Raw genomic sequence first — 72,089 nt, forward strand, 5'->3', positions numbered from 1 at the left:
GTCACTGTAACAACAAAAAAAGCTCAACTTGTATAACCTTTTTCTTTTGCCCTATTTCCATAATTATGATAGCTGACAGTGTCATTTATTTGGCATTTTTCTGAAACTGGTGATTATTTTTGTTCTTGTACTTACTTTGTAAAGGTTACCGATAATTGAATTCCTTTGTGTATATGTTTTTTGATGATCTGAATGCTCTGTTTTGCACGTATCCATCTTTTGAGGTTGATTGTCATCTACTTTTATTCAGTCTTTTCTTTAACCATGATGTTCTTTCATCAAATAAGAGCACAATGTGATTAGAATAAATTTGGAAATATTAAATTCCATTTGACTAATGTACAGATGAGATAATCACTCCAAATTTAAAGGCATTGGCCCATATTTCCATTGAAAAACTAACAAAAACTGGGCAGCCCTGGTGGCACAGAAGTTTAGCGCCACCTGCAGCCCGGGGTGTGATCCTGGAGACCCAGGATCGGGTCCCATGTTGGGCTCCCTGCATGGAGCCTGCTTCTCCCTCTGCCTGTGTCTCTGCCTCTCTCTCTCTGTCTCTCTCATGAATGAATGAATGAATGAATAATAAATAAATAAATAAATAAATAAATAAATAAATAAATAAATAACAAAAATTAATGGGTACCTTTACTCATTTACTGAATAAACACTTATTGCCCATCTATTATATGACAGGCACTATGTTCATTCCTGAGACTATAAAAACAAAATAAGTGGTGTTTGTTAGGGGCTAGGGGATGGGAGAATGGAGGGTTAATGTTTAAGGGACACAGATTTTCAGCTGGGGAAGACAAAAAGTGTTGGAGATGGCTGGTGGTAATGACTGCACAACAATGTGAATGCACTTACCACATAAGTGGACACTTAAAAATGGTTAAAATGTTAAATTTGTTATATGTATTTCACAACAATAAAAAAATAAAACAAATTAGAAAAAGTCCTCAAGGAATTTACAACCTAGTAGAAGCAACTGAGACACAAAGTATTAATAATTACAATAAAGTGTGAAAAGCTCTATGATAAATGTATCCTTTGAATGCTAGGTGAACACATATAAGGAACACATGAACCAAGTGAGGGAGGGAGAGATGTAAGGAAGAGTGTTATTGCACAGCATCCACAAGAAGTGGAAATGAGCTTGGCAAACATGGAGTAGAAAAACTACACACAAAGCTTTTGCTGCTCAATCCTAATATACAAAAGAGAGTACCTGAGTCCATTTCTGCTATCGAAGCCTGGTTATGCCCAGTGCTCTTGCAGGGGCCCCTCCTGCATCTGAGAATATACTCTAACAGCTCTCCAGGTCTCCTCCTATGCCTTCAGCCTTGACTGCTTTACTAAATAATTCTAATTAAATATGGTCTAGTATCACTCATCTTTAAAATAGACACAGAGACACACACAAACGAATGTTCCCTGACTCCTGCATTCCTCTAGTAGCCCCCAATCTAGTTATACAAGAAAGTGTATCCAAGAGACATGTAGAGGTAGAAGGCAGAAGGCCCCACTTGAGATTCTAGCTGATTTATATTTTTCAACATAGTTTTCCAGAAGGTAAGGATGATATTTAGCGATTATTCAACTTCCCCACTGTCTAGTCATCATTACATTTCCACACCATTTTCAGGTTTCCAAAGATAAAGTAGGTTGAGTGGTAAATTATGAATTCCCAAAAGGAAGACAGAATTGAGGTTGTATGTAACAGGACAAAAGGCTCAAGAGTCAGACTGAAGAGGGGCTTCTGAAGGTAGCATGGTCACTACTGATTAGGTTTAGTCTTCACCCAGGCCCTGTTCTAAGGACTCATACCTGAATTACCAGTAAAAAGAACTACAGCAAAAGAGGGGAAAACCCAAACAAGCTATTTCACCACAACTCTGTCATGAAAGCATCACCCTCAATACTAGCCATTATCAGCCTAAGTGGAAAATCTGGCTGTCACCAACAGTAATAGAACTCTTGCCATCATAAGAGTTTCAGCAATGTTGGCTGCAGAAGCCCTTTCATGCCAAGGCTTCCCTGGACAAAGAAAGCACTGTGCAAACATCAGTGGCCTAAGCCAGACATTAGCAACCTCAGATATTAGCAACCACAGAGCATGTCTGCAGGCATTGGTGCCAAAACAGGAGGTACTGTGAGGCTCACAGGTACCCTGGCTCCTGTTCTGTATGCCAATCTCACAGGACATATCACCAACGGTGAGCCAATGGTGAAGGGGAGAAAAGTCCAATGTCATGGATCACCAAGTGCAGCATATATTGACCACTTTCTACAGATTATCAAACTCATTTGAAAGGAATTTTAGGGAAGTCAGTTCATCTACAACTCAGGTGGATATATGAAGCAAGAGCACTATTATTTTGTGATTAACCATATTACTCTATTTTTAACCCCTGACTAATATGGTTAACATTATAGGTTAAATCTATTTGAGAACACTTTACAACTGTCTCAAAGTTAAAAATAAATATAGCTTGCATAATTAATGGTTCAAGAAGAGGACAAAGAATATTTTACAAAATCACCTAAGTTTAAAGACTAATTATGGTTAAATATTAAAATTCCTTTAAGATATGACATATTCTTCATTAAGAATTAAATTTTTAAAGTCTGGTCTCCTTGTAGGATCAACCATTATTCATATTATTTTATTTCACTAAGGTTCACTAAGCCTCTAGGTATGTAACTATTTTTTATTCATGTCTAGGCTAGAATCAACTGCACACTTGTACTGCAATATGAAACTGCATGAAAAACCATCCATGCTTTTTTTATATCAATCACTTTATCTCATATAACATTCTTAATATCAGTGCCCTGAAGCATTTTAAATATTCATGTGGACATGTTAAGATGCCTTCAAGTTTTAAGATAAGTAGATTATCTATATAACCTAAAGGAATTATTCTAATTCTAAAAAAAAAAAAAGCCACACAAATCACTGAACAAATCATAAATCTTTCCTTCATAACATTTCCCAGATCTACAACACAGGAACACTTTTTACTCCTCTTATGAGAATAACCTAATAATAATATAACGTTCTGTGCTTATGTACTACTTTTCTAATAATTATCAGTTCATTCATCTTTTTGACAACCTTGAATAATAAACAGGGAAACATCATTTCTATTTCATATAGAGGAAACTGAGGCAAAGAAGCCAAAAGAAATTTGTCAAAGGTCAGAGTTTATCTACAACTAAATTAAATGAAAACAGAATTTTTTTAAAAAATGGGGCAACTTAATCAGTGTTCTTTCCAACTAAAAGTAGTCATGGGTTGTTTAACCACTGAAAATGGAAGGGACAAATAAGGTTTGTACAGTAGATAAAAACAGATTTGGATTGAGGCCCACAACCTGTCACAGGCTATGCTGCAGTAACAAAGAAATACTAAAATCTTAGTGGCTTAACACAACCAACCTTATTTTTCTCTTATTATCAGTGAAAGCTAGACTGTTCTCCTCAACAGCTCTCCTTCAAGTTGTGACTTAAGGATCTATGCTCCTGCCATTATGTACCTATACATCTAGAACACAAGGTCACCACAGAAGGGAAAAGGAAGCTGGGGGATAGGATCATGTAGGGTATTTTAAGTGCAAGTCCTGAAACCAGCTTAAATCAATTCTAACCATATCCTATTGTCCAGAAGTTAATCTCTATGCTCCCAACAGAAGACAAGAAAATATAGTACTGTGTGCCCGGAAGAGGAAAATGAAACAAAATTTGGTAAGAATCATAACACTGCCTCCATCATACGCTACTAGTATGTGAGCAAGAAGTTCATAAAATATGCTTTATAATGTGTTAGGTCAAGTTTCAGAAGAACCTGTGTCTGATCCCACTTGTGGTATAGTTCTTAATTTTATTTTAGCCAAATCTCTTAACTCACAGGACTGCAGTTTACTTGAATGCGAAACAAGAAATAGGTAAGATTTGATCACTATGGTATTGCATACAATAATAATAGCTATTTACCGAATGTTTGCCAGGTGCTTTGTGCTGTGCTACATTCTTTAAATCCTAATCTCATGACATCCTAAGCTTAACTTTTAAAATTCTGTAATGCTAAGGAGGAAAGGCAATTTAAAATCTTGACATCAAGATAAGAAGCTTTTGCACAGCAAAGGATACAGTCAACAAAACTAAAAGACAACCTACAGAATGGGAGAAGATATTTGCAAATGACCTATCAGATACAGGGCTAGTTTCCAAGATCTATAAAGAACTTATTAAACTCAACACCAAAGAAACAAACAATCCAATCATGAAATGGGCAAAAGACAAGAACAGAAATCTCACAGAGGAAGACATAGACATGACCAATATGCACATGAGAAAATGCTCTGCATCACTTGCCATCAGGGAAATACAAATCAAAACCACAATGAGATACCACCTCACACCAGTGAGAATGGGGAAAATTAACAAGGCAGGAAACCACAAATGTTGGAGAGGATGCGGAGAAAAGGGAACCCTCTTACACTGTTGGTGGGAATGTGAACTGGTACAGCCACTCTGGAAAACTGTGTGGAGGTTCCTTAAAGAGTTAAAAATAGACCTGCCCTACAACCCAGCAATTGCACTGCTGGGGATTTAGCCCAAAGATACAGATGCAATGAAACGCCAGGACACCTGCACCCCAATGTTTATAGCAGCAATGTCCACAATAGCCAAACTGTGAAAGGAGCCTCGGTGTCCATCGAAAGATGAATGGATAAAGAAGATGTGGTTTATGTATACAGTGGAATATTACTCAGCCATTAGAAATGACAAATACCCACCATTTGCTTTGACATGGATGGAACTGGAGGGTATTATGCTGAGTGAAATGAGTCAATCGGAGAAGGACAAACATTATATATTCTTATTCATTTGGGGAATATAAATAATAGTGAAAGGGAATAGAAGGGAAGGGAGAAGAAATGGGTAAGAAATATCAGAAAGGGAGACAGAACGTAAAGACTCCTAACTCTGGGAAATGAACTAGGGGTGTTGGAATGGGAGGAGGGCGGGGGGTGGGGGTGAATGGGTGACGGGCACTGAGGGGGCACTTGACAGGATGAGCACTGGGTGTTATTCTGTATGTTGGCAAATTGAACACCAATAAAAAATAAATTAATTATTAAAAAAATAAAATAAAATAAAATCATGATATCAGATTATAAGAAAGAGTAAAAGAAATCAATGTTGAACAGTGCTTACAAGTACAAGGAAACAGAGAATTAGCACAGGATATCAGGAATGTTAGATATCAGGAATGGTCTGGTTAAGAATGGGAAAGACACGGGATCCCTGGGTGGCGCAGCGGTTTGGCGCCTGCCTTTGGCCCAGGGCGCGATCCTGGAGACCCGGGATCGAATCCCATGTCAGGCTCCCGGTGCATGGAGCCTGCTTCTCCCTCTGCCTGTGTCTCTGCCTCTCTCTCTTTCTCTCTCTGTGACTATCATAAATAAATAAAAATTAAAAAAAAATTAAAAAAAAAAGAATGGGAAAGACTAGATCTCACTAGACAAAAAAGAAATGATAGTAAATTGATGAAAGCCCCTTGTTGAAAATCACCATTTTTCCCTCTTTATTTCTCTAAGTCCTGGCTTACTCTTCCTTCTCTTCACTGAAAAAAAAATTCTCTGTTGGGCATCTACAACATACAATCCTTACATATCATTTGATTAGAAACAAGAAAATTCAGGATGATTTTCAAGGTTCCTAATTTCTTTGACATATAAACTATATTCATAAGGGTTCTCCAGAGAAAGAGAACAGATAGGATATATATAGATATATACAAAAGAAAGTTCATTATATAGTAATCAAATTATGGAGACCAAGAAGTTACACAACCTACCATCTACAAGTCAGAGAACCAGGAAACTAGTGGTGTCATTCAGCTGAATTTGAAGACCTGAGAACCAGAGAAGCTGAGATTGTTAAGCTCCAATTCTAGTCCTAAAGTCTGAATCAATGGCACTGATGTCTATGGGTGGGAGAAGATGGATGTTCCACCTCAAGCAAATTTTTCCTTATTCTTCCTTTTTTTTTCCTTTTTCCCTATTAAGATCCTCAATGGATTAAATAATACCTACTTGCAACAGTACAGGCAATCTTCTTTACTTAGTCTACCAATCCAAATGCTAATCTCTTTCAAAAACATCCTGTTTTATCAGCTATCCTTTAGCCCAGTCAGGCTGACACATATAATTATCATTGCCTTTAGAAATTGACTTTGGGGACAATAACATCAGCTGTACAAAAAATGCCTTGCAATAGCTTTTACTGAGACTGTTGTAAAGTGAATAGAATTTGTTTCATGACTATTCATAAATCAAAAGCTTCTTGTATTAGAGAACTGCATTCTCAAGATCTCTGGCTATTCATCACTCACTGGTTTCAAACAATGCTATTAAGCTATACTACTCAAAACAGTACAGTACTGACACAAAAATAAACATGTAGATCAAAGGGACTGAATACAGAGTCCAGAAATAAACCCGTACCTACACGGTCAATTAATCTTTGACAAAGGAGGCAAGAATGTACAATGGGAAAAGGCAGTCTCTTTGACAAATGGTGCTAGGAAAACTGGACAGCTACATGCAAAAGAATGACACTGGACCACTTTCTTACACTATTTACAAAAATAAACTCAAAATGGTTTAAAATACTTGAATGAAAGACCTGAAAACAGAATGCCTAGAAGAAAACACAGACAGTAAGCTCTTTGACATAGGTCTTGACAGTAATTTTTTTTTGGATATGTCTCTTCAGACAAGGGCAACAAAAGCAGAAATTAAACAAATGGAACAATATCAAATTAAAAAGCTTTTACACAATGAAGGAAACTATCAACAAAATGAAAAGGCAACCTACTGAATGGGAGAAGATATTTGCAAATAATAAATCCAATAAGGATCTAATATCTAAAGAACTTATACAACTTAATATCAAGAAAACAACCCAATTAAAAATGAGCTCCAAAAAAATCCAAAAAAAATTTTTTCCAAGGAAGATATACAGATGGCCAATAGACATATGAAAAGATGCTCAATATCACTCATAATCAGGGAAATGAAAATCACATCTATGTAATACATCTATAAGAATGGGAGGCATCAAGAAGACAAGAAATAACAAGTGTTGGTGAGAATGTGAGGAAAAGGCAACACTCTTGCACTCTTAGTGAGAAGGTAAATTTGTGTTGCCACCATGGAAAATTGCATGGAGTTCCACAAAAAAATCAGAAACAGAACTCCCATACAATCCAGCAATTCCACTTCTGAGTAGCCATCCAAAGAAAACAAAGAAAAAAATACACAATTCAAAAATATATATGTACCACTTTGCTCACTGCAGCATTACTTACTATAGCAAAGGTATAGAAGAAACCTAAATATCCATCAATAGATGAATGGATAAAGGACATATGTGTGGGTTGGGTGTGTGTATGTATATATACACCCATACATACCATGAAACCATTACTCAGATCATTAAAAAGGAATGAAATCTTGTCATTTGAAACAACATGTATGGACCTAGACAGGTATTATTCTAAGTGAAATAAATCAGGATGATAAATATTGTATGATTTCATTTATATGTGGAATCTAAAAATACAAAATAAATGAAGAAACAAAACAGACTTCTAGAAACAAAGAATGAATTAGTGGCTGCCTGAGAGTAAGAGAGAAAGGGAACAAGTGAAATAGGTAAAAAAGATTAAGAAGTACAAACTTTCAGGCATAAAATAAGTCACAGAAATAAAATGTACAGTGTAAGCAATATAGTCAATAATATTGCAACAACTTTACATGTGCCATATGATAACTAGGCCTATCATAGTGATCATTTCCAAATATGTAAAAACATCAAATCACCGGGACGCCAGAGTGGCTCAGTGGTTGAGCGTCTGCCTTCAGCTCAGGGCACGATCCTGGAGTTCCAGGATCGAGTCCCACTTCGGGCTCCTTGTTTGGAGCCTGCTTCTCCTCCATCTGCCTATGTCTCTGCCTCTCTCTCTTGGTCTCTTATGAATAAATAAATAAAATATTTTTTAAAAAGAATCAAATCACCATCTTGTATGCCTGAAACCAATACAATAACTGTATGTCAATTTTAATTCAATTTTTAAAAAGAAAAAAAAACGGAAAACAACGAAAACAAACACAAAAACACTGCTATTTTTAGTTCTAAAAAACATTACTGGGAACATGGAAACAGAGTTGTCCATCAACCATCAGGCTATTCCCCAGTGTAAACTGGTATATAATTTTCTCTTAATGACTTTTTTCCTCAAAATGCTACAATGGAAGTAGATCCCTGTCAGATGAAGGCCACCTCAGAATGTCTAGCCTTGGAATCTACTATCTTATTAAGGAATGAAAAAATCAGTTTAAATATTTACATTTTTTTTTTCCTACTCAGATTTAACAAAGCAGAGAAGAAAGGTGATTTATTTCTGGAAGAAAAAATGTCCCTGGGCAGTCCGAGTGGCTCAGCGGTTTAGCGCCACCTTCGGCCCAGGGTGTGATCCTGGAGACCTGGGATGGAGTCCCACGTCAGGCTCCCTGCATGGATCCTGTTTCTCCCTCTGCCTGTGTCTCTGCCTCCCTCTCTATATATATCTCTTATGAATAAATAAATAAAACCCTTTAAAAAAAAAAGAAAAAATCCCAAAATGCTTTTAATGGACACCTTAAATAGGTCCCACTAATAATGTTTTAAGTTACTAATGAATTGAATTTATTCTTCATGCTAGTAGCCAAGCAATGATAAATAATTGCATTAAAGCCTTTCTCTGACCTCAAAAATCCAAGACTTCACTCAACTCAGAGACTGTTTGAAGTGTCAAAATGATCCCCATCACCTCTGATATAAAGCAGGTTTGATTCTGAGAAACTCCCAGGTTCTTAATTAACTGCAATCAAATCAGTCAAACCTTCATCAGCATTCAACTGCTATTATCTTCTAGCTAGAGATTATTTTATCTCTCCCAAAAAGAAACAAATACTATTTTGTTACACAGAAATACCTTTAATCTTGCCAAGTACCTGAAGAAAGATATTTCCTATTAAAACTCTTAACTGTATGTACTCAGAAGTTTTGCTTTCTTAAAGACAGTATAAAATGCAAAGACAATTCTGAATTTTTATACACTCTATGCACTGTAATTTTAAACTACACTATGAAACAATATTTCTAGATACATTGCATTAAAAACTCAATGCATTAATTAAAATGTTTCTAGGCCTTAAAAGTTTTAAACAATGATTTCCTGAATCATTTATAGTTTGAATGTATGTATATTAAAAATATACAGGCTATAAATGAATGATGTCTTACTTAAAGCATTTGTGTCAGTAAGGTACCTTACTCTAAACCAAATGGTTCAAAGTGGTTCTCACCTGATGGTTCTCAACCTGAACTTCAGAACACAGATGAACCTAGAGGGCACTATGCTATGTGAATTGAGCCAGACAGAACAAAGACATACTGCATGGTATCACACGTGCAATCTAAAAAATAAAAGTTGAACTCACAGAAACAGAGTAGAAGGATGGTAGTTGCCAGGGACTAGACGTTGGATGAAACCTCTGGTAAAATGACATAAACTGTCAGTCATAAGATGACTTCGTTCTTTTATTTTTTTTAATATTTTTTAGATGAGTTAGTTCCAAGGATCTAACACATATCATGGTGACATGTGTTGTAGAACTGGAATTTGCTAAGAGAGTTGGATTTCAAGTGTTCTCCCCACTTCAGAAAAAAAAATAACTACATGAGACAATGGATGTAGTAAGTAATGATGATTGGGTGAACCTTTTCATAATGTATACACATATCAAACCATCACATTGTGTACTATAAATACATTACAATTTTATTCACCAAATATACTTCAATAAAGATGGGGGAAAACTTTTTTTTTTTTAATTCAACAAGGAGACTTATAAACTCTGATGCTCAGACCAAATAAATCAGAACCTCTTTGGGTAGGACCAAGGAATCAGTATTTTTTCAGCCTCCCCCAGGAGAGTCTAATGTCCCTGTGAAGTTGAGAAATATGGCTGTAACAGATGAGCATATAAGGTTAGTAAGTTTGTTATTTAACAATATGAATTTTAGGGGAAAATAGGTATTTAATTCCTAAACATGCCATCATGAGCCTAATCTGTAGAGCAATTTCCCACCATTTACCATATCTCATCAATGAACTGCTTACAGAAAGCCTGTTTTCATTTCCTATTCCATTCTGAATGTGCTGAAAGCAATTCAGATTTTCTTTTACTACACAATACCATGTATTTAATTAGCATACAAAGCTAAAATCAGCAAAGATGTTAGCCTTTCTGACTAGTGTATTGAATCTTGGGATGCCAAGGGGGAAAGTTATCAGACTTCAGAATATCTTTTCCATTCCCTCTCCTCGTTTATTCCCCATGGAGCTCTGTGAGAGCCCTTACAATTTACTTTTGCACTAACGAGGGTAAAGTGCCTGAGCTGCACATTCCATCACACCCACTGCAAACTTAACAACAGGATTTACGATGTGTATGTGTGCCAGAATGTCTCTAATGCTCAGGCTCACTCATCCCAAGCCTTAAATTGGCTCTCTCGGTGCTATTTTAATCTGTACAGACCCAATCACACACAGCGTACAAATGGTTCAAAGAAATGCACATAATAAAGTGGCAGAGGATGCAGTTTCTGTCAAGAATACCATTGTTAACTATGACTGAAAAGACATGAATCCTGCTAAAGATATGAAACATTTTTATGCCTATTGAATTCTGGAGGGAAGAAATATCCAAAAGGTAAAATTTGAATCCCTCTGGGAGTTCCAGAGACCTTCTCAATAAAAAGACACCTACAAATAATGATATGCAGTAGTAAATCCATTTTACAGGTTAATAAGCAAAGGCTACAAGGGTTACAACAGGCCACATATAATGAGTTGAATCATCACTTAGATCTGTAGGGGTCCTTGACCAGTGGATTGAACATGTCCTTTTTGCTTTTCCTCATCTACTCCGATAAAGTCACTATCCTATGCCTAAAAACTGACAGTTTGATAAGCAAAAGAATATTGATTTGGCTCTTCACCAAAGGCCCAAGAAAGCTGGGTGCCCAGTTTTGTACCTAAGAACAAAAAGCAGGTACATTACATAGGAGCAGCTCATTTTATTTTTCCTATCCTACAGCAACCTTTTCCATTGGAGTCTTTAAAGGGCATTCTAGCAGTTAGAAATTCTAGCACTTAACAACTGATGGGACAGGGGTTTAGAACAATCAGATTAAACAAGGAGCTGCTTCCTCCTACCCCCTGCCATTCCAAGGTCTACCTCTTTAGTTTCTAAATAGGGAGGCAATTTTAACGGTCTTAGAACCCTTAAGGACCCACCAAGGGACTTTGTGGCAAGGATATATCCAGAGGACATGGGTTGATACATAACATTTGGTACAGAAATATTTCAATATCTCAGTGACTGGTCTGGCTCTCCTGAGTGGATATTATCCTTAACTCGAATACCTGGGATTCTACAATTCTATCATTGATCTGATTGATCAGATATTTGGATTTTTTTGCCTGATAATTTTTATCTTGGTTATATATGGCATTATTCCCTCTTAAGATTTTTAAAATCCTCACAAAAATTAATGGGCAAGAGAAACAAAGAGAGACGTGGTAGAGAGGGTGGGAAGGAAGGAGACTGAACAAGAGAGAGACAGGGAGGCTGGTATATTTAGACAATGATTCCAATTACATCAACAACCCCCTCCTCAACCTTTCCTAATATTCCAGGCTTGCAAAGGACATGCAGCCACAGGTTTCTGCCACTCACAATCAGTCCTTCCATTTATCAATTTTACCTTGCACAGTAGTCGGCAGAATAGAATACAAATGCAAAGATACAGGAATAATGATAATCTGAGCACAGCCTCTCCTAGATAGTAATGACTGTTGGCTGGAGCAGGTGCTGAGATGCAATAAAATTCATGTTAAGCAGCATTCCTATTCTGTAGTCTATCAGGTGTGCTAAGATATCTCTTGGTGGCATGTGGCAAACCATCAGTCAATTCTATTTGCTATTCAATGAGCATAAAAGGAAATGTGCTCTGTCACAAGCAAAACCATGTCCTGGGCCAATTCTGCTGGATGCCATGAGGTTAACTCAACTTCCTAGCATTCTCTGATTGAGTTGTGAGATGTCTGAATCCCATGGCTATCTGATCGTGATTTCTGCATCTTTTACGCTATTAACCTTTATTCAATCCAATTGCAAAATGCTCCTTTTTTATTTGGTCTCAAACTGAATTTAATAACTGTTGCCAGACTGACAGTCTGAAAGATTGACCCATGTAGCTCTGGCCAATGATATCCTTAGGAATATTCAGATAGGGAGGGCCAAGACAGCGTTATTAACAGAGGCTACGGGAAGCTCCCCATACCCCTTAAATTATTTCTGCTTCTTTAGCTAGGAATCCACTCCAAGGAGATGTCATACCTTTTAGTTTAAGGTTTCATCCCCTTCAAAAATGTTTACCCTGTTCAAATGAATGACTCTAAACTCTATCAGTCATTTAAACCACAATGAAATTGAGTTATCAGATCCTTTCCTCAAAAAAGGCTTCTGTAAGTAAAGGGATGAGAAATATATGAAGATTCTTACGACCTGATAGATAAGCATGCCTGAGAAAGAAGATGAATGGATGAGAAGAAAAAAAAAAAGGCTGTCGTCTCACCCGCATTTTTTGCCAAAATGGCCTTGTGCCTAGCTCTGATTAAAGCAGAATACTGCCTTTCCCCAGCTAAAACAACTTCATCTATAGTCCTTCTCCAAAGAGACTCATTATACAGGATATTGTTTCATACTGTGATAGAGAAGGGTAGTTGCTTTCCACATGCATTCTCCCCTTTTTCCCTAGTAAATAGCATGGTTATTTGTTTTTTTTTTTTTTTGTTCTGTTTTGTTTTTAGCATGGCACACTGCTCCTCAGAATTAAAGCACAGACTTTCTAGAATCCCTTAACAGCTATGTATAGTCCATGATTATGTCTGGTCAATAAACCTTAAGTGTCTGGGACTTCCAGGAAGGCTGCCAAAAGGGAAGGGGCTACTTTGTTGTCTCCTATTACTTCTGCTACTAGCCTGACCTTAATGGCTAAAGTTTTAGCCATCAGCTTTTATTCCACAGTCATTAAAATCATCCTTCATTTACTTCTTATTCCTTGACCCCTTTCTCACACACCTTATTGTCTTATAACCTTGAGAAACTCACATCTTCACTGGCTCTGCACTTGCATCCACACAACTAAACTGAAGTGCAGAAAAGATACAAAACGAAAATGTAGGCATCTTAAATGATGCCTACAGTCTCTATTTCAAATTACTTATTTTTAAAATTGTGCTACAGGGTGCCTGGATGGCTCAGTCAGTTGAGCATCCAACTCATGGATTGGAGGAAAGAGCCCCAAGCCAGGCTCCATGCTCAGCAAGGAGTCTGCTTCAAGATTCTCTCTCTCTGCCCCTCCCCCTGCTCATGTGCTAGAGAGCATGTGTGCATGTTCTCTCTCTCCCTAAAATAAATAAATTTTTAAAATTGTGCTAGAATACATGTAACAAAATTTACCATTTTTACCAATTTAAATTTAATTTTTTAATAATTTAAATTCACTAATTTGCCATTTTTCAGTGTATAGTTATGTAGCACTAAGTACATTCACACTGTTGTACAACCATCACCACCATCCATCTCCAGAACTTTTTTTAACCTGCAAAATTGAAACTCTCTACCTACTAAGCAATAACTCCCTGCACTCCTCACCCCAGGCCTGACCACCACTATTCTACTTTCTATCTTTGTGGTTACAATGGGGATTATATTTAACATCCTAAAGGCATAATATTATAATTTGAATTTATAACAGTTTAACTTCAATAATATACAAAAAGTCTGCTCTTATACGGCTCCATCCCTACTACCTTTTACTCTCGGGTGTTATAAACTACATCTTGATGCACTGTGTGTCTGAAAACATAGACAGTAATTATTCATGTTATCATTAGTTTCTTAAATATTATAGAAAACAAAAAGCGTAGTTACAAACTGAAGTTACAGTAATACAGCTTATATAATTGTTCATGTAATACCTTTACCAAAGATCTTTATTTTTTTCATGCGATTTTGAGTTACTATCCAGTGTCTTTCCATTTCAGTTAAAGGCTTCCCTTTAGCATAAACTTTTGTTTATCCAGAAATGTCTTAATTTCTCCCTCACTTTTTAAAGGACAGTTTTGCCAGGACTCTTGGTTAACAGTTTTTATCCTTCAGCAATTTGAATATATCAGTGCACTGTCATCTGACCTCCAAGTTTTCTAACAAAAATATGCTGATTATCATCTTGGGGATCCTCTTGTATATGATGAGTCACATCTCTCTTACTGATTTCCAGATTCTCTCTGGCTTTGACTTTCAATGTTTTTCTATTTTTATTGCAAAGTGCTTCATTGCAGGTATCTCTGAATCTATTGTTTAGAGTTGCTGAATTTCTTGAATGTTTCTATTTATGTCTTTCATCAAATTTTGGATGTTTCTGGACATCATTTCTTCAAACAATCTCTTCTCCTTTCTCTCTCTTTCTCCTTCTGGGATTCCAACAATGTACATATTGGCTCACTTAATGATGTCCCAAAAGTCTTTTAGGTTCTATTAACTTTCTTCAATCTTTTTACTTTCTGTACCTGATTTAATTATTTCACTTGCCCATCTTATCATCAAGTTCACCAATTCTTCTGGATGCTCAAATCTCCTTTTGAATCCTTCTAATGAAGTTTTGATTTCAGTTACCATAATTTTCAGCTCCAGAATTTTAGTTCCTTTTTTATCTCTTTATTGAGATTTTGTTCATATATTGCTTTCTTGACTTTGTTCACATTGTTTAGCTCTTTGAGTAGCTTTAAGACGGTTTTTGCCTAGTGAGTCTGCCATCTACTCTTTCTCAAGGGCAGTTCCTATTGATTTATATTTCTCCTTTGAATTGGTCATACTTTCCTATTTCTTTGTATGTCCTTTGGTTCTTTGCTGAAAACTTACATTTTAATCTTATGTGGTAACTGTAGAAAACAGATTCTCTCTCTTCTCTTGGGCTTGCTAGGTTTTTTGTTTTGTTTTGTTTTGTTTTGCTTGTTGTACAGTGTCCTTATGACAGAGATCAGTTTGGAGTATAAACTGAAGGTCTTCTCAAGTCTTTTCTGGGGGCAGACATGGTGACTCTAAATTCCTGTATATATGTAGTTGCTTCTGAGTTGATATCATGGTCCTTAAATATATGGCTCCCAAAGGGTAAAGAGAGCAAAGTGAGACAGGGAATTCTCTTAAATCCCGTGGAAGTCAGTTCAGCTGTCAGAGGTAGTACCTATAACAATGGGAGGAGAGGTGTGCAACAATGGCTACCTGGCTCTATGTCTGCACCTCTACAATCAGATGCAGCAATTAGCAGTCAGAGCTCAAACCCTTGGTATCTTGACAGACAGGATTCTTATTGTTCACAGTGGCTCCTGCAAATAGAATGCAAGTTGCTTCTGGAATGTGTGCACTGTCCCCTGCCATCGGGTGGGGGATGACAGATGGTAGCCACCACTGAACTAAGACCTGAATTTGACTGAAGTCAACCACAATTTACTGTCTAAGCCATCACCCCAAAGTTCAAGATTTCAGAAGACACCAGAGTTCCAAAATAATTACATCAAATAGATTCTGGCACAGAATGGTCTATGCAGGGAGATAGATTTCTGGCGCTTCCTACTCTACCAGCTTCCATCCGACTCCTCCATGACTACTCATTCTTAAATTTATGCACGAGTTGTATATTTCTTTAGTTAATGCATTCTTCCACTCATGTATACACTAAGTTACGTGTTCTTTCTTCTCAAGCCTATGGCACCCCCTCCCCCATATTTAATAAGGTTGTCACCTTATTTTTTATTTGACTGACAAAATAGATTTAATCAAAAGAACATTTCTGCATGCTCTCACCACTTACACAAAAGCATTTGCACCAAGGCATTTTGTCTTCTCTCCAGATGAGCCCACCACTTCAAAACCCGAGATTCCACCTCCCTCCTCTTTTCAGACATTGCTCCCGGAATCCAGGAGTTTTTTTTTTTTTCCCCTCTCTTCTACCATCATTTTTTTCTTTCTACTAGAACTTTCCTATTAGCATAAAAAATGTTGATTTTTTTCTTTCATCACTTAAAAGAGGAGGACCCTCCTCCCCTTTACCCCACCCTCTCCCACTATCCATTAATCCACATTTATTTTTTGTTTCATAGAAAAAGTCATTAAGAGAATTTCTATACTCATTCTCTATGATTTCATTACCCCATTCTTGGTAAATCTTCTCCAATTAGAATTTAACTCCTTCCATTCTACTTAAACTATTATCACCAAAGACTTTCACATTGCCTGATTCAATGGCCAATTCCCCACCAATTTTCTAACTGACCAATTAGTTGCACTGAACACAGATGATTACATTCCCCTCCTCAAAAATCTCTCTGTCTCTCAGAACTCCTCCTCAGTCTCCTTTGCTACTCCCTCCTTATTTCTTCTTCCTCTAAATTTTGGGCCAAGGTTCAGTCTTGTGTCATTCCTAAATTCATTTCCATTGACAGCTAATCTAGTCTCATGACTTTCACCATAATCTATGTATTTATGGTCCTGAATGTGTATTCCCATCTTGGACCTCTCCTGTGAACTCCAAACTTATATAACCAATTGTTTATACACATCTCCAATTGGAGAATATAGTAGTTTGTGTCCAACCAGGAGACAGAAATCATGCAGTAAGCTAAAAAGGGAAGTTTCAAATAAAGAATCACGAGCTTTTATAAAAGAGCAACTGAGACACATATAGTATCTCAGGACAAGGTATCTCTGGTGTCCTAAAGAGCGTACCCAACAAAAGGCAAACTTGGAACTGAGACCAACTGAGACCAAACTGAGACCTTCTCAGACCTTGTTGGAGAAAGTGTGGTTCAGGCTACCAGATGGTAAAGAGGACCATAACTAGTCTGGAGTTGCTAGACAAGCAATAAGCTACTCTTTGGAGGACAGGTGGGAGCAGATAATCAGCAGGCAACGACCTGCAGAGAGAGTCAGGACATGAACAGAAGAAGAGTATGGGGGCTCTGGTTTCCACAACAAAGATGACTGCAAAATAGTTAACTGGCAGACTAAAAATGCAATGTTATAAAGAGGCCAAATTCTGGTTCCAGTGCTAAAAGAGCTCCACTAGATATCCTCATACTCATGCCTCTGTAATCCAGTCTCTACCAGAAATGGCAAGAAGAAAAGACTCTTCCTTCTCCAATGTCCCTCTTTATTTAAAAAGTTTAACATTATTCTCACTCTAAAGAAGAAATGCTTAAAGGAATTCTGCTGTTATCACAATGCATTTTTGGAGCTAAAAAACAGTGAATTGATAACTGATGCAAATATCTAATGGACATTTTAATTTGACATGTCCAAACTAAACTCTTCATTTTGAACCCAACCTTTGCCTTTTTTGGTCTTCTCCATCTCAATAAATAACAACTCCACTCTTCTAGTTCATCAGTCCAAAACCTCTGGTGCCATCCTGACTCCTCTCTTGTTCCCATTCCATCCTCATTATGTTAACAATGTTGGCTCTATCTTCAAACTAAATCTGTAATCGGTCTACTCCTTATCAAATTCACAGCTACCATCCTGGTCCAAGCCACATCCTCTCTTCTGACTAGTCTCCTTATCTCCACCTGGCCAATTAGCAAATCTCTTCTCCAACATAGGAATGAGAAGTAATTCTGATGAAACTAAAGTATAAACCATATCATGTTAATTCTCCATTCAATGCCTCTCACCCACCCTACCCGCAGTCTAACCTGGAAGTCTTCATAGCCCTGCCTCCAATCCCTCTCATATCCTGCCTAACCCTGCACTTATTCAACTCTACTCATATTGCCTGTTGGCTTTTCTTCAAATACATCAGGCCCATTCCTACCTTAGGGATTTTGCTGCTTCTTTCCTTTGCTTCAGATATCTGCATGCCTTACCCCCTTGATGTTCAGAATTTTACTCAAATATCATCATCTCTGCCAGATAATTTTTTGTAGCCACTCAATCTAAAATGCCACCAGAACCTAACAGTTGCTTCCACAGGGTAGATGCCCCATAAATACTGGGTGAATAAATAAATAACACACCTTGCTATTAGGTGATATTGTGAATGGAATTCATGTACTGAAAAAGAGGTGATTTGATCCTAGGTACCTGATAATACCACAGTGCCACCATACCTGCCCTGGATTGCCTACCTACAGAATTTTTTTTAAGTGAGAGAAATAAACTTCTATCTTATTTAATCCACTGCTATTCAGACATTTTACTTATATAATCTAGTAGTTGACTAATCCTGATATCCCTTCCTATAGCTCATTGGTTTTCAACCCTAAATTTTGTTAGAACCACCTGAAAAGCTTTCAAAAACTACTAATACTTGGGTCTTACCTCCAAAACTACTGATTTGATTGATACTGGTAGAGCCAGACACTATTTCTTAGAAGCCTCCTGGTACTACTACCATGTAGCCAACATAAAGCTGAATTGGTCTAACCTTTTTTGCTAAATGTTTTTGTATCATTATTGCAAAGACATAATTTTCCCCTTTAGTCTTAGTTTTTATATTTGGTTTCAGTGACTCTTAATCTGCCACAACTGGATTATACCAAAAAAGCAGAGTAATAAAATAATAATAATGGAAACAATAAACACTATTTGCCTATTATTTATACCTTACTACATTTTCATATAACAACAAATGCTATTAAGAAAGGTTTGATTGCTTTTCTACTTTGCACTCTGATGAAAGCTCATCCTTGGTTAGGTCTCTGATCAAAATGACTTACTATTATGCTCAATTCTGTGGTTTGTCCCAAGTTCTAAAATAAGCTGACATAGTCCAGTACTTTCTCTGCAGGGGCCAAAAAGGATGGAGCTTTTTCCTGTAGTGACTAGAGAAGAAAATGAATCCTAAATCAATCTCTTATAGACTCTGATTCACACAATCCCAGCAAAGTATCCTAACACCTAGAGAGTACAAGAACAAACCAAACCAACTGAACAAGGAAAATGGGATCCTAGAGCCAAGGGATAAGACCTCAAAAAACTTCAAAAGAAATCTTAGATCTTACTGATCTAAGTCAGGGGACATTTTTATTACAAAACCAATCTGGACCTATTAGATAAAAACTAATTTTATGGACCCATGGCATTTCATTGTTATTTTATCTATAACCTTGATAGCAGAGAGCCACATATCTATACCCTAGAATAAAAATGGAGGTAATTCTGAGGGTTTTACCATTTTACCTCACCACTGGTTCCTCTCCAGCCAATTCTGGAACTTCTGACTGCTACCTATGTTAAACGTTAGAACTACCCTTCATGAACCAAGGACAATATGGGGATGAACACTGTAAGCAAAAATCCTGGTCTTGGCTCAACTGGAGGATCAATTATGCCACGGTTTCCATGCTTAATAATTATTATATTATTTTTATTATTGAGAAGCAGCATAACATAATGCTTATAAGTGCTACAGAAGTGTCTTATGCTTCAATTTCCTTATTGATAAAATGGGAATAATAATATCTCTTATGTTAGTCTACTGTAAGGATTAAATGAATGATCACATGAAGTGTTTAGAAAATACCTAATTTCTGGGAAATATTTGCTATTATTATTTAGTACTAGTAATAATATCACTATTAGTAACATCATCGTTAGTAACATTATCATATAAGGAAATCTGTTTCCCATAACTTCAGGCAAAAGAGTTGTTGTAGACTGAACTGTGTCTTCCCAAAATTCTTATTTTGAAGTCTGAACTCCCAGTACCTCAAAATGTGACTATATCTAGAGATAGGGTCATTAAAAAAGTAATTTGGCAAAGTCATATGGGTGGGCCCTAATCCATGACTAGTATTGTTATAACAAAAGGAGATTAAGACAAGACACACACAGAGGGAAGACTGTGTGAAGACATGGAGAAGATAGTCACCTAAAACGTAAGGAGGGAAGCCTCAGGAAAAAACTAACTATGCTGACACACTAATCTTAGACTTCAGACTCTAGAACTGTAAAGAGATAAATTTCTGTTGTTTAAGCCACACAGGCCAGGTCCTTGTTATGGCAGCCTAGCATACTAACACAACAGTGCATTTCTTTATTTTATATAAATGTACTTAATGATTTCTTGCTCACCCCTTGCCAAAATAGTCCAAATGCAATCTCGGTAATTCCTGGTGACCCCCTCATTATTATTAGGGTAATGAAGATATGTGAGGGTGTTACATAGCACAATGACAGAGATGACCTCTCTGGTCATTGTCCATCTGCCCAGTGGTTACCACCTAGACATACCCTCAGAATTCAGCCTTCTTCTTGCTTGCTGCTTGTGTGTGGCACACTGGAGATGTAAAGATCTTGGGCAAGCCTGGGAACTACAATATTCTGACTTCTCCACCACAGCACTGACAGTGAGCAGGGTCCCTACTCTAACTTCTGAGGTATCTTACAATGACTCCCCTCCTAACACTCCTGTCAGGAAGAAACTCTTCAACATGAGGAACATTAATTTCTTCTCTTTCGTCTCTCTCAGGAGTCATTCTCTCTTTCCTCTCCCTTAAGGGCCTCTAGCACAATCTCATCAAAAGCCCTAGATTGTTAGAAAATGAAAATCTGGGTGCTTGTAAAACTTTCATTTTTTCATACCAAATTTTCCTTGAGACAAAGAAGCACAGGGCCTGGCTACCTGTTTGAATGCGGACACAATCAGAAAAACAGATTAATATCTTAAAAGTTATCCTGGAAACATTATCAAAAGATTTAATACAAACTCTTAAAGTCACAAATTTCATGATGCTTAATTTAAAAAAAAAGTGTATGGACTTCTTTCCTTCCTCTTCCCTTTCTCCTATAGCCAACTTAACATGCTAATTCATTTGTAGAAGGCGACTGCTGTACTCAAGTAAAAAAGGTGAGTTATTTTTTTCCTAGCTAGGCTGTCTCTCCTTTGACCTCTACTTTTGGCTGAGGAGACAGAATAAAATGTACTATGCAGGGATTTTGGTTGCAAGCAAGATAAACCAGCCATAACTGATTAAACTGGGGGTGGATCAATTTACTTAAAACTCTATTGGATAGTTCTCTAAATCACCAGGAAGGCTGGACCATTCTGCACAGAACCACGCATCTTGAAACAATGCTACAAATTAGGGTGTAGAACTAGGCTGACAAGGAAACTTTTGCCTGTGCAAGGGTGATACTATTCAATGTCCTAGCTACTGTAGTCACTGATTCAACAAGAGTACAATTTTGCTATAACCACTTCCTTTACCAGAAAATGATCCCCTTGGGGCACTGGGTGGCTCAGTCAGTTAAGCATTGGCCTTCCCCTTGAGTCATGATCTTGGGGTTCCGGGATCGAGCCCCATGTCAGGCTCCCTGCTCAGCTATGAGTCTGCTTCTCCCTCTGCCTCTGCTCATATTCTCTCTCTCTCTCAAATAAATAAACAAAATCTGAAAAAAGAAGAAAGAAGAAAGGAAGGAAGGAAGGAGAAGAAAGAAAGAAAAGAAAAGAAAAAAGAAAAGAAAAGGAAAGAAAAGAAAAAAGGAAAGAAAAGAAAAAAGGAAAGAAAAGAAAAAAGGAAAGGAAAGGAAAGGAAAGGAAAGGAAAGGAAAGGAAAGGAAAAGAAAGAAAGAAAGAAAGAAAGAAAGAAAGAAAGAAAGAAAGAAAGAAGAAAATTATCCCCTTGTCACTAGGTCCACACACACCTGGAACATCCAACTGAGAGAGCCTTATTTGCCTAAGCCCTAGCTTCAAATGAGGTTCAGAAGGTGGGTATCTAGCATTTTTAATTTCTGTAGTTTAGAGTTGGCTCTCTCATGAAGACTCATCTCACACAGGATGAGGATTTAAGCACCAGGCAGCCAAAAACCTAAAAAATCTCCACAACAGAGAGACCAATAGAAAGCTAAAAGAGAGAAAACAAGAAAGGAATTCAGGATTCAGTTAGAAATGCTGTAAGTTGCATATAATAAAATACCTAACTAGGAATAATTTAAACAATAAAGAGTATTTTTATCACATTATAAAAACCCGGAAAGTAAGACATTACTTATTAGCTCAGTAGTTCAGCAATATCAAGATTAAGTCAAAAATTATTTTGGCCTTTCCATTATAATTCTAACATAACTGTTTTTAGCTTCAAAGCTGGAAAAAGAGAGGAGGAATGCCAAGAGACTTCTACAAACATCTCATGGTCCAGAATCACTGGCAACCTGTTCATAAGAAAACATATCATTAAAGCCATAAGCTAAAGCAGTAGTCTCCTTTTATATACGGTAGTGCCACCCTACAGAGTACCTTTCAACAATCCCACCTGAATCTAATTTCTAACAAATATGTTCCTGTTATATGTTGCCAAAAGTACATACATCCCAACTGTGAGTGATCACTTTTATGACCTACAATCTTCACATTTTCAAAATTTTAACCATTAACTGTGTCCCGGCATGTGTGAACACACATTGTTACAGAGCCACACTGGAAATCATGGAGGGTCCCCTTATTTGATTGCCTTCCACATTAATAGATGAATCTATGGAACTTACAGACAACCCCACCTCTTATTTCTCTCTCCCACCGGATATAGTTCATAATCATTACTAAGAATAATTCCCTTTAACTGTTACTAACAATGTTAATATTTTCATATTTCATGGTTCTGGAACTTTCTGAAGACCTACTTTAAGTGACATCTAAAATGCCATTTCTAGAGTGCCTGGGTGACTCAGTTGGTTAAATGTCCAGCTCCTGATTTCTGGCTCAGGTCATGAGCTCAGGGTTATAAAATTGAGTCCCATATCAGTCTCCACACCCAGTGTAAGATTCTCTCTCTGCCTCTTCCTCTGCCCCTCCCCACTTCTCTTTCTCTCTCTCTCTCAAAAAAGAAAAAAAAAAGAAAAGAAAAACCTTCAATTAAATAAAACATCATTTCTAAAGTCCTGGTGTGTTCTCCAATCACCTATACAATTACCTCTGTTGATGCCTACTTTGATTCTGGCATTCTGGACACTCCCACTTCCTATCTCTGCACTGCTCTTGATTTTAAAGAGGAGACCAGATGTATGGCAGTAAACAAAAGTCCACATCACATGCTTCTAAATGAATGGGATATCAAAATTAAGTAGGCACAAAAATGAAAAGATTCCTATAAAAGATCACTCAGGATACTACGGGTTGGAGTCCAGGCTGTGCTATTTGTTATTCAAGTAACTGTGAACATGCAACCAATCTCTTGTAGACCAATTTATCATGTATACCTTATTTCTAATATTTTTTGTGAAGAGGCTCAAGTTTTTAAATTATTTCTAAAGAACAAGCAATGCATCCTATGTATTATTACTTGTAGAGATCTTGAAACCTCCTGGAAAGCATTCAGCATGTATTATTTACCTTCACCTCCATATTTCCTTCTCCACTCCCTACTTCATCCCACATTCCCTCCAAATGCCTCTTTCTCAACCACAATATTCTTAAACAATGCAGGGAACAGAAACAGCAAACAAAAGTAGATTCATGTTAGATTCTGCTCAGGAAAACTGGAGAGCTCAATCTGGTTTTAATTACCTTACTCTTTTTTTTTTTTTTAAGATTTGATTTTTTTTTTAAGTAATCTCTATACCCAACATGGAGCTCGAACTCACAACCCCAAGATCAAGAGCTGCACACTCTATCAATTGAGCCAGCCAAGCACCCAATCACCTTATTCTTATTCTCTTTGTCAGAACCCCAACAGTGGGTTCTGATCACTATATTAGCTCTCAAGGGCAGTTATTTATTTTTATTTTACACAATGGAAGTTTCTGGTCCAGAGGGTTGATTTCTTGAATCTGTCCAGTCTTATCTGAGACTCACCCATTGATCTGTGCTTTAGCCACAGACTCTGAACCTAATGGGTTAATGTTAAATATTGGGATTCTTAATATGTGGCCTTAGCCGAGCCTGGTAATTCATCCTGTTGTGCCTCCAATTTTCTCCAGAAGGGGATGGTAAAGATTTTAAAGTGAGTCTTATGGGGAACCTATTGCTGGATCAGAACACAGCTTTCACATGTTTCTGCCTAACGCTGAGTGAAGCTGAAACTAATGGACATGATTTCTACACAAGTGGGAAAGCCCATGTTAGATAGACCCTGACAATGAATACCCACTTACTCATGGGGGACTTAGCTTGACATTTAATCCAAAAGGAGCTCAAAACCTAGAAGAAGGTATTCAGTATTTGCTTGCAGTTTTCTCATTCATTTTCATGTTTTACTTTCCTTTTTTCCCCCATCATCAATATTTATTGAGCATTTACAGTGTACTAGACACAATAGAACATACAGAAAACACTGTCCCTGCTCTAGAGGAGCTTACATTCTAAAAGAAAAAAATATATACCTCTTTTAAAACCGTATTTTTGTTTGGTGTTTTCTGCAAGGTACTAAGGAAACAGTCTGTAGGGTGAGCTTTGGGTATAACTTAGCCCCATCATTATTTAAAGAGAGGAAAAGGAAGGATTTTAAAGGCAGACAATGAGAGACCATTCATGATAGGTAGGGCTTACAAGGAGATAAACACAATCTCATCAACTAAGGAGAGATTTGCTGCAGTAGATAGGATGAGGGAAATTGTTTGTGGGATGCAAGCAAAGGAAACAAGGTATCCTTAGACATTGAGTGGAGCCAAAAAGATCATGCGGCCTTTTTTCCAAGTACATGGCCACCAAGTAGGAATGGTTGGTGACAAGACAGAAGGCTAAAAAAGGTAATCTTGCGCACCTGACAAATAGAAAGAATAAAGGATCAAAATTGAGGGCAGGCTATAACAATATCAAAAAATTCTTAAAAACAAAAGTAATTTGGAAATACAAAACTTAGTTAATGCTTCTCAATGTCATCATGGGCCAATAACACTGTGGCTTCCTAAGTTAGAAAATACCATATACCAAAATTTTAAATGGAACACATTACTTTTTTCCAATCAATCCCATCTCTGAAAAAAAGCTTTTTTTTTTTTTTTTTTTTTTTTTTTTTTTTTTTAGGGTAGGGAAGGAATATGCACCATGGTAGGGAACAGTAGTAGTTATATTAGTAGTATCTTGTTATGATAAACTTTGTATTTAAACTTGGTAGAAAGCCCATTAGCTGCCAAGAGGGAATAAGCAATATATTTCCAAAAATGTACAATTTCCTTTAGATAAGTTTCAGAACCAAGAAACTAATTTTCATGAAAAGCTGTAGAGAAAGTAGTTGAAAAGTCCATTCGTAAAACTTGTATTCCACTTACATGAACTTAATACACGTGTTCTTAACAATTATGCTTGGATTGTTCATGAAAATTTCTTAAGACGTTAAACAAAGCTAGCCATCATCTCAAGTCATTTCCCTGTTAACTATTTTTACAGGACATGCATGTTAGGTAAGTATCAAAAAAGAAAAAAAAGTCACAAAAGCAAAACCCAAACCAAACCAAAACAAAAAACCCTAAAAAAAAAAAAATTAAATACATGGGATTTTTGTTTTGCTGCTATGCTTTATATACATAAAGTAATGGATATCAAGCAATTCATTTTTACTGCATCTTTACTTGTACATTTGTTCTTAGGTTGCCTAAAACATTTAAATACAAATAAAACAAGTGTAGCAAAAATAATGAAAGCAAACAGCAGGTAACTTTACAAATAATGGAATGTGAACCAACCGTTTCTGCCCTTATCCAGAGTAAATTGGGTTACAACTAAAGGAACACTTCTGCAACTGTAGCCAAAGGTGTGCACATTGAGAATGAATCTTCCACAGATACTCATGGTTCACATGTAATATCTACGGGATATCCATTTCTACTACAGCCTTTTAAGTGCTCCAAACCTTAAAGTACCCACAATAACTACACCTGTATCTGGAACCAATTATCCCTTTTATTCCCCACCAGGACAAACCAATATGTAGGCAGTTTTCTTTGCTTAGACATGAAGCAGTTTTAACACTGGCCCTTGAGAAGCCACAATGTACCAAAAGTACTATGCCAATCTTATAACTAGTATAAAAATTCCACATCCCCATATTGGCCACCTCAAGATGAAAACAGATAACTCCCTAAATGTTAACTGGCTCTAATATCCAACATAAAAACCACAAGGGAAATAGAGAAATTCAAATAGAAGGAACATAAATTTGTCATAAATCGTAAACAAAAAACTATTTGTGGGACAGCATGAAAGACAAATGGTCTACTGTGTAAATTTTAGAATGAGGCAGACAAAAGTTGGAAGGCTGGTTAATTTTCCCTCCTTCTGCTTCAGCTTTGTCTCCTTGGGTGTCTGATGTCCACAATGTCAAGTTGTCTCTCAGTAATTGCATTATTAGTGTGCTGTCTTTGTATGACTCTTAATGTATCAAGTTCAGCAATGGCTTCATCAAAAACTGTCTTTGCAAGAGAGCAGACTTTCTTTGGTGAGTTCAGAATTTCATAATTGAATACAGTGAAATTAAGGGCCAGACCCAATCTGATAGGATGTGTTGGTTGCATTTCCTTTTTGATTTCAAAAGTTCTTGGTATGCTTGTTGTGACTGATCCACAATCCTTTTCTTGCCATCACCGGCAGCAACCTCAGCCAAGTAACAGTAGTAGTCTCCTTTTGTTTTCAAATAGAAGATTTTGCTCTCTGCTTGTGAAGGGGATCAAAACTTTTCCAAAAGAGACTACATCATTGTAGATATCTCCAAGATGACCTACGGGCTCCTACAACATTTCTATAGGCAACTGAGATAAGATTCCTCTCCTCATTGGATAATTCAGTTCCTTGCTCAGTTACCGACTTCATGCAGGCTGCCGTGTCATCATATCACTCAGCCTGCTCGGCCAGTTTGGCCTTCTGCACCAGCTCATTTTCATCCATGACTGAATGTTGTGTGTCCAGAGTGGGTGGCGGCAGATGGAGAGGGGCTCAGCAGTCTCTGGACAGCAGTGGCGAGGCTGAGTTTACTTCCCTTTTTTTAAAGGCTTCTTTTAAGAAGACTTCTTTGGGGGATCCCTGGGTGGCACAGCGGTTTAGCGCCTGCCTTTGGCCCAGGGCGCGATCCTGGAGACCCGGGATCGAGTCCCACGTCGGGCTCCCAGGGAAAGGAGCCTGCTTCTCCCTCTGCCTATGTCTCTGCCTCTCTCTCTGTGTGTGTGACTATCATAAATAAATTAAAAAAAAAAAAAGAAGACTTCTTTGTTGCCTGAGAACTCCTACCAACCAGTTTATCTTTGATTTTAAAAATTATTTGATATATTCATGAAACAAACTGCCTACTTTTCTCTTTCTTATATCTCTGCAAGCTTTTGTTTTTCAGTGTTCATACTTCTATAAATGTGGACTCCACTGTTTTCCAGAATAAACATCTTCCTTACAGGCATCATTGTTTCTCCACGCAGTAAGTAAAAGAAAGTGCTCCAGCTTCTTCTCCATGGAAACTCTATCCAAGTAGGCCTCTGTGATGTTAACAAAAGACCAACTGCCCACCAGCAAACTTGAGAGCAGCTCCAAAGCATATTACCTGGGAAAAGCTGAGGAGGCTGGGGGCAGTGCAGCAGGGCCACATACTCCATAGGAGTGTGAGAAACACAGATATTAAATGTGACAACACCCAACTCTTAATGGCTCATGCAAAAAAAAAAATTATTGGCTCACATACCTGGGAAAGATGCTAGGGATAGTGCATAGAACAAAAGAAGAGGTGAGGAATCAGAGCCTACATATGGGAGCTGGAACTCAGAGGTCATTATCTCTTCTGCTGCTCAAATATCTGTTTCTCTCTACTTGGCTTACTTTCCTCAAAAGACTCCTTCCTCTTATTTATAAGAAAAGTGTCTATCAGGTGGGTTTGTATTTAATCCCCCCTCATACCTCCACAACAGCAAGAAATTCCTTTACTGTTCATTAAAAAAAAAAAAAAAAAAAAAAAAAGGAAGAGAGGTCTCTGGTCTTCCTTCTAGATCTAGAGTTGCCAGATTTAGCAAACCAAAATACAGGACATCCAGTTGAAACAGAATTTCAAATAATAAATATTACTTTCACTGGAAATATACATCAGTACAAATATCTCCTGTTTGATATTTGATAAGATTTCTACAGAGGTGAAAAAATATCATAACTTAGACCACCTGGTTGCTGTTATTCTAAAATTCAAATTTCAGTGGGAATCCTATATTTTATGTGGAAACCCTACACACTTGGGCCAAGTTCCCATCACAGACTAATCACTGTGCTTGTTCATACCCCCACCCCACCCACTCACTGTAGGGGTAAAGTCTGATACCAGGAGAAAGATAATGAGGAAAACACTGTCACATACAGCCAAAAATAATAAATATGCCATTCCATAGCAGAGGTGGCTAAAGGTGGATGGAAAGAAGCCAAGGATAAATGAGTCCAATTTATTCACCATTTGCTTGGGGCTTGGCATAAAAACTGGAGAGGCTCATCAAATCTGGTTTTCATCACTGAAGATCTGTATTATTATACATTGCCATTGATTACAGAACAAAGCCATGAAAAAAACCTATCTTCTGATGGTTTTAGAAAACATAGTAATTCCTATGTAACTGGTACACTGATATAAAAGACAAGTGGTAGGGGTGGACTAAATGACTATGTTTTAATATTGGGGGCATTGCCAGGATGGTAGGCAGATTTTACTGTTTTCCTGGGATCAAGAAGCTTCTCTGAGTTTCTCTCAGTGGTGATTATAAAATAATAAGCAAAAAAACATCTTGGCTCTGGCATCAGGCAAGATGACAGAAATATAGGCTTGTCTGAGCTTGGCAGCAGCACACTTAATTACATTGACAATGTGTGGCTGTGTCATTTCTTAGGAACTAATTATTCTATTCTTTTGGAATGAAAATGTCCCAAAGGACATGGTTTTTGAAATATAACTTTTGGACCAGAGATCTCAGATGCAGGGTATCAAATTGTAACTAGTTGTTGATAGGACAGTTTTATCATTTTAAACATCTGTATCTTTTTTTTACAGAAATAATGTAAGTTGATGCGGCTATTGAGTGATGACAAAATATCCTCCTCACAAATTTCAAAGGCTAAATCTAATTCCTCAGACGAGGATCAGACTTCAAAATTAATGTTCTACTGGGTGACGGGCACTGAGGGGGCACTTGATGGGAGGGGCACTGGGTGTTATGCTATATGTTGGCAAATCAAACTCCAATAAAAAATATATACAAAAAAATCAGTGTTCTACACAAAATGGGAAAGAAAACAAAATTTCCTAACGTCAATTTAAGTGGGAGCAATCACTTCTGTGGATAACAGTGACTCGTCAAAGAGATAAACTAGTTCAAAATGACAATGAAACTGACGAGAGTGGCAAATGCCAATGTATGCATGTGAGAGAGAGACAGAGAAAAAGAGACAGAGAGATTGACTTTACATTGGAGCAACAAATTGCTTTCACTTTGAGAGATTTCACCATGAAGACAGTTTTCGATATCATGGAGAGGAGACATGAGCCATGATTACAGTACTAGTCTGGACCAGTTGTACCTCTCTGACTTCTCCCTCTTTCCTTGCTGGTTTATCTTTCTTCCCTTTTCACCTTCTAAATCTAAGCATTTCCCAAAGTTCTTTCTTAATTCTCCCTTCCTCAATAAATGGCCATGAATGGAACTACCCCTATTTTGGCACACAGCCCCTGCATAAATTTGGCCAGTTTTACAGTACACATTCTAGTCTACGTCCCCTTAAAATCTTTCAGCTTTTACGTGGTAGTCTAATATGGAGGATCCAAATCTATCCCTACCCCTCTTTTTCCCACTGACTTCCACTAGTGAACCTCTAGCTACTTAACCTAACAATTCCTTTTAACCGGAAAATAAAAGCCAATTTTATTTATGCTCTAAGAGCAGAAGGAACTAAGAGTGGAGATCTTCCTCTAGCAGGAGAAAATAAAAGTTGTGAGAAATCATCCCCATTTGGTTGGTATTTTTTAAGAATAAATGGCCTACCACTACTAGTCGTATACATTCCCTTAATACTATAAAAATGTAGTGCCAAAGGGGATTCTCAAAGGACCTGGTTAAAAGAACACCACACAGTCATAGCAGTAGTGAAGGGCAGCTTAATAGGCAACTCTCTAAACACTAGATTGCAATGATAATATTTCAGCCTAGCAGCAGCTCCTGGTTGCTGGGGCAACCTCTAGTGGTAAGTGGGGAGAAAAGGAAAATGTCTGAGACCATGAAGTGAGTGCTAACAACAGACATAGCAGCTTACTCAGCAGGCTGCTTTTTAAGACAGCTCCAGCTCTCACCCAAGGACACTAATGAGAGCTAATAGAACTAACAGAGCTAAACGATCTGCCTATTCAACAAACATTTTCATGCTTGCCTACTTCCCAGGTCATACGCTTGTCCCAGTTCATGAGATTAATGTGGGCTTAGGAGCTGCCACCATATAAACCGGAAATCTTAACTTTCTTCCTTTGCTTATTTTCTGGCTACTTCTGCATTTGGGCACTCTAAAACAGAGTAAAACAGAGTAAAATTATACCCATTTCCAGATCTAGAGCTATGCATCTGAGGTTCCTCTTAGAAGCTTCAAGGATGCTTTCTTTCACCTTCTTTGAAGGATACTACTTCAGTGGTTCCAAAGTGTTTCCCTTTTGAAGTGAAACCCTCTAAGTACCCCAGCTCAGCTAATCTTCAATAGGATCTTGCCTTCAATATCTCTGCACAATGTTTCCAATTTTTTTTAAGATCTGTCTAACCAATGCCAGGAAAGCAAAATCTCCAGTGAACTTTCTTAAACAAAAGTATAAAGTAATCCTCATATTGCCAAAACATCCAACAACTTCCCATTATTCACAAAATTAAGAAAACAAAAAGACTGCAACAAATTTCTTCCATGTATCTACACAAACCTAGCTGATCTCACCCTACTGCCTCCAGAATAACTGAAGTGCACATCATTTCTTAAATACATTTCTAACATCATATAGTTGCCTATTACGTTCCCTCCACCTGCAATTCCATCCACCTCACCTGTCAAAATGCTACACTTAATTCAAAGAATGACAGTAATGTCACTTATTTCATGATATCTTTTTAGTCATCCTCAGACAACGGTAATGTCTCCATCTTTTAAATGCTACCAAGGACAGTGCCAAGACTACAGGCTTTGAAACTCAACACTGTAAAGTGTGAATCCTATTTCACATTCACTTTGCTCTGTGTCCTAGACAAATATGCTTAACACCTTGACCTCCACCTTCAAGATGATGACCTTTCTTCATTCATAAAATATAAATATTTGCTTGTCAGTATAATCATAAATCATATAGAGAGAGCAAGGCATATAACATGTGCTAAGTAGAGAGTAGCTATTGCTATCACTATGAATTGTATAATCTTCCTTTTGCCAGATAGGCAACAAAATACTCAAGCCAAAAATCTTGAAACCAAAGCAGGTCACTTTCAGTAAGAGCAAGTACAAATTCATAAGTAGTAATTGAAATCCAATACAGCTCAAAGTTTGAGGGGTATACATAACTGGCCCAGAGCTTAGGTAAAATTTAAACCAGTAACTAAGTAGTTATTTTAGTAGAACTGTGTAACTTCTTGCTGCATATCTAGTTGTTTCTGCCACAAGAGGGCTTTAAAGTTGTCAAGTTGCAATTTCTGACAGTGCTGTAATCAACTATTATTCACTATCTAAATGATTATCACATCTTTGCTTGCACAACTACCTAAAAATTTCCTATGCTTATGGACTCATCTCACTTTGAATAACAGCTTATTGAGGATGATCACATCTTAAAACTTTTTCTATAGCAAAGAGTAGGCATCAAGAAAGCAAGTGCTTAATTAGACTTAACTGCATGCAAGGAAATATTGTTGACAGGTGTATGTAATGTTGGCATCTCTCATAGGGTAGTTGCAGATATTGGTATCTAAGCAAAGTATCAGCACTACTAGATTACTGCCTTAAAATACTGTATACTATAGGGCAAGTTTCCAACTCCCTAAGCCCATTTTGCTCCTTTGTAATACAACATATGGAATGACAGAGGAGTCTAAGTACAAAGGTGAGAAATTATCTTTATAGACATGGACACTAATACTTAAATGGGAAAGAATCACCATGGAATCTGTACCTTGGACTAAAAATTACTTCAATTTTTAAGTTCTTATTTCCTTAAATTCATTAACTGAAGCATCCAAACCAAATTTTAATCCTTCAATTATTTATTTACCACCTAATATGTTCATTAGTTTTCTCATGGGAAAATCCTACTGTCCCACTCTGAACTCCAGGATTTCTGAGGTATGTGCAGGGGTGAGGGTGTTGAAGTCAAATCAGGACATTGGAACTTTTCTTGGTCATTAATGTCCTCATAGCACTGCTCTTGTGAACTCTCCAATGTCATATCTCTTTCCAGCTCTCTCTGGAACTCACCAATCTAAACATTAAAACATAGCTCTTTCCTTAGTACTTCTGTGACACCATCTCACCCTCTCCCTATCCTCCCAAAAGGAAATACACCTCACATAAGACTTTAATGTGTGTAACAGTCTACTGACTGACGTTTGTAGCAACAGAAGATACACATCACAAAATGAAAGTATATTAGTAGCTAAGGCTGTGTAACAAAATACCACAACAGGATGGCTTGAACAAAAATTTATTTTCTCACATTTCTAGAGGCTAGAAGTCCAATGTCAAGGTGTTAACAGGTCTGGATTCTTCTGAGGCCTCTCTCCTTAGCTTGTAGGCAGCCACCTTCTCACTGTGTCCTCACATGAATGTTTTGCTATGTGCACTCATACCCGGTGTCTCTTTGTGTGTCCAAATTTCCTCTTCTTATAAAGGCAGATTTCCGACAGGACTGGGGTCCACCTTAATAGCCTCATTTTAACTTAATCACTTCTTTCAAGGCCCTGTCTCCTAATAGAGTCACAATCCAGAGATACTGGAGCCTAGGGCTTCAACATGTGAATTTTGAGGGGACAAAATCCAACCCATAATTTCAAATTGAAATTCAACTTAAGGTTCAGCAAGCAATTGAAGAATTGAAGTAACTGAATTACAGAACCAGGCATCCTTGTTCCCAGAAAAGTTCCTTAGTATTTTGACACAAGGAACTTCTTTCAGGCCACGTGTCTTCAGAAGTCCTAATTCCTACATGGACAAACTCTAGCACCAATTGATAATACTTCATTTTGTTTTGTTTTACCACCAAGCTATACAGTAATAAAGTTTAAATCAGAGTTTAAATTTTTCAGAACATACTGATTCAGAGTCATTCTGCCAACACTCAACCAAGGCAAATAAGTGGTTCCACATCTCTAACCATATATTCACATCTCCCTCCAACTACATCAAGGAAATATTCTTGACTTTTAAGAATCTATTCGATTAGATTTGGCCCGCCTGTATAATCCAAGATACCCTCCCCATCTCCTGGCCCATATTCTTAACCATATCTGCAAAGTCTCTCTTGCCATATTCACAGATTCCCAGGATTAGGATGTGGACATCTTTGGGGCCCATTATTCTGCTAACCTATAGAGATGCTTTCTATGGAGAAAAGTGTTGAATGGAAGGAAGACCTAAGTAATAATAGAAATAGAAATAATAAAATTATAGAAATAATAAAATTTCTCTTTCTTTCAGTTTATTGCATCTTATTTTATTTTGCATATGTGCACTCCTAAACAGTTGGAGCTTAGATATGAACTAGTCTTGGAATGAGTTGAGAAGCTTCGAAAGGCATTATCTCCCCTCCAGTTCACCATGTTTTCCCTCCTCCCATTTCAATGAACATGAAAGCATGGGGTTGAAATGCTTTAGGCACAAAACATGAGCAGCCCTGACAATTAATCTGCCACTCGAGAAGGACTACCTGAATGTCCCACATATGCCCTCATCAGATTTAATTTGATTGGCAAGTAAACTTTTCTATGTGAAACTTTTCTATGTGATATTGTTGGAGTATTTGTTACTGTAGCATCCAGAATCATACAAAAGCTTTCTACTTATTTAATGCTCAGAAGTACTTTAAGTAATGTATTTCAAGATCTGGTAATATTACTGTAAAATCCTTGGGCCTGATGCCATTTCAAAGTTGAGATGTTTCTATGACTTTTCAGGTTTCTATTTTGCTTGGGTATTAAGCCTCTCAAATCCGTGAATTTAGGATATAGTGTTTTATAAAACATCTGTGTTTATTTATTTCATGACTCAACCTCCAACTTTTCTGGTATAAAGTTACACACAGTATTCTTAGTTTCAAATTCACTATATTTGTACCATATTTCTTATACCTAGTGTTACTTATTCATTGATCTCCCTTTTTTTTAAGATTTTATTTATTTGAAAAAAGAGAGAGAGCACAGAGCTAGGGGGTGGAGAGGATGGAGAGCGAGGGAGGAGCAGGCTACCCGTTGAGCAGGGAGCCTGACCAACTGACGCTGGGGCTTGGTCCCAGGACCCTGAAATCATGACCTGAACTGAAGGCAGATGCTTAACCAACTGAGCCACGCAGGTGCCCCGTGTTAGCTATAGGCTTTTACATGTGACTCTATCCTTGTTATCTCCCCAAAAGTTTGTACCAATATATTTCACCATTCTCTTTAATCCAGTTAGATAAATGCACTTTAAAATAATTTTCAAGAAATTTTAGAAATTTATTTTGAATATGGAATGATTATTTTAAATATAGTCTTCTGCTTAATTTCTATTTTTTATTGCTTATGTTAAAAAATTTGTTTTATACAATTTACCCTATATAGAATTAGTAGAGATTATCTTTGTAGCATAATAACATACTCAATTTTTATAAATGTTTCTTGGGTATTTGAAAAGAATGTGTTCCTTTTGTTTATTGGTACAAAGTTACATATATCATGCTTATTATAAAGAATGTAGGAATTACATTTTTCAAACTATTTCTACAAACTATTCCCTTGTTATTCCCCTCATGCCTAAGTTTTAAGGTTATGGATTTGTTTATTTTTCTGACTAGATTTTGCTTTATTCACCGGAATATTATGATGACAAGAACATAAAGACTGATAAAAATTAAAACTGATTATTTTTTCTCAATGTAAAATATCTCTTTCTCACATAATACATTAGAACTGAAGTCTATATTTTAAATATTATTAGCTTTCTTTCTGTTACTGTGGACTAGATATATTTTTGTTCTACCCCACTGCATTTAATATAGATCTGCTATTTTGTTTGGGCATATCTTCTAAAAAAAGAATATAAGTAGATTACTTTTATTTTTAATAACAATCTGTCTCTATCATTAATATCATAATTCTACCATAGTTTTATCACTATCATTTTGATAGTGAAGTGCTTATATTTATTGCTGCATTTTTCCACTCAGAGAAGTAAATATACTACTGTATTATTAAAGCTTTGATATTTAAGTCCTTGAAATGTTATTTTCGTTTTATTTCTACCTTCTTTCACTTTTTTTTTTTTTTATAAATTAATTTTTATTGGTGTTCAATTTACCAACATACAGAATAACACCCAGTGCTCATCCCGTCAAGTGTACCCCTCAGTGCCCGTCACCCATTCACCCCCACCCCCCACCCTCCTCCCCCTCCACCACCCCTAGTTCATTTCCCAGAGTTAGAAGTCTTTATGTTCTGTCTCCCTTTCTGATATTTCTCACACATTTCTTCTCCCTTCCCTTATATTCCCTTTCGCTATTATTCATATTCCCCAAATGAATGAGAACATACACTGTTTGTCCTTCTCCGGTTACTGTGGCCAAGTTCAAAAAGGGTGTTGCCTGAGTTCTTCTCTGGGATTTTGATGGAATCTTGTCTCACATTTAGATCTTTCATCTATTTTGAGTTTATCTTTGTGTATGGTGCAAGAGAGTGGTCCAGTTTCATTCTTCTGCATGTGGATGTCCAATTTTCCCAGCACCATTTATTGAAGAGACTGTCTTCTTCAGTGGATCGTCTTTCCTCCTTTATCGTATATTAGTTGAGCATAAAGTTCAGGGTCCACTTCTGGGTTCTCTGTTCTGTTCCATTGATCTATATGTCTGTTTTTGTGCCAGTACCACACTGTCTTGATGAACACAGCTTTGTAGTACAACCTGAAATCTGGCATTGTGATGCCCCCAGATATGGTTTTCTTTCTTTAAAATTCCCCTGGCTGTTTGGGGTCTTTCTGATTCCACACAAATCTTAAAATAATTTGTTCTAAGTCTCTGAAGAAAGTCCATGGTATTTTGATAGGGATTGCATTATACGTGTAAATTGCCCTGGGTAACATTGACATTTTCACAATATTAATTCTGCCAATCCATGAGCATGGAATATTTTTCCATCTCTTTGTGTCTTCCTCAATTTCTTTCAGAAGTGTTCTGTAGTTTTTAGGGTATATTTTGAGAACCATTTGAATGGTAAATGGTTCTCCAACCTTTTATTTTCAGGTTGTAGGTGTCCTTCTGTCTAAAATGAGTCTCTTGTAGACAGCAAATAGATGGGTCCTGTTTTTTTATCCAGTCTGAAACTCTGCGCCTTTTGATGGGGTCATTAAGCCCATTCACGTTCAGAGTTACTTGAACTTCTTCTTAAAGGGGAGTTTTAAGAGTCCCCCTTAAAATTTCTTGCAGAGCTGGTTTGGAGGTCACATATTCTTTCAGTTCCTGCCTGTCTTGGAAGCTCTTTATCTCTCCTTCCATTTTGAATGAGAGCCTTGCTGGATAAAGTATTCTTGGTTGCATGTTCTTCTCATTTAGGACCCTGAATATATCCTGCCAGCCCTTTCTGGCCTGCCACGTCTCTGTGGAGAGGTCTGCTGTTACCCTAATATTCCTCCCCATGAAAGTCAGGGACTTCTTGTCTCTTGCTGCTTTAAGGATCTTCTCTTTATCTTTGGAATTTGCAAGCTTCACTATTAGATGTCGAGGTGTTGAAAGGTTTTTATTGATTTTAGGGGGGGATCTCTCTATTTCCTGGATCTGAATGCCTGTTTCCCTTCCCAGATTGGGAAAGTTTTCAGCTAGGATTTGTTCAAATACATATTCTGGCCCTCTGTCCCTTTCGGCGCCCTCGGGAACCCCAATTAAACGTAGGTTTTTCTTCCTTAGACTGTCATTTATTTGCCTTAATCTGTCTTCATGGTCCCTTAATTGATTGTCTCTTTTTTCCTCAGTTTCCCTCTTTGCCATTAACTTGTCTTCTATGTCACTCACTCGTTCTTCCACCTCGTGAACCCTCGTCGTTAGGACTTCTAGTTTGGATTGCATCTCATTCAATTGATTTTTAATTTCTGCCTGATTGGATCTAAATTCTGCAGTCATGAAGTCTCGTGAGGCCTTAATGCTTTTTTCTAGAGCCACCAGTAGCTGTATAATGGTGCTTCTGAATTGGCTTTCTGACATTGAAGTGTAATCCAGATTTTGTAACTCTGTGGAGCGAGGGCTGTTTCTGATTCTTTCTTTTGAGGTGAGGTTTTCCTTCTAGTCATTTTGCTCAGTGCAGAGTGGCCAAAAACAAGTTGTATTGGAACACGGGGGAGTATCACTGGTCCGTCCAGCTGGTCTTCTGGGGGAGGGGCCTGCTGTGCTGATTCTCAGGTGTTAGCACTTGGGGGAGCTGCTCTGCCCCTGCCTGCTGCCGGGCTCAGTGGGGGTTGTTTACCCCGTGGGGCCCCAGGAGGAACAGCAGCAGTTGCTATGGCAGCTCTGGAAGCCTGGATTCAGCCTCCGCAGGAACTACGGGGCTCGGGGCTCTCGGTTCTCAGTCCGCAGGGCCTGGAGGCTCCGGGGCGGGGCCGCTGATCTGCTCAGCTCGGGGCAGGAGCGTCCTTGCTGTCCTGGGCCCTCCCGGCCTCTGCCTGTCCCGGGGGAGGCCGGATCCTGGGCTGTGTCCCGGCGCCCTGTGCTCCGGGGCCTGCGCTGTGGGATTCGCGCTCCCGCCCCGCAGCCCCCTCCGCGGAGCCGCCGCCCGAGCCCCTCCGAGCTGCTCCGGTCGGTCCCGCCGTGCGCGCTGCAGCCCTTAGGGAGCTCGGCGCACTCCCCCGGGGCGCAGGTGTCTGTTAGTGTCCCCAGGAGCCCGAGGGCATCCCCGCCCTCCTGGGTCCTGCTCCAACTCCCTGCGAGCCCCTTTCCGCCCGCCCGGGAAGGTTGGTGCAGCTCCTGCTCCTCCGGGACGGGGCTCTCCTGTCCTGGGGACACTCGCCCCGGCCTCAGCCCGGCTCCTCGCGGGGCCCCTCCCCCTCGGAGGCCTTTTGTTCCTTTATTTCTTTTTCCCCGTCTTCCTACCTTGATAGAAGCGTGGACTCTTCTCACTGTAGCATTCCAGCTGGTCTCTCTTTACATCTCAGGCCGAATTCGTAGATTTTCAGGATGGTTTGAAGGTTATCTAGGTAATTTGGTGGGGACAGGTGACCTGGGGACCCTGCTCTTCCGCCATCTTGCCCCTCCCCCTTCTTTCACTTTTTTATGGATATTTAGTTTCTATTGTTTTGAGGGGTTTTGTAATGCATACCTTCTTACTTCCATTTCTTCTTCATGTGGTAGGACCAAGTCTCCAAACTGCCTTTTTATTCCATAGAGCATGTGTGAGTGATGAAGTCTTGCCTCTGCAAAAATGAATATTAACCTTCACACTTAACTACAGTCTGACTAGATAAGTCTGCTAGGAGATCATTCATTGTTTTGAAAAACTATTATTTACTGTTTTCATTCTTTCTATTCTCACCTAAAATTTCAAATTTAACTTTCACATCAATAACTTGTTCTTGGGCAGCCCTGGTGGCTCAGGTGTTTAGTACCGCCTTCAGCCCGGGGTGTGATCCTGGAGACCCAGGATCAAGTCCCACATCGGGCTCCCTGCATGGAGCCTGCTTCTCCTTCTGCCTGTGTCTCTGTCTCTCTCTTTCTCTCTCTCTCTCTCTGTGTCTCTCATGAATAAATAAAATCTTTAAAAAAATTACTTGTTCTTCAGCAATAGTTATCCAAAAATTTAGCCTTTTTCTTAATTCTTTTTGTTGGATATATTATTATTTGTTTGATTAACATAAATTGCTTTTGGTTTCTCATTGCTTTTCAGTTTCTTGGTCTTGTTTTTTAATTTAAAATTATCCCTCCCCCCCAAAAAAAATTTATCCCCAGTCTCTGCAGTTACTAAAAAATTAAGTTTATGTGAGGTGATAATCTATTTTCAAAATCACCTCTGTTTTTACTTAAGTTGGCCCTATTTATTCATATGGTTCTCCTGTCTCTATTGTTAATTTATCTCAAATGTTTGATGGATCTCCATTTTCTATTCCTATGTAAAAGTGAAGATCTAGATTCATTAATATAAGGACTCAGCTTGAGCTCTGTGGTTCTGACATTTCTTTCCCTGTATTCTATGGCAGTGGGATAGGAGGGAATGGATGCCAATTACAAGTTTTCTATAAATGGATAGGTTGAGGCTCTTGATAAATTCTGCTTTATTGTACATGGTTGGGTGGAAACAGGCTGAAGACTTCGAAGTTTACTAAAATAAGTTCTAAGAAGTTAAAAAACTGCTGCATTTTACTTCTAAAGGGAATTGCCTTTTTTGTTTTTAATCTGTCTATTGCAAAGGTCATCACCTCAGGGTTTACCCTGCTTCTCTGTTCTTTCTCAAATATGTCTACATGAAACCTATTAATTGGTGAGGCATTCTCAACATCTAATCCTGGAGCATATTCTCAAGCTAGAAGTTCCATAAAAGGGAGGCATGGAGAATTGAGGAACAAACATTGCATCAGGTCTACTCTAAGAAATTAATCAAATGCTAGCATTATTGCTCATTTTATCTGAACTCTTAAGGTTGAAGTTTCTCCAAAATTTCCTTTCTGGCAACTCTCTGTGCCAGTATGGGACAAATTTATTCCTACTCTGTTTTTTCTGCCATTGAGATTCCATTTGCTTTTAATCTTCCAGAAATTCTTCAGAATCGGTTCTTCCTTGCTGGTGTTTCATGATTCCCGAAACATTTCTGGGTCAAAAGATCAGTCCATAATTTCACTGAGTTTAGAACAGATAAGGTAGATAAGATCATGTGCTCAGCCTACTCTTAATTCTTAAAAATGTGCAGTTCTAAATACCTTCCCTGGTTTCAACACTTCACAATCTCTTCCCTATTTCAGCATTCTCCCCTTCAGCAATGAAAGATATTATCAGGAAAATATCCTTACCACTGGGGCCTTTGCTCCAAACTTGGAGACTGTCTGCCTTTGGTTTGCCCAGTCTGTCTCATCTATATGCTATTCACCTGCACATCGTGGCCTGTGGATTTTCTCCTGCGTCCAGCAATGACAAGCTAGGAGCCAAATTTTCAAGACCCAACATGTCATTTCTTTGATAAAAATGAAGGAAACTTTTCCCAAACAAAACAAAGTTTTTCTGGGCAATGCTATTTAATATATAAGGCCATGCCAGATGCCGAAGATGAGTCTGTAACCTGGCTTAATCCTCAACTAGCTCCAAAGCTTAGGGAGCAAGTCTATCCAGAAGACCTTCTGACTCCAAATCACCATCCAGTAGTGCCTAGAGTAGAATGTTGGTATATAATCTTTAAAAGCCATGACAGAGGTAATGATTATGGTCTCAGATCATCTAAAGAAAGACTCTGGTAGTGACTAGTTGTTTTCCTTAGAGAAAATACTTAAGCTCACTGGTCCTCAGTTTATTCTGCATTAAGTAACTGTTAGTCTATGTCCCTCTTAGTTCCTCCCAGCTAACTATGTCTATAAGCTCTAGCAAAAGAATGAGACTGGGGATTTTCCATAATACTTAGAAAGATTCAACACTGATTTTGGAGCAATGTATCTGGTACACACAGGTTAGGACTTAGTATCCCCAAGTCAAAATTATCTGCATTTCATACAGTCTATAATGAAAGATATACTTGATAAACAAAAAAATGGCTTTAAAATTAACAAATAAAGCCTTAGGGTTCTTGTTTACACAACCTTCCAAAAATTACAGATGGTCTAAATAAACACTCATTTCTCAGATCATGGCGAAGATCATTTTAGGGACAGCATGAATTTTGTCAGAGGCTGGTCTCCCATAACATGAAAAAAGTGACATGCATAGTGCACCTGAGTGGCTCAGTTGGTTAAGCACCTGTCTTCAGCTCAGATCACGATCCCAGGATCCTGGGATGGAGCCCCACATCGGGCTCCCTACTCAGTGGTGAGTCTGCTTCTCCCTCTCCCTCTGCTGCTCCCCCTGCTTGTGCTCCATCAAAAAAAATAAATAAAATCTTTATAAAAAAAAAAAGAGGTTGCCATGCAGCAGGGGTAAAAACACAAGTGTTGGAGCGGACATATCTGAGCTTGAGGTCACATTCCATTACTTCCAACTATGTGGTCTTGGGCAAATAAATCACCCCTCTGATTCTGTTTAACTATTAAATGGGATGTTGTTACATGTATTACCTTTCATCAAAAGGTTATTGTGAAGAAAAAAATGAAATAACATGTGCCAAAGGGATTCAGAAACTGAAGAGCTACATGGAGTCATAAGCTGTCTTTAGAGAGAAACTGAAGTGAGAATACACTTTGCTCTTTTTATTTTCTATTTTTTTTAAAGATTTTATTTATTGAAAAAGAAAGAGAGCACAAGCAGGGGGAGCAGCAAAGGGAAAGGGAGAAGCAGCCTCCTCGCTGAGCAGGGAACCCAACGCCAGGCTCCATCTCAGGACTCCGGGGTCATGACCTAAGCCAAAAAGCAGACCTTTAACCAACAGAGCCACTCAGGTACCCCCACTTTGCTCTTTTTAGAGTTCATAATCCCATTCTGGGGCAAAGAGCTAACTAATAAAAATCTTTCCCATATCGCATATCAGTAGATGTAGATTGCAGGTCCTGACACTCATTACTGCAATATTACAATTCATACCTTAAATCACTGATTCTCTTTGTGGTATGACTCTCCTATCTACTGTGTCCTCTCTAATGGTTTTGTTTACCAAATGAGATGTCAGCTTAGGCTCTGAGGTTCCTACCTACATCTGACGTAGTGCATCCTCCCCCTGGACCACTCATCAGCAAATGGATCTTGTCTGAGTGGATTACTGGGTAAGAACAAGATTTGGGACATGAGCATGCTCAAGGAGCACATACACTTTGTAAAACAGGATAAAATTGTTTGTAGAAAATAATGGCGTCTTTCTCCTCCAAATTTTCCACTACTGAAAGGCAGGTCAAAATGGAGGTTTTTGGAAGATCCTGAATTCACCTCCTCCCACAGACATAACAAACATACAGCTCTATATGGAATAATTCCTTTTAAAAAGAACCTGAGGACTACCTGAACACCTCCAAAAAAAAAAAAAAAAGATAAAAGAACAGGTAGGAGAGGCAGCCACATGACTCCACCCCAGGCACTGATAGATGAATAGATTAAAAAATAGATACACACACACATACACACACACACACAAAGGAATATTACCCAGCCATAAAAAGTATGAAATTTTGCCATCTGCAACAACATGATGGACTCAGAGGGTATTATGCTGAGTGATATGTCAGACAAAGAAAGACAACTACCTACCATATAATTTCACTTACATGTAGAATCTAAAAAGTAAAAAAAAAAAAAAATGAACAAACACAGTAAACAAAACCAGACTCATACATACAGAGAACAGACTGATGGTTGCCAGGGGAGAGGAGGTTTGTGGGGAAGGTAAAATGGATGAAGGGGATCAAAAGGTACAAATTTCCAATTAGAATAAGTCTTTAGGAACTACAGCACATGGAATATAGACAACGTGGTCATTTTATAATGTATATGAAGGTCAAATCATTGTTAGACACCTGAAACTCACAGACTATATGACAATTATATGTCAATAAAAATTATTTCCAATATTAAAAAATAAAGTAAAAACAGCTTCTACTAAAAACGGCATTGAGTGTTCAAAAAAAGATATGGACCAGAAACATTTGGCATTTCAGTATTGAAGGAAACCAGTACTCTTTTTTGTTGTTATAGTAAATGAAGCCTAAAAGGAACATGTAGAAGAAGATGAAGCTAAGCTATGTCAAACTAGCAGGGAAACGGCACCTGTGAACAAGCCCAATGCCAACTTCAACGCTGATTTGTCAGGTATGATTAAAACCTGAATTAAGCAATCCTCATTAGAACCTCAGAAGGATGAATTATGCTGCATAAATAGATTACTCATTCCCTGATAGAAACACTGGCACCACACACCCTGCTAGTAACTTCCAATTACATTGATAAATGAGAAGTTAAACTGTAATTTTTTAGCACTATCCATTTTGTCTCTAATATCCTGCCACTTTTGTTTTTATTGTGATTGAAAAAAGAGCCTGCAATGAAACAAACAGTCATCTAGATTAGCGTCACACTCCAGACCAGGAGATAATTGGGGGGGAGGGGCTGGCGTTAGAGTCATGGTGGGAAAAGGGGTGCCAAGAAGAGTGAAAAGTGTCCTTTATTTATGTCCAGTGCTGCCCCAGATACTTATTAAGGTTGTAAAATAAGTGCATTCAGGACCTGTCTTCACCTATATTATGGGATAAAATAGTAATGACAGTGTCTTGAAAGTGCTACTGGGAAGTTTTATCTCATAGGTCAGAGACTAGATTTGTTAACCAGCCAGCAAGTCAATAGATTTCATTTGCTATAGTTAATCTTTATAATATTTCAAAAAGAGAGAAGACAGTAAAAACACTTAGCATGTAGGTCACCATTTCCTCTTCTCAGCTGCTTCTAAGCCTCAATTAAATTTATATCCCATCTCATATTTTTGGTTCCTGCCATAGAGTCATTTTTCCAATTAATGCAGATCGTGAAACACTGGGCTTGGCACTGTGGAAAAGAGGGAGGGCATCAAAATAGATAGCTGTATTTTCCAAATGAAACTGGGAGTCCTGCTCCAACTCTGAAGCCCACTTTGGCATGATGATGCACTCGATCACACATCCAATTCCTTAAAGATTTGAAAAGTAAGCCTACACTTCAGTCTTTGGAGAGGCAAAAAAGGAATAATTGTACCTAATGACTCACACAAAAAAACTTATAACCCCCTTTGCCCACATCTGCCTCTTTCTAAATTACTGCTCCAAGCAGCAGCTGTTAACATTCTTCTCACCCATACCTCCAAATTTCTCCAAATTTTCTTCCTTTCACTACTCCACTCCTCTTTCCTGTTGCCCTCTTCTTGCCTTCTGGACCTTTCCTTTTTTTCCAAACCTCAATGCAGGCCCAGAATGGAAATTAATTAAGTTTATCCAGGTTGCTCCAATTGTTATCTCCATGCGTTACTCTGATTAGATAGTAAAGAACCCTGCTCCAAGAAACATAAGGAATCTTCTTGATAGGAGAGGAGAAAGGAGATGATTACTTACCTTGTAATATTTTTTAACACAGTTCTATTTATCAAGCATCTAAGGAGCCTTCTCAAAAAAAGAAAGAAAGAAAAGAAAATGAATTGCTAGAAATTTCACTGACAGTGGTTTCAGCTGTTAAAGGTTTGAAGGTAAATTCCTCTTAGCTTTTTCACCTCACCCATAGCAATTTTATGCCAGCTTAGATCAGAGGCTTTCAGAACCTTCCCCTTTTTATATAAAAGAACTTCAAGTTAAGAGGAAAGAAATGTAAGGGGAAATTTTCAGCAGAGTCCTGGCAAAGACATGGAAAAAACAAGAGGAATGAGATTTTAGGCAAGAAAGCACTGAAGACAAACTATATACATCAAAGGTAGCTTGAGGCCTGGAAAAAGAAGAGAGCCCATAAAGAAATAAAAGGAGGCTACAACCATTAAACTTTGAATCCTGAACTGAAGTCCTGCTCTTCCATTTGTATTAGGAAACTGACCTCCCTGGGCCTTCATTACTCCTATATACAAGTGAGGGAATTTAAAGGATCTGAAAGGCTCACATCCCATAATTTATGAATCCTTCTTCACCTACCTCTAACCACTCTCATCACTGCTGTAACCCTCAGGACTCTAACTATGCTCTTGTCCATGGCTTCAAGATGTGCTGTGCTGTGTTTGCTTTATACTCTGTACACACTCCAGCAGTCCCTGAATGTGTATGCATTATCTCCATTATTAAATTCATCATCTACAACAACAAAAAAGTATCTTAATTACTACACTGATTATGATACTATACTAAGTTTACAGAATAATGACCTCATAGGAGTTGACAAATTAGGATAAATGAAGCTGCCAGGGATGCAGCTCCACATAACAAGAAAGAATAAAAAAGCATTAAGTCAAAATACATCTGACCAGTAAAGTATAAGTGGTGGGAGTGTTCAGCCATGAGCTATTTTATCTATTAAATCTTTATATGTGATGAATAATCTCTTCTGAAACAGTCTCCCAGAGAAAAAATCTGCAGCTGCTAGAATTGTCCAGCAGTCACACACAAAACCCAGTGGCATTTCTGCATTGTTCCTCCTCAACTCTATTTCCTGAAATGGAACTTACTGACTTCCTGGGATTTTTTTAAAATTCTTTCTATTTGAGTATATTGATGTGCAATATTACATTAGTTTCAGGGGTAACAACACAGTGACTGGACAAGTTTACACATTATGCTACAATGCTCACTACAAGGGCAGCTGCTGACTTTCTTACCTAACTTACTCACTGCACTTAATGTCTTTCTTGGTCTAGGTCTCAGGACAGGAATGAATACCGTGCTTCCCTTTCTGAAGCAAATTGAAAGGACAAAGAAGTACTATCTAGTATTTAATTTTCCAAGGTGAATACTTTGAAAAGAACAATACTCAATTGGAGTAAAAAAATTGGATTAACAAAAATATCAGGTTATTTTTAGTCATATGCTCAATATGTCAAGTTCATCTTGGAAGTGAGGAACACTTTGGTAATAAGAAAATGCTTTCTATGAGGCCTCAGAGGCACTGAGATAAGATGTCACTGTTTGCAGAAAAGGATTTCGCTCACTGCTCAGCTCACTGTGGGGTGCTAAATCAATGTTGTTATGTGTTTGACTGAACAAGATGCAAATCTTATTTACATTTGACAGAAAACTAAGCATAAATCATTGAGTTCTTTGCAGGAGGATGAGCCAGAGATAAGCTGAAACTTTTTAAATTGCTAGTTCGATTCTAGCACTTCTGACGTCTGGAATCAGGGTGGTTTTTCTAATAAATTAAATTTTTGTTATTTTGATAGTTTACTGAAGAAAAATCTAGTAAATAAAATGGTAAGGAGAAAAAAAAATTTTCTTCATAAATCTTCTGTTTATCCTACACATTCTTCCCATCTCTCCAGAACACTGAAATAATACTAAATAAAAATATTTGGGTGCATAATATCCATATGTACCCAAATAAAATGATTTTATGGTGAGGGCCTGAGATAATCTCTTAATCATCAAGTCCTACAGTGAGGAGAGAGATTTCCCTTAAGGGTTTCTGCACAAAGTTATTTATGTTGTTAAACAATTCTATAAAGTTAAAAAAAAAAATTCAGGGGCAGCCTGGGTGGCTCAGCAGTTTAGCGCCACCTTCAGCCCAGAGCATGATCCTGGAGACCCCAGATCGAGTCCTACGTTGAGCTCCCTGCATGGAGCCTGCTTCTCCCTCTGCCTGTGTCTCTGCCTCTCTCTCTCTCTCTCTCTCTCTCTCTCTCTAATAAAGAAGTAAAATCTTAAAAAAAAAAATCAGCAGGGGGCTCCTGGGTGGCTCAGTCCATTAAGCATCCAACTCTTGATTTCGATCAGTCATGATCTCAAGGTCATGAGATGGAACCCTGCATCTGGTTTCATGCTCAGTGGGGAGCCTGCCTGAGATTCTCTCTTTCAAGCTCTCTCTGTCCCTCCCCCCCAAACCCTTCCCCCACGCACATGCGCTCATATGTTCTCTAAAATAAACAGCCTTTAAAAACTCAGCAGTCCTCTGATCCTTCTCCTATATACACATTCATACTTCCCACCTCTGAAATTTCTGTACCTCATGTTCTAAACTCAGAATCCCACTGAATCCACGTCTCCAGAAAATCCATCTGCCTTTATTCAAGGGAATGTAGCAATGGATACCTGACCATTGGGGCTGAAAGAGAAGACCTGGGGCCACTTCTTAAATAGCCTTTCTAATCATAATCCTGTTTTTCAGTCCTGCTCGCTCTCCCTGTGTCAAAGATGCCTCAAATCTCCACATGTCCAGCTTGCTTTGTTACTGAGCTTCATCCCCTAACCAGCTTAAGATTCAATGTCCTTAGTCTGATTTTAGCTCTCATCCATCTGCTATTTTGTCATCTCCTGTATTGTCTTTCTTGCCACTACGGATTCACAACTTAAAAATAAAATTACATTCTCATCCTTTTCTTAGCGTTTTAGTAGGAACCATGGGTTAAAATGCATGTGCCATATTGAGCCCAAAATCTCAAGTTTTGTCTTACTCTAAATCTTTACATATGGGTAATTTGATAGTATATCCTCTAGAATTAAAAATAAATTTAAAATTAAGCCTAAGAAGTCTGTGATAGTTCTTTCCCTATGCAAAGGCTTTCTCTAAGTTTTTTTCACTGTTTTCTATTCTGTGGCTCATTGTAGACGGTTAAACTTGTTTAGAGTTGGGCTTCTGAATTGGTATATTCTTCTGTACAATCCAAATAAATTAAAAATGATATCCAGCAAAAAGATCGATAAAGTTACTCAAATAACAGTTATGAAAATCAAGCACTGGCTTTCTATACAAAATGATTCAGGTATAGTTAGTGGAGGCAAACTTACAGAAGGCCATAACAACTCTTCACCCAATTAGTCCAACTGCTGCATATAAAGGCACTTGAAACATAATTCTTAAGATGGTCCTTCTGTTTGCAGTACTCACCCTTTTTTCCCTTTTAAATACAGTACCTTATTCCTCAAGGCACAGCTCAAATATTACTTCCTCTCTTTGGCCTCCTCTCTTCCCTTCTATTTCCCTGGCAGGATCAATTATCTCATTATCTGAGCTCCTTTAATATTGTATATACTTCTACTAGGGCATGTAACACAGTGTTAAATCACTTAAGATAATCTATTTTCCATACCTCCATTATGTTTTGAACTCCTCAAAGACAGAATCTGTGTTCTGTTCTTTTGGTATCACCAGTAGCTAGGATACTACAGAGAACTTCAAAAGAACATCAGTAAACAAGCTTGAACTTAATCACAATGAAGCAAATACACTTTCTACTCTGAGAAAGCCCAGGACTGCATAAGAAGAAGTGAGGATGGATATTCAATTCAAAGTCTAGAGGCTTTATGTATTAATCCAATTTCTTCCCACTAAAACTACCTGAGGAAGGCATCATCTCTTTTTTACAGATGGAAGAACTGAGACTCGAAACATAGTCAAAGTTAAAGCTCACAGGATTAAAGTAAGAGCCCCTGAACCTTCAACTGGTTCCAAAGATCTTGTTTTTGTTTTTCTTTTTAATGCTTCATTCTAAAGAGATCAGAGAATAAAATATGCAAAAAGAAACTATTTTTCATCTTGTTTTGCAAGATCTTGGTATATACTTGACTAGAGTCTTCAAATATAAGTTATATCCAAATGTTTGTTGTTTTGACTTATTTTTACATTGTTCATTTCTGAGCCATTACATCTGCTATCACTAGTTAAGCCTGCTGTGAACTTGTGTAGTCTAAGACTGCTATACTTTAAATGATAGTTCTTAGTTCATGAAGATGATACTCCCAGCTGTTCTACCTTCAGGGAAGGAAGAAGGGTCCAACCATTTCCTTAACCTGTATTCTCAACCACATATTGTATATCTGCGATCTTCATACTTTGGAAAGTCTGCCCACTGGGGCTTTGCTTTTTTGTATTGTCATAAAAGGAGAGTAAAATGTAGGACACATGCATAACACAATAAACCTTGTTGGGATGCACACCTGGTATTATGTATCTTATCTCCTATGGGTCCTACATGTTGGCTACAATACTCAGGTTTGAGTCCACATGTATCTATATATCTAGATTCCTATATGGTTCACATTGACATGCTATGCAATGTGAACATAAACAGTTTTCTATATCAATTCCTAACCCCCATTCTTCAGGAAATTGGTGACTATTAAGCAGTGTGGCCAAGAAAATTGTTTCCATTGTGGACAATCTGATTTTTCTCCTTCTACATACTGCCGATAAAATTTCAGGTATCTCATAGATCCTTATGCTATACATGTCATACTGTCTCTGTGCCATGATTGGGAGGACAGCAGAACATAAATTCTTGGTATTGCCCATTCCCATACCTGTTGAGGGCTTTGTACTCCACTCATTTGCAGCTCTTTACAGAGGCTTTATCTACTTACCAAAGAATGCTGAGCCTATGCTCAGGGGAGTCCAGAGATGGCAGAGAGCTGATGCCTCAAGAGCAGCCCTCAACCACTGATAAAGGGGAAGTTGGTAAGTTAACAGCACAATCCCTTCACTCCTCAGGGGAACAAACAAGAAGTATGTCCTACACTAACTCCCAGAGGTCCCCGGCAGGACTGAGTTCTGCTTTGTCACTGTGGTAATCTTCTCCTTAGAATACTGGCTTCCTTCCCTGAAGTAGATAAGAAGCCACTTTAGAAATAATGATTACTAGGTGTTACTATGGAGGTTTGTTCCCTCCACTATGCAGAGAACACACCAGCTCCTATTTCACATTCCACTAGAATTGGCTTCTATTTCCTCTGTGCATCAGCAATCCCTAACTTGGGTGTCCTGTGACAAGGTCTACATTCTGCACACAGTAGTAAAACTAGGGTCATGAAGAGACGTTGTCGTGACTGTGTCTAAGATCACAATGGACTCCCTTCTGCCCTGACCACTGAGGGTACCTCTGCAGTTCCAATTACTCCTTCCTCTCCAAAAGGCCATCCATCTCTAAGGTTACTATCAACCATACCATGTCCTTTTGCCCACTTCTGCCCAAGTGAGCATTTACCATCTTTTTCTTCTGGTAAGATACACACACACACACACACACACACACACACAGTTTTATTGTATTTAATAAAAGTATTCATTTCTTATTGCTGCTGTACAAATTACCATAAACTTAGTGGCTTTAAACAAAAGACAATAAAATTATTATCTTACAGTTGTGGAGGTCAGAAAGAGTCTCCCACAGCTAACATCAGATTGTTGGCTGAGCTGCATTTTTCCTGGAGTCATTAAGGGAAAACCAGTTTTCTTGCCTTTCCCAGATTCCAGAGACTACACACCTTCCTTGGCTCATAGCCCCATTCCTCTATTTTCATAGCCACCATTGTTAGGCTGAGTCCTTCTCATGTTGCCATCTTTCTGATGCTTTCTCCTCTGTTTCCCTCTTTCACTTGTACAAACTCCTGGGATTAAATTAGGCCCACCCCGATATCTCAAGGTCAGCTGACTAGCAACTTTAATTCCATTTGTGACCTTAATTCCCCTTGCCATATAACCTAACATATACACACTTTCTGGGGATTAAGATGTAGACATCTCCTGGAAAGGGAAGCACTTTTCTACCCATCATAATAAGTTTGTAAAAATGCTAATTATGTTACCTACTGCTGTTAGGCCTAAAATGAATTGTTCCAGATACTGTGTATTTGGATTACCCCACTTACTCTAGAAATAACATAGGTCTCAAACATTGAATACTATGCTTGTAGGGTGACACTATCAGTAGTTGCCCTCATTAAGAAGCTGTGATGTGTCAGGTATCTGATGTACTAAGCAATGTTTAATAGCTACAGCATGGCCATCAGAATCAGGTGGGTCTGGATCTGAATCAATGCTTTGCCACCTACTGAGTGGATCTGACTCTGGACAGGTTGATTAACCCCTCTGAATCTCATTCTACCATAGGTGTTAAAGAAACAATATACCTGTTTCAGAGTGATGAGTTGATCATTTTATTACTTTAATAGCTGATACCAGAATTCCTCATTGAAAGGTTTGTCATTATTAGAAAAAATGAGAATATTTGGTTACATATAGGATCACCATAAAATTCCTTTTAGCCTTTCCAAAATTATACCAAAATTACAGTTAAAAAATTGCATGTTATTAACCTATAATATATAAAATGAGAAAGAAATGGTATGAACTATTTTAGCAAATATTTAAGAAAGTAAAAGTAGGGACAACTGGGTGGCTCAGCAGTTGAAGCATCTGCCTTTGGCTCAGGGCATGATCCTGGGGCCTGGGGACTGAGTCCCACATCAGGCTCCCTGTGAGGATCCTGTTTCTCCCTCTGCCTGTGTTGTGTCTCTGTCCTCTCTCTGTGTGTGTGTCTCATAAATAAATAAATAAAATCTTAAAAAAAAAAAGGAAGGAAGGAAGGAAGGAAGGAAGGAAGGAAGGAAGGAAGGGTGGGTAGATGGAGGAGCAATAAAGGACATATCAGGGGATGCCTGGGTGGCTCAGCAGTTGAACGTCTGCCTTCTACTCAGGGAGTGATCCTGGGATCCAGGATAGAGTCCCACATTGGGCTCCCTGTAAGGAGCCTGCTTCGCCCTCTGCCTATGTTTCTGCCTCTCTCTCTGTGTCTCTCATGAATAAATAAATAAATAAAAATAAAAAGGACATATCAGAATCATTGTACATGAGTAGGATCAACAGCAAATAATACTTAATTATTCAATTATGTGGGAACTGAATGGTGAGTTAATTAAATATGTGTTAAACTATATTAAGAGAACAGCATGAGGAGACACACATGCATGTGGGGTGGGGGTGGGGAGATGGTATTAAGAGTGATAAATCCTGACTTACCAAAACAAGAAGTCTAAAAACACTAAGATTGACAAGTTAAGAAATAGTAATACAAGTATAAATATTTATAAAGATATTGAAAAATTATAGAATAAATATGTAAAAAAGGCTGTAATTGATATATTAAGAGAACAGTACTTGAGCATGAGGAAGATTTTAGGATGGAAGTCTATTTTATTCAAAATACACTCCTTAGTCCAATTTGACTATTAACTATGTGGATGCAGTACATTAATAAATGTAAGATTGTTTTCAAAAAAAGAAAGCTACCTTGGCAAATGATGATGTAGAAAGTGGGATCTCAAGAGTCTAAATATAAAATACCAAAACTTTAAAAAAGGATACTTAATTTTGCCTAATAAAAGACAACCAATTTGAAGTTCCCAGGGAAATCTAAGAAGAGTGTAAAAAGAGATTAAAGGAGAGAAGTAATGAGCAGTTAAGTAGCCAGCAAAGAGGTGAAATTTTGTACCACACATTATAGAATTCCTTCCCATGACATAACAAAACCATCAGGACCCTACCCTTGACTCACAAATGATTGGTGTGAGCCATCTCTGACAGGAAGACTAAAAAACTTGTCATTTCTTCAAGCATAGATCATAACTGATGAAGAAAGATCCAATGGGTTGAGTAAGCCCTTAGGGAATGCTCCTGGAAAATGAGAAATTTTAGAAGGATTTTGGATTTACAGATTTGATTTTTTCCTGGAACTTAAGCAAAGTATCCAACTAGTATCATTTTATTGTGGATTACTCGTAAAATAATTTATCTGAGAAGCTTATCACAGTGCTAGTACATAGTAAACATTTTGTATAAGGTAGATGTTATAGATTATCTCATATAATCTTCACAACAACCCTTTAAGATAGGCAATATTAACTCCATGCTTCCCAAGGAGAAAAAAAGTTCTGAGATATGATTTTCTTTTTTTTTCTTTTTAAGTCTCAATTCATTTTTTAATTTTATTTATTTATTTATTTATGATAGTTACAGAGAGAGAGAGAGAGAGAGAGGCAGAGACACAGGCAGAGGGAGAAGCAGGCTCCATGCACCGGGAGCCCGACGTGGGATTCGATCCCGGGTCTCCAGGATCGCGCCCTGGGCCAAAGGCAGGCGCTAAACCGCTGCGCCACCCAGGGATCCCCTGAGATATGATTTTCTAAAGGTCACACAGCCAGTTCATTGTCAAAGATCTTTGCACAACACCAACAGAATCATCAAATTCATCCTCAAGTAGAAACAGAACCATACACATTGATCAGATCGTTGGCAACTTACTCTCTGTGTACTATTTTAAAATGAGTGTGGCAAAAAGATGAGGAAATATACTCCCTTTTGCTTTGGAACTTAAGATGCTCTAAACTAACCTTAAACAGATTGAAGGGGAAAAAAACTGAGTAGGAGTGGAAATGAGCGTGATAATGTAGAGAAATTTTTAAACATGTCCATATTTTATGTAGGAGAGTTGTTTTGTTTTGTTTTTTTATCGACATCTTTTTGTGGGAGGTAACTTCTATCTTTACCCTGTTTTAAAAAACTCATTGCCCCATCACTTAATATATTAGATCATGAATGCTATTCTAATTCCGAAAAGAATACTAGATCCTCAATTACAGAAATAGAAAATAGACTTGCTATTTAATATAAGTATATTTAATTTAATATACTTAAACTGCCATTCAAGTATATTATTTAGAAATATGGCTAGAAGGGGCACCTGGGTGGCTCAGCAGTTGAGCGTCTGCCTTCAGCCCAGGGCGTGATCCCGGGGTCCTGGGATAGTATCCAACTAGTATTGTTTTATTGTGGATTACATCGGGCTCCCTGCGAGAAGCCTGCTTCTCCCTCTGCTTGTGTCTCTGCCTCTCTCTCTCTGTCTCTCACACAAATAAATAAACAAGAAAGAAAAGAAATAAAATGAAAGAAAGAAGAAAGAAAGAAAGAAAGAAAGAAAGAAAGAAAAGAAAGAAAGAAAGAAAGAAAGAGAAAAGAAAAGAAAAAAAAGAAAAGAAAAGAAAAGAAAAGAAGAAAAGAAAAGAAAAGAAAAGAAAAGAAAAGAAAAGAAAAGAAAAGAAAAGAAAAGAAAAGAAAAGAAAGTAGAAAATTTCATTTGGACTGATTCATCAGTGCCATCAGTCACTGACAGGCATGTTGAATAGGTTATACCCTGACAAAATCCTTTAGCTCCACTGTCCCAACTACTGCATTTTTCTGTTAAATACTGGCAAAGAAAGAAGTCAGTTGGAATTTTTTTGCCCTGCGTCTAAAAGATCACTCTTTTCTTCTCCATTTTGTTTTATCAACCATTCATCTTTGCAACGATGTATTCTAAACCTTTGCAAAGGATCGGTGTCTGCAATCTGTTGGACCCTAGACCACAAATACTTCCAAGAATTAACCAGAAAATAATATTGGAGACACAGCAGAAGTGGAAACTAAAGGAACTATGAAGTATACGTCCCCTAAAAGTACTCAGATTCAGGAACTCTTCAGTACCAGACAACAGATTCTTGCCCGTTTCATTTGTCCTATATGCTACCAGCTTGTGACTTCTTATCGAAAAATATCCCCATTTGCCATCAACATCCTTTTCAAAATCGGAATTGTCATCAGCCTCTTCATTTTCCACTGATTCCTCAAAGGTTACCTACAGAAATTCAGTAAATCCCTTATTCCTTGAAGGTGTGCTAAGTCCCAACTAAGTCCCCGGCACTGTGTTAGCCACCAGAGGGACAGCAGGGAGCACAGCAGAGTCTGGAGAGAAAATTAATCACTGATATGACTACACAAGTAAAAACAAACTTTAAGTCAAAACATACATTGCTATACAGGGTGCTATGAGACTGTAACAGGAATACTGATTTGTTTGGGGCTGTCCCAGTCTTCAAGGGCATATTTCATCTAGTAGGAGACCTGAGCTCATTTAGATCCGTTAGGTGCTGTCTCATAATGTGTTCACCCATATAGATTTAAATTCCCCTTTAACCAATGTTTGTTTTACCCTCTTATGGTTTGAAGATCATTCTATTTGACAGAAAAGACAAAAGCAAAACAAAATCTAAGAGTTTCTGCTTCTCTATATTACTCATCAATATTGTAATGTTGGCCCTAATCAACACACTGTTCCTTCATTGATCTTTTGCCTCAAACACAGCTTTTTAAAAATGCATTTCTGACAGCCTTTGCATGCTTGCTCTAGTCTTGGATCAATCTGGATTTTAAACTTCTTGACACTATTCTTAACAAGCAGGTTAGTTTAGTAAAAAAGACAGCTTTGGTTCAGATTTGAATTCTTAATCAAACACTAACACATTGTTTTATCATAGCCAAATTATTGTTTCTCTGAGCCGGTTTCCTCATTTCAAAAATGATAATAATAATTATAACTCTGCAGTTGTATGCTGATGATCAGATCAGATCATGGAAGCAAAATGCCTGGAGCAGGGATCCATCAAGTCATTGATGGCTATTATTTTTACAAGTGCATGCTATACACAGTGTTTGTTCTCACCTACACTGAGGGCTTCTCAGGGACAGACAATGAGCTTATTTCTTCTCCCCCTCTCCCCCCACATAATGTCTAAGCACAAGGTACTTATCTAGCAATTAGAGCAGGTAGGTGTATTGACCATTAATAACACTAGTAAAAGGGCAGCCCGGTGGCTCAGCAGTTTAGCACCTGCCTTCAGCCCAGGGCGTGGTCCTGGAGTCCCAGGATTGAGTCCAACGTTGGGCTCCTTGCATGGAGCCTGCTTCTCCCTCTGCCTGTGTCTCTGCCTCTCTCTCTCTCTCTCTTTCTGTGTGTCTCTCATGAATAAATAAATAAAATATTTTTTAAAAAATAGCACTAGTAAAAACTTAAAAGGAATACCACATTTGACAATATTCTTCTGTTTAGCAGGAAAGAATAATTTATATCTTGTAAACACTAAATTATATGCTCCTTTTCAGTTTAAACACACAGTTTGTTTACAACTAATTGTCACTTTAGTAGCTTCTGCTCCAATGAATGTTCATCCACTGGTTATAGGTTTTTATACTTCTACTATTGTGGCCTTGTTCCCAGAGAATACATATCCTTCATGACAAGAGCTTATCTCCCTACACCAAACAACTCTCTGCCTGAATTTTTTACTACATCAATCAAAGTGTTCAGTTATTTCAATGCCTGCTGAGCAAAGGTAAATTTCCTCAAACACCATTATTTTTTTTTTATAAATTAATTTTTATTGGTGTTCAATTTACCAACATACAGAATAACACCCAGTGCTCATCCCGTCAAGTGTACCCCTCAGTGCCCGTCACCCATTCACCCCCACCCCCCACCCTCCTCCCCCTCCACCAACCCTAGTTCATTTCCCAGAGTTAGAAGTCTTTATGTTCTGTCTCCCTTTCTGATATTTCTCACACATTTCTTCTTCTCCCTTCCCATATATTCCCTTTCGCTATTATTCATATTCCCCAAATGAATGAGAACATACACTGTTTGTCCTTCTCCGGTTACTGTGGCCAAGTTCAAAAAGGGTGTTGCCTGAGTTCTTCTCTGGGATTTTGATGGAATCTTGTCTCACATTTAGATCTTTCATCTATTTTGAGTTTATCTTTGTGTATGGTGCAAGAGAGTGGTCCAGTTTCATTCTTCTGCATGTGGATGTCCAATTTTCCCAGCACCATTTATTGAAGAGACTGTCTTTCTTCTAGTGGATCGTCTTTCCTCCTTTATCGTATATTAGTTGAGCATAAAGTTCAGGGTCCACTTCTGGGTTCTCTGTTCTGTTCCATTGATCTATATGTTTGTTTTTGTGCCAGTACCACACTGTCTTGATGAACACAGCTTTGTAGTACAACCTGAAATCTGGCATTGTGATGCCCCCAGATATGGTTTTCTTTTTTAAAATTCCCCTGGCTGTTTGGGGTCTTTTCTGATTCCACACAAATCTTAAAATAATTTGTTCTAAGTCTCTGAAGAAAGTCCATGGTATTTTGATAGGGATTGCATTATACGTGTAAATTGCCCTGGGTAACATTGACATTTTCACAATATTAATTCTGTCAATCCATGAGCATGGAATATTTTTCCATCTCTTTGTGTCTTCCTCAATTTCTTTCAGAAGTGTTCTGTAGTTTTTAGGGTATATTTTGAGACCCATTTGAATGGTAAATGGTTCTCCAACCTTTTATTTTCAGGTTGTAGGTGTCCTTCTGTCTAAAATGAGTCTCTTGTAGACAGCAAATAGATGGGTCCTGTTTTTTTATCCAGTCTGAAACTCTGCGCCTTTTGATGGGGTCATTAAGCCCATTCACGTTCAGAGTTACTTGAACTTCTTCTTAAAGGGGAGTTTTAAGAGTCCCCCTTAAAATTTCTTGCAGAGCTGGTTTGGAGGTCACATATTCTTTCAGTTCCTGCCTGTCTTGGAAGCTCTTTATCTCTCCTTCCATTTTGAATGAGAGCCTTGCTGGATAAAGTATTCTTGGTTGCATGTTCTTCTCATTTAGGACCCTGAATATATCCTGCCAGCCCTTTCTGGCCTGCCACGTCTCTGTGGAGAGGTCTGCTGTTACCCTAATATTCCTCCCCATGAAAGTCAGGGACTTCTTGTCTCTTGCTGCTTTAAGGATCTTCTCTTTATCTTTGGAATTTGCAAGCTTCACTATTAGATGTCGAGGTGTTGAAAGGTTTTTATTGATTTTAGGGGGGGATCTCTCTATTTCCTGGATCTGAATGCCTGTTTCCCTTCCCAGATTGGGAAAGTTTTCAGCTAGGATTTGTTCAAATACATATTCTGGCCCTCTGTCCCTTTCGGCGCCCTCGGGAACCCCAATTAAACGTAGGTTTTTCTTCCTTAGACTGTCATTTATTTGCCTTAATCTGTCTTCATGGTCCCTTAATTGATTGTCTCTTTTTTCCTCAGTTTCCCTCTTTGCCATTAACTTGTCTTCTATGTCACTCACTCGTTCTTCCACCTCGTTAACCCTCGTCGTTAGGACTTCTAGTTTGGATTGCATCTCATTCAATTGATTTTTAATTTCTGCCTGATTGGATTTAAATTCTGCAGTCATGAAGTCTCGTGAGTCCTTAATGCTTTTTTCTAGAGCCACCAGTAGCTGTAGAATAGTGCTTCTGAATTGGCTTTCTGACATTGAAGTGTAATCCAGATTTTGTAACTCTGTGGGAAAGAGGGCTGTTTCTGATTCTTTCTTTTGAAGTGAGGTTTTCCTTCTAGTCATTTTGCTCAGTGCAGAGTGGCCAAAAACAAGCTGTATTGGAACACGGGGGAGTATCACTGGTCCGTCTAGCTGGTCTTCTGGGGGAGGGGCCTGTTGCGCTGATTTTCAGGTGTTAGCACTTGGGGGAGCTGCTCTGCCCCTGCCTGCTGCCGGGCTCAGCGGGGGTTGTTTACCCCTTGGGCCCCAGGAGGAACAGCCGCAGTTGCTATGGCAACTCTGGAAGCCTGGATTCAGCCTCCGCAGGAACTACGGGGCTCGGGGCTCTCGGCTCTCCGTCCGCAGGGCCTGGAGGCTCCGGGGCGGGGCCGCTGATCTGCTCAGCTCGGGGCAGGAGCGTCGTTCGCTGTCCTGGGCCCTCCCGGCCTCTGCCTGTCCCGGGGGAGGCCGGATCCTGGGCTGTGTCCCGGCGCCCTGTGCTCCGGGGCCTGCGCTGTGGGATTCGCGCTCCCGCCCCGCAGCCCCCTCCGCGGAGCCGCCGCCCGAGCCCCTCCGAGCTGCTCCGGTCGGTCCCGCCGTGCGCGCTGCAGCCCTTAGGGAGCTCGGAGCACTCTCCCGGGGCGCAGGTGTCTGTTAGTGTCCCCGGGAGCCCGAGGGCATCCCCGCCCTCCTGGGTCCTGCTCCACCTCCCTGCGAGCCCCTTTCCGCCCGCCCGGGAAGGTTGGTGCAGCTCCTGCTCCTCCGGGACGGGGCTCTCCTGTCCTGGGGACACTCGCCCCGGCCTCAGCCCGGCTCCTCGCGGGGCCCCTCCCCCTCGGAGGCCTTTTGTTCCTTTATTTCTTTTTCCCCGTCTTCCTACCTTGATAGAAGCGCGGACTCTTCTCACTGTAGCATTCCAGCTGGTCTCTCTTTACATCTCAGGCCGAATTCGTAAATTTTCAGGATGGTTTGAAGGTTATCTAGGTAATTTGGTGGGGACAGGCGATTTGGGGACCCTGCTCTTCCGCCATCTTGCCCCTCCCCCTCAAACACCATTAGAATGAGGTATAGAAGAGAAAATCTAGTCCTACATATTACAGACTGTTTGTCTAAGGCGATGAATTCCTAACTCTGGGTGGGTCTATCAAAGAAGAAAGAAGAGAGCTCTTACTATTCCAGTCATTAAAGTACTATGTAAACTGCTAAACGGGAGCCACACTTTACAAAATAGTAAAGCAAATAGTCTCTATGAATCAGTTGCACTCTAACAGTTCAGTCTAGCAAATATTTCTCAGAATAAGGCTATGCTCTATTTATTAACTAAATTAAACTTGTCTGGAACCCTATCTTAGTAACAGAGATAGGTCCATTTTCTCCTCCTCCCCTACCATACCACTCTTGTGCTAATGCCCCGAGCTCTGGTGTAGTGGACAATGTGAGTGCGCTGCCCAGGACCCCTACAGTCCCCTTCACAGTTCCTGCATACCCCAATATGACTGCTATGCACCCTTGCATCTAGAACCATGCCAGGGACTTTCTTTGGGGAGTCATACATTGCTAGCTTACACTGCTACTATTAGATCTAAAATACTGAAGTGCAACTTTAAACATTACTTTTAAAAAATCTGTATTTTAAATTTAAATTCTAGACATATATTTAACCTTCTAATCCAAAGACTATCTACTCTAGTGCCAGAAAAGAGACTCTCCTACCCACAGAATAGGAACGTAAAGAGTTCCATCAGTAACTTGAACTACCATATGTTCTTACAATATGCCCTTTGGGAATCAATGCTACAGATGCCCGAGAAGCACCTGGATCTGAAACTGTAGAAAATCTTTACACTCAAACATATACACACATATTTTAACACCTCATTTAACTCCAATGCCTAGACCAGTGACCATCTTTATAGAAGGAACTCAATACATCTGAGACAAATTAAAAAATAAGTGACTGAATGAGAAAACAAATGGATTTAAGAGCTTCTGTGGAGTATCTTCCACTTTCCAGGTACTGGACGAGGCTCTAGGGATATCGTGATCAACAAAACCATTCGCAAACCCTACCCTCACAGAGTTTACAGTCTAGTGCGACAGGAAGATAGACTCCGCACACATGTGTATGCACGCATGTACACACACAAACATACACACAAACATGGGAGAGCCAACCAAGTTCTCTAAGGGGATAATGATTTGAATGGATGAAGAAGATCCAATATGGAATCCAGCAGCAGACACAAGGGGGAGCAGGGCTCCTGCCTAGTTTAGAGCTTACCCCAGTGGCTCCTGGAGCTATGGACACCAATTAATTTACATGTATCATTGGTATGTTAAGATGGGTAGTATTCCCATAAGTGTATATCACAAACAGATGGTCTTACAAAGAAAATCCATTTTCAATGAACTCTTCAAAGTCATTGTATAGAGAATATTCAGACAAAGTAAAGAATCATCTCTAATCAATTCTGAAACTTATCTTTATGATTTCCTTAGAATAAGATGAATCTGTAATGTGATTAAATAATAATGTAGCAAACTGTTAGAACCAAGAATGACAGGAAAGCTCATAATGAGAGAATCTGGCTCCCTCCCCAAGAGGCATTTCCTTCTCACTCTTTTGAAAGTATGAGAGCTCCTGCACGCTGTGGAATAACACACTAGTATTAGCCTGAATATGTTATTTTATAGAATTATGATAATTTTTCCAACAGAATAAAAAATACAGTTTAATTTTATTAACTATTTGCTTACTTTAGTAAAAACAGCATTTAGTATGATGCTATGGGAAATCGCTTCAACTCCCCTGCAGCTGCACTGGCAAGCCTATAAACAGTTTTATTCATTCTTAGAGTATTTCCTAAATTCAATAGTCATGATAGCTAAAGTAAAGACACCATGAGTACCAACACAGTAACAGCTCTGTTGCTGCAGAAGTGACTAGGGCAAGTCTGTTATAAACTTACTTAAAAAAATTACCAAGAAAGAAAATAGCAAATACTACATGCTAAGGAACAGAGCTTTACATCTGGAAACTGTATATTGTTGCTGTAATACTTTTTTTTTTTTTTTTTGCAATACTTTCTTACATTTTAAACAAGGGTTGTTCAGATGTCTTGGTCCTAAAAGCATGACAACATTGCCATCAACATGCTGTCAGTCTTCATGGACGATCTAGATGATAACCTACTTCTGACATCTCAAAGATAGGCATTACTCGTATCTCTAAGAAAAAGGAAAAGGTAGACGAAAATCTTTAGCCAACTTTGACATCTTGATTATAGCCTGGCTTGTATGGTCCTGTAGTGTCTCTATCACTCACTGAGTCTTCAAACATGAAGACACTATATGTGACAGGCAGTGTGCCATGGTATAGACAGTGCAGGCATGAGAGTCAGAAGATTCTGGTTTGAATTCTGGCTCAGCCAAACAGAAAGTATGCAACATTGATCACTTAACACTTGGGAATATGACTTTCCTTATCTATGAAAGGGAGTAAGAACACATATATTACACATGCTTTAGAGGGCTAAATGTTTTTTTTTTAAGAATTATTTATTTGATAGAGAGAGACAGAAAAAGCATGAGCAGGGGGAGGGGCAGAGGGAGAGGAAGAAGCAGACTCCCAGGTGAGTGGGAAGTCTGACATGAGGCTGGATCCCAGAACCCGGAGATGATGACCTGAGTTAAAGTCAGATGCTTAACCAACTGAGCCACCTAGGTGTTCCAAGAAAGCTAAGTTATTGTGCATGTAAAATTCTTTGCAAGGCCACATGGAAGGTGTTTAATAAATGTTCAAATAATACATGGTTGTCTTCTTCTCACAACTAAGGAATGAAGAATGGAGATGTGTACAACTATGGTGACTCCTTGGGGTATAACACTCACCAAATTCTTCCAGCTTCCCTCCTCTTACTTACTTCCAAGTTAGGGAATTGTTTGGAAGCCTTTCCATCTCCACAGGGATCTGTTTTAACATCAATGTCTAGCTATCTATAGCCTTTCACATGTGCCATCTATCCTTCCCTTTAGAATCCCCATGCACCTCCAGATTAATCTCCATAAAGCTTCACTATACACTTAATTACTCTATAATCCCCAGTGACTCATAAACGTCCACAGAAAATATTCAAATATCAAGCAAGGACACCGAAGACCCTCTATTCTCACTGTACAAGTGTGGATGGAATAAAAATAGAAAACCTATCATTAAAAGGACTATAAAAATCTAATAGAAACTGCAAACCACAGTGCAATATGTTATGCCTAAACAGACTGAGAATTGGTTTACAAACATATAAGTCATTAGCAAATGTCTTTGAATCCTTCTTTGTTAGAACTGCTAAAATGTCTCTAAAATGTTGTGAGCATTTTGTTCCTTTATAACACGTAGAGAGGTTACACAGGGCTGCATAGCAAGGTGGTCTGAATAATGTAGTGACTTGTAAAGTCTCGGGTAGCTGGAAGAATAGCAATAATAATAGCAGCTCTTCAATAATTCCTGGCTCATGCCTCCTAAACAGTCAATGTTCACACCAGGAATTAATTCTCTACATCCTCGTGGTGTCACCTACCCCTTCGGCATATGCTAAGGAGGCCATAGGATTCTATGCCCCTCACCATGGTGCTCTGAGGCCAGAAGTGGTGAGAGAAGATCCCGGTTTCAGGTGATGGAGGTGGCCTCAGTGAGGCCTCCAGGAAGTAGGAGCTGAAACAGTGGAGCTTTACCAAAACAGGTGGCTAATTGAAAGCCATGCTGATGGGTCTTCTGTGTCTGTTCAGAACCAATTGGATGATTTTGTGATAATGTTCATGAAAAATAAAGTGAAAGAAACCAGATTGAGCAGGAAAAGTCTTCAGATCACTCAGCAGATCCTTTCCTATAAAAGGAAATAAGAAAGGAAACAGGACTGGGAAGGTGAGCCTCAGACTGTGATGCAGGTCCACAAAGCCAAAGCCAATTTGATAGTGTTTGTGAGAGAAGACTGCGCAGTAGAGGAGTTCTGTAGACAAATTGCCAGACCCTAGCACCCCTACCATGTTCAGGGATGTGCCAAGAGCCACTTGGGAAGTGCCTGAATGCCATGGAAATCCCAAAGGTGCTATAATTGAATGCATGCCTTAAAGCTAAATAATAATTCATTTTTGAAGAGAGATATAAGCAGTGGATCTTGACAACTCCCACACCCACAAAGACATTACCTCAAGGGAACTGGACTGAGCAAATTCAGAGTGTGATGAGACTGGAGACTGATGCCCTAATTGTAGAATTCAATGCATGGTTTTCTTATTTTAACTTTCTGATTTGGGCTTTGTTGACCAATCCTTCCTGGCTAACCCTGTCTGGTATACTACTTCACAGCAGTAAAGGGGAAAAATGGCCAATTTAGAGGCAATTTCAAAATAATTATTCAGAGATATGCACAGATGCCTCTAACTGAGGAACCAAAAGTTTCTCATTCTCTTTGGACCAGTTCAGCAACACACAGCAGGTGACAGGAAAATGTTCCAAGATGACCAATGGTGATGATTACAGCAAGAATGGTTAATGGAAAAAGAAAAAAACATCCAGTTTGTACAGCCAGTCTGTACAGTAACTGGAAAGGACTAAAGAAGGCAGCAAATACTTGGGATGTACAATGGTAAGGAAGAAAATACTAGTAGTAGAAATGCAAGGGATCTAAGTCCATACAAAGGAATGAAGCTTTATATATAAATAATGAATTTTTCTGCTGAATAGCAAGAAAAAATCTTCCTAATCTATAAGAATCTTATTAAATTATATTTAAAAGTGGACTAGAAAGAAGCCCAGGTTAGAGTAAACAATTTTGTACAATCCCATAGGGGAATTAACTTATTGGATTTTTTCCATTTCTTGTATGTCTATACTACAACTTTCTGGAGATTTTATTAGTGCTCTTGGCAGCTCTAGGCTCAAATGGATAACTAATGATTTCCCTGTGGAAAAACCAAATGTCCTTGGAGAGAAGGCTGAATTGGAATTTTTAAGGCAACTACCCCGTATTCTCTCCTAATGCGGCAGCTGGTCTGCTGGAGAGAAGTACAGGGAGGCCCAACCAAAGAGCAAGGTGTGTTCTAAAAACTGCAGAGTGAAAACTCCCAATTCAGTTCCCCATGGAAAGATGTAACAATAATGAACCATCATTAGAGAAGTACCGCTTGGATCATGTTTGTTTAACCCCTACTATACCAGTAGTGTAAACAGTTTAAAGAAGTCTAACTTTCTATTCACTTTTATCATTCCTCAGTGCTGCTTCTAAGAACGAACTGCACTGCAACCAAGCAGAACTTCAGAAAGACAAAGCAGTCTTTCTACTGCAGTGAGAGTGGACACTCTCTCAATTCTTACAGCAGCAGTAGAATAAGGAGCGGAGCAAGAAGGGGCATCTTGTATTACCATTAATACTCAGAGCTGGCTAGATGGCATACAATCCATGCTTAAAAGGACCGGTCTTTGGTTCTGCTAGCGCCATCTTAAGATTCTTAATAGTGTTTGAACAAATGCCTCTGCATTCTAATTTTGCACTCAGACCCACAATTAATGCAGCCAGTCCTGCTAATATTAGCTTAAAATTAACAAAATGTTTTCCCACCTTACCATCACAAATACCTGTGAGGTAGGTAAAGCAGATTGTGCTGCCCAATTTTGCAACTATGAAACTGAGGCTCTAAGAAGAGAAGTAATTTGTTCCACAGATAAATACATGCTAGAGCTGTGACCTACGTCCATGACTTTAGACTTTAAGGCAATGGCTCTTTTCATGCAATGGCTCTTTTCATTTACCTGCACGGCCTCCAGATACCCCAGATGATGGTCCAGTGATAAAACAATATAAAATAAGGATTTGGGCATGAAGAAGACCCTCCTCTTCTCAGCAGCTCCACATTACTGATCTTACTTCATCTCAAATTCTTCCTTTGTAAATGACAAACTTCTGTTCTTCCTTGAAAAAATTAGGTACTTTCTTTCCTGTTTCTTTTTTTTTTTTAATTTTTTTTTTTATTTATTTATGATAGTCACAGAGAGAGAGAGAGAGAGAGGCAGAGACACAGGCATAGGGAGAAGCAGGCTCCATGCACTGGGAGCCCGATGTGGGATTCGATCCCGGGTCTCCAGGATCGCGCCCTGGGCCAAAGGCAGGCGCCAAACCGCTGCGCCACCCAGGGATCACTCTTTCCTGTTTCTTAACAGACCTTATAATGTGGCTATTTAGTCATTATGTAAATCCCACCGATCTGCGTGTGTACATTTTCTTTCCCTACCTGGCAGGGTTCTACCTGGGTTTCCTGTGATTGTGTGACCCTTGTCAGTATGCAGAAATTATTTGTGATCTTGCTAGCTGAGTTGGGGCATTCCTGGGTAACTTTTCTTAATTTTACACAGTAAGAAGAGGAGCTATAATTAGGAATCCCGTGAGGCATAGAGGATAGATATTGAATAGCATGTGATGAAGTGCATCTATCCCTGTCGGAAAACAGCCAGGCGTATCAGATGAGGGAAAGAAGCAGTGATGCTAAGATACCAGATTATGAGATTACAGAAGCCCTGAAGACACACAACATGGCAGAGATGACCAAGGGCTCCTCACTCTACACAACAGATATGAAGATAAGAAATTTCTCAAGCCTTCCATTTGTAATTATAAAAGCAGTTTTAAAGACTCTTAGGACAAGCAGATTAGATTTCTAAGTGTATAAGGCATAAAGGATCATAATAACTTAGCAAGGTCTTTGGTATTGGGGGAAGGTTATACAGCTGACCAAATGGTGAATCTGACTAAGCTTCAAGGTTGGAAGACAAGTGAGGTATTTATTATAATATACCACATGAAAGAGAAATAATTATTACAAAAGATATTCCAATGACAACCTTCCATTTCAGATAATTACCAAAAGTAAAAACAATACAGCAGTTTAATAATATATTCTAGATCTCAACACCATGTAGTACACAGAATAGAGGAAAAAACAAGAGCTCTCAAATCATATGTACATACGTAGGATGGGTTCCCAGCTTAATTATTTCATAGTTCTATAAGCTTGAAAAGCTCATTAGACTCAATGAATTTTTCTGACTTTATAAGAAAATTGAAGATAATAACATTCACATAAGTTTGATGGTTATTACAATAAACAACCTTATCCTCATACTGTCTGACATAGAATATGTGCTCAGATGGAGTAGCTGTTATTATCTATTCTTCTCCAGTCAAGTTGGCTTACAACACTTGTCATGCCTTGGAGACAGTCTTTTCTATCCCAAGTTGATTTTTTTGCCCAGTATCCCAGAATCTATAGTTGTCAATGGCCAAAGTGATAGGCAGTTTCTCCATTTCAGGGTAAAACAATCCTAAAATTGGAGTGAAAGGAACAATAATCCTCCACTTATGTTTGCTCAAGCTTTAGAAACCCCCCCACACACACACACAAATATATTTAAAATTATCCCATGCATCCTCCTTTTCATCCATTACAGCTTCCAACTCAACACTGGTGTGGCCAGATTCCAAGACCAACTTTATTCTCGGAGGATCTGTTATTTGAGGCACCACTGTTCATTACAAGAGGAGAAGCATTTTAGTACTTGATTACATGCTGCTTTCAACATAGAGTCATTTTGTGTAAGCTGCAATTAAACATTTACAATTCATTTAAGAGCAGTAAAAGAGACATGGTTTTAAAACATAATTGTGATGTTGGCTTTGCAGGGTTTTTCTTTATATCTAAATATTTGTAATCATGCAGTGTTGATATATATGTAGAAGTTACCTATGGAAGAAGAAAATACTCTATAATTTTATATGAAGATACTGAAGTTTTTGCTATTGCCTAGTTATAAACAATATTTAAAACATTTTACTGTATTTAAGGAGTCTGAGTTGTTCATAGCTTGAAATGTGATAATTTTGATTTCTATGTGTAAGTGGTAACAATCAGCATCTCATTTTTCTAAAAGGGCTATCACCTTCTGCCTATAAACTAATGAAATCTGTATAGCAAAAGCTTGGTCACTTTATAACAATCTAAAAATCTGCCCTTAAAGTGCAAAATTTAATAGTTTTCACAAATTTTTCTAAATCTGTCTGGCAAAGAAGTTTCCATACATATGATTTACATTTCTCACGTCCATACCAGTTCTTCAGTGTATTATAAAAAAGATTCTCAAATGTTTTCTTTTCAGACAAATCCTGAGAGACTCCTAACTCTGGGAAACACACAAAGGGTTGCAAAAGGGGAGATAGTTCAGGGGATGGGGTAACTAGGCAATGGGCACTAAGGAGGGCCCTTGATGGATGAGCACTGGGTGTTCTACTATATATTGGCAAATTGAATTTTTTAAAGACTTATTATTTGAGAGAGCAAGCTGGGGGAGGACAGAAGTAGAGAGAGAATCTCAAGCAGACTCCCTGCTGAGCACAGAGCCTGCCTGACTTGGGACTCTATCCCACAACCTTGAGATCGTGACCGGAACTGAATTCAAGAGTCAGATGCCTAACCAAGTCACCCAGGTGCCCCTCAAATGTTTTCAATATGGGAAAGAAAGCCAGCATAGTAAGACATAAAGATATCACAGGATTAATAGTCAAAAGACATGGGTTCTATTTCCTACTTGCTACACATTGAATGTTGGTGTTCCCCCTAAACTGCAAACATTGAAATCCTAATGCTCAATGTGATAGTACTAGGAAATGGGGCCTTTGAGAGGTTGTCAAGTCATGAGGACAGAGTCTTCACGAATGGGCTTATTAGTGTCTTTATAAAAGAAGCACTAAAGAGATCCTTTTCCCCTTCCACCAGGTGAAGACACAAGAAGTTTGTGACCCAGAAGAGACTCTTACCCAACTGTGCTGGCACCCTGATCTTGGAAGTCCAGCCTCTAACTATGAGAAAGGAATTTCTGTTGTTTATAAATCACCCTGTCTGTGGTATTTTGTTACAGCAGGCCAAATGGACTAAGACACTGGTCTTGAATTGACCAGCTTTTGATCTCAAACTAGTCACTTCATCACTTCACCTTCCTGAGCCGCTTTTTTGCTTTATTTAAACCTTAGGAAGCACCTGCGTGGCCCAGTAAGTTAAGCCTCCGACTCCTGATTTTGGCTCAGGTAATGATCTCAGGGTTGTGAGACTGAACCCCATGTTGGGCTCCATGCTCCATGCAGTCTTCTTGAGATTCTCTCTCCTCTTTCTCTTCCTCTCCCCTGCTCACACACACGCACATGCCCATTCTCTCTCTCTTTCTCAAATAAATAAAATCTTTAAACTTTAGAATATATCCATGATAAACTATGAGATCTATATGAGTTACAAACTCCCATAAGCCAGATTTCCAGACACATTATGTTGGGGTAAAGGGCAGTATCACCAACTACCTTGTATTTTTGCCTTGGCTTGCTGGCCATATAGTGAGGCACAGATTTATTTGTAAATGACATTTTATAAATTATACTGTAAGGACACAAACCTAGACTTCATTTTTGATAATAGGTATAACTTGGGAACAAATGTTGAATTCTAATATCATAGAACCAGTTCCCTAGCTACTACCCCATAGCCCAAAGTAATTTAATAATCATAAAAAGATAGTATTTTAAATACACAAATGTGATATGAAATATACCATAATAATACATGTAATACAAGTAATAATGTTGAATGTAGAACAATTTAGAAGCTTTCCATACTCATCCTTAGGTATTAATTAATTAGGTTAAATATTTTCTTTTAAGAGCTTACCAGACTTTGTCAGCAAAGAGACAAACTGGAATTCTACTGTGAAGTATGTTCATCTTCAAAATCAAATTAACTTTGAAAGCATTTCTTAAAATTTAGCAGTCATTATTACTTTCTGATTTTTACATGAACCATTACAGATAGTATTACAGGCTAGGTGGTACTGGCATTAAGTATGTGTCTGAGACCATCTCAAAACACATTTGGCCAACAACCATCCATCATATTTTAAGATGGCTCAAGCTCACTTTATAAATGAGATAATAACTATTCTAGTATTTTTTAACATGGGTGGTGGCAGTTGTTATTGTAGCACTAATCAACATGTGCATCTTTACACTTATAAACATACACTTACACTCAGATGTTGAGGAAAATCTCTTTAAAATGGCAAAAAATGGCTTATGTTCATAAATCCTTGTTGGGTTTTTTTTTTTTTTTTGCTTTTTTGTGTTGTTTTTTCCAGAAGAGCCATATCCCTATCCCTAAGTTGGTGTTAAGACCCTCCAAAAGCATTCTTCACACTCTTTCAATTTCATTTCCAAATAGTAATCTTCTCCATCCTGTCACTCCTCATATGTTTATCTTTTTGTGGGCCTTTTTTTCCTTCCCCACTTTGGTTCATGGTTTCTTTACACCTCCTTTTTCTTAACCAAATTCTATCCATTATTTATTGCCCTGTTTAAATCCTTCCTCTTCTATAAAATGGTCCTAAAATATTTTAGACCAATATTCATCCTCTTCTATTCCATCAGGCACTGTGACTCTGTCTTACTTCTTTTAGAATTAATTATTTACTACTTTATAATATCTATTAATATTAAAGCTGGCTTCTTAGAGTTGTATTACTTTACTTTGCCCATAATTACTGGAACTTTCCTAAGTAACTCTGTGTATGTGTGTGTGTGTATGTGTTTTGACAGGAAATTCAAACAAAACATAAATAAGGGAAGCAAAAAGATAAAATGAAACTTCATCATTATGTAGTTGTCTGTTATTTCTTTCTTTTTTATTTTTTGTAATGTATCGTTGCTTGTGCTTTGTTTCCCCAACACTTTGAATGAGAAAGATGTGTCTTTTTGCTTTTTTAAAAAGTTCTTGATTAACACTTAACACGGTAGTTAATACCTACAGGGTAATCAACATTTTTGTTTAATTTAGCAGATATACAAAACCCAACTGCAATTAACACATACTAACCTAGTGTTAGAGCTGGTAACAGGAAAAAATGAAAACAAAAATAATAACAACAATGAAAATCTACATTGCTCTACTCTATTTCTCTTGGCTTAAGCCCACATTTAAAGACCCAGAAAAATCTCTTCTTTGGATAGTCAAATCAATACAAACCAAGTAGACCTTGCAAGTACACTTCCAGAAAGAAAAAGAAAATAATCATTTTTTAACAGGAAAACTGACAAATATCAAAATTGGAAGCATCCAAAAAGCTCACAATGACCTTGTGTCTTTAAATGTCTTACCAGTACCCCCTGGGGTCAGTCCCCAAGGAAACCACTTGTGGCTGTCCCACCAGATCTGTTTTACCTCCTTAGGAGAGGTAGCCCTAGGTGGTCTCTTCATGTCTTTGCTGATATCACCCCTTGCCTGTACTCTCCCCACTCAAAGGAAATGTTTGGATATTCCTGTATAATATCCACAGGATATTATGTGTTACTGGTAGGAAAGGATGAACATGCCTGATCAGTGAGTACGGCTACCATGCAGATCCTCCAGCTCAGACTATAAAGCTTCCCTTTTAATGTGTGTCCTGTTTGAAGTTATTGCTTCTGCATTAAAATTTCCATTCACAATGAGGTCATTCTGTTACTTTCTTGTACTGCCTTGTAGTTCAAATTAGGACCAAGCTAGAAATAATAGCCTAAAACTCTGTCCTGGAGTCCTTTCCTTCCCTAAGCATTAGGTATTTGTTTCTCAAACTACTGCTAAATCCTGCAACCCTCCCCACATACACAAACACACTGAAGGGGATGGGGGTTGGGGGAGCTGGCAACTGCCTCCCCAGTCACTCTCATTAAGTTCCATATGAGAGCAATCCAATGAGCCTGAGCTAGGTGAGGCATTTTCTTCAGTGACTCCTAGACTGAAGATTTTGAACTGTCCCAGAACAGCATGGGCGTCGGAGGGATAGGTAAGAAGGAAGTGTTAACTCAGGGTAACCACAGAAAATATGGCCAGATAGAGACTCCAAATTACAGACAGGGGGGAAAAGAAAGGATCACTGCTGGCAAGATGGCACCAGTATGTTCTGCTGTTGTTAAAAGATCAATGCTTATCATTCATGTGAGGAACTCATAAGTGATACCACTTGTATGGCATTCTATAATATGCAAAGCTCTTTCCAATATATTACTCATGGGTTCCTCAAAACTTTTGAAGTCGAGTTTGTTATCAATGCCATGTAAGAGAAGAAAAGATGGAAGTGCAGTGGGAATGAGTGGCCTGGTCAAGGTCTCACAGGATGCAAGGGGAACTGAGGCCCCTACTCTATTTTTTCCTCTAATTCTTCTGCCTTGGTGACAGCTGGACTCCTGCCTCATTCCCAAGAATTAGAGTCCATCTTTTGGCCCAGTTCTGATATCTAGGCTTCAAACCTTGTTCTAGTACCAAGTCCCTACCTTAAAAATCTGTAGATTTCATCTTCTAGCATCCGCAAATGTCCCCAACAGACTGGAGCCTGACCTCTGGATTGCAACTTCTGTGGCTGAACTTCCTACCCAAAGCAGATCTCCCAGATTCACTCTGTCTACAATTTCCTGGAAGCCACTCCAACATCCCAGGGCATGCTGATATTCACAGGCCATCCTTCCCTTCTTCTCCCCATCCTTTACATCACCCACTACTAACTACTTACTTCCCTTATCTACTGTGTGTTCTTAGAATCTGCAGTAGTGTGGAGTGTTTTAGGGCTTTGTTGTTGTTGGGTTGTTTTGTTTTGTTTTGTTTTGTTTTTTGTAAGGTCAGGGAGCCTTGAGTACCAGCAGTAATATACATCCCTCGGTCTTCCCCAAGTGAAAACTGTGCCTCCTGTTAGTCCTCTTATGGTAACTGAGCCATGTCTAGTGTTGTGTGGAAATACTGCAATGGTGACATTAAAGCTTTCCTCTTAAAATTCCAGCTCTGAGGCAAGGTCCACTCTGAGCCACTACAAAGCAATAAAAATGTGAGTCATAGAAGACTTTTTCACTGGTAAAGATACTCACCCCATAGTGCAATCCCTTATGAT

At 38.5% G+C, this 72,089-nt stretch overlaps 1 pseudogene; it reads right to left on the reverse strand.

The window, feature by feature from the left end:
- Positions 1–26,365: 26,365 nt before the first annotated feature.
- Positions 26,366–27,066, reverse strand: LOC129503713 (14-3-3 protein zeta/delta-like; annotated as a pseudogene).
- Between the last annotated feature and the right edge of the window lie 45,023 nt (positions 27,067–72,089).

This window comes from Nyctereutes procyonoides, unplaced genomic scaffold (assembly GCF_905146905.1).
Source record: "Nyctereutes procyonoides isolate TBG_1078 unplaced genomic scaffold, NYPRO_anot_genome, whole genome shotgun sequence".
Classification (NCBI taxonomy): domain Eukaryota; kingdom Metazoa; phylum Chordata; class Mammalia; order Carnivora; family Canidae; genus Nyctereutes; species Nyctereutes procyonoides.